Source organism: Mesoplodon mirus (genome assembly GCF_964341445.2).
Source record: "Mesoplodon mirus genome assembly, chromosome: 10".
Classification (NCBI taxonomy): domain Eukaryota; kingdom Metazoa; phylum Chordata; class Mammalia; order Artiodactyla; family Ziphiidae; genus Mesoplodon; species Mesoplodon mirus.
The window spans coordinates 98,907,936-98,980,024 of NC_138986.1; the positions used below are offsets into that span (position 1 = coordinate 98,907,936).

The window sequence follows — 72,089 nt, forward strand, 5'->3', positions numbered from 1 at the left end:
ACTTTTTCTTTTCCTTGGAGTTGATAGGCATAGAGTAGTATAATTAAATAGCTTAGAAATCCTACTAGAAGATTAAAGGAAGAAGGGGAATTTTAAGGGAATTTGGAAGACTGTTGCAAGCCAGTGACCACTTAAGAAAAGAATCCAGTAACCTAGCAACATTTTTACCTTGAAGGAAGACCAGGTGCATTTAAGCACCAGGCACACTCAAGCCACAAACCCTGATAATTAAAACACATGACAATAGATATGGGGTCTGAATCTTGTTACATGAAGTCAGGGGTTAATGGTCCTCGAAGAGTAGAATCTCTGCATGTAACCAAGACAGGAATACAGGTGAAAGGGGAAAGAAACTAGGTGAAAGGAGACATTATACCAAAACCTGGGATGAATCACCATATTTTAGTATACGTTACCACCATTTTGTTAATATACCTATGATTTAAATAGCACCATGACAGTCCCTGTTATATGATATAGAGTCAAAGGAGGAACTAATGACATAAGCCTTGATGTCTACCCAAAAATGAGGAAAAAGGGAGTCTTCTCCCCTCCCACTTTTTCTTTGATTTTGAAAATGTAACGCTCTTTGTTCTTAGGGCTACACTCCCTTGCCTACCTGCTTGTATCCCTCACAAGCATCCCTCGCTAATAAACTCATTTTTTGCCTGTCACTTTTCCTCTTGCTGAATTCTCTCTGTGCTGAGACAAAAGAACCTGAGCTTCAGTAAGTCCTGAGAACAGGTGTGCAGTTTCAATCAAAGGACTGTGGGTTTGAGTTCCCTTCTATGTCAGAGACTGTGGGTTCAAGTCCCAATCTGAAGTGCAGCTAGCTTCAAGTCCTATCCAAGGTGTGTGGTTTCAGAGTTAATAATTGTCTTTTTTTCCTAGTTGCTTAATATCCCATATATATATTAGAAGTTCAATCTCAATTATTTCCCAACATTCATGTACATTATTCTTCTTGTAAATTATTTCTTGGGCTTTTGTCCTGAACATACCTGATAGTACTTTACTGTTTATAAAAGTAAAGTACTATCATATGTGTCATTCAGCTGTCATTCTGAGATTTCACCTTATCAGTTTCCTGGGGATTCCATTTACTCTCCACCATTTGGATCTCCTGTTACTTGGTTTTATGGTTTTCCTCTGTATTGGTTTCCTATTTCAGAGAAACATATCTTTCATCAGTGTTTTGAGAAAAGTATACGAGTGGTACGTGAAACATGTCTTCATTTTTCTCTTCACTTGATTGTTAGTTTTGACTCAGTATAGAATTATGGGTTAGACAATTTCCCACATGATTCTGAAATTCTTTCTCCATTGTTTCCTAAGTTCCAGTGTTGCTATAAAGAAGTCTGAGTTCATTCTGATTCCTCATCCATGGTATGTGCTAGCATTCTGAAATTTTATGACAGTGAGTCTTGTATCAGTTGTAATCTACTTAGCTAGGTATTCAGTGTACCATTTCATTCTGGAAACTCTTGCCCTTCAATTCTGGGAAATAAATATTTTTGAAGATTTATTTCCCTCTATTTTCTCTCATCTTTTTCTGAATCTTTTATTATTCATATGTTGAACCTCCTGGATTGGTCATCTTTTTCTTTTTTAATCCCTTCTCTCTTATTTTCCATTTCTTTGTTTTATTTCTCTTATTTTTGGAAAGTTCTATGTGGTACACTGCATTGTTTCCTGGTTTTCCTCACTAATTATGTGGGAATAGCTTTCTGAGTTTTGTTAAATATTTGGTACAATTTGTCTTACTGCTTTATTCCACCCAAATCTTTTTTCTTTTGTCCCCATTTCCATTTTCTTTTCTCTCTTTTTGCTAACGGTTTTTTGTTAACTTTTTTTTTGAAAGAGGCAAAAGTAAGTAAGTGCATGTATTAAGTGTGACATTTCTCCCCAAAAGACCTCATCAACATTTTTAAGAAAAGTTTATAAAGGTAAAAGATGTATTTTATCCTAAACAATCAGGTAAGAAAATTGGTTGGTTAATCAAGAAAGTCAGCAGAAATAAGGAATCATAAAAAAGAGTAAATATTTTATGTCATGAAGAACCTAGGGGTAAAACAGGAATAAAGACACAGACCTACTTGAGAATGGACTTGAGGATATTGGGAGGGGGAAGGGTAAGCTGTGACAAAGCGAAAGAGAGGCATGGACATATATACACTACCAAACGTAAGGTAGATAGATAGTGGGAAGCAGCCGCAGAGCACAGGGAGATCAGCTCGGTGTTTTGTGACCGCCTGGAGGGGTGGGATGGGGAGGGTGGGAGGGAGGGAGACGCAGGAGGGAAGGGATGTGGGAACAGATGTATATGTATGACTGATTCACTTTGTTATAAAGCAGAAACTAATAAAAAAAAGAAAAAAAAGAGTAAATATTTTAAACATATTATTTTAAATTGAGTTGTATAATTATACATTTGTTAACCAACATATTGAATTTAGAACAATGCCTTTTTTTGAGTATACATCCATTGGTTTGAATCTCATATTGTCTTTCTTGCAAAAAACCATTATCATAGTGCATCATATAAGAATAATATAAGATTTTTTGGGTTTGTTTGTTTGTTTTTTGGATGCTAGATCTTAAAACCCATTGTAAGACAATCTGAAAGAGAATTCCAATTTAACAAATTGTCTTAATTTTTTTTTTACATTTGTATTACCCAAACGGAATTCAACAATTTGTATTTGACATATACTGCTATGAATTGATCTCTCAGATATTGGATTAGTGCCCTTATGAAAAAGACTCCAGAGAGCTCCCTTTCTGCAAAGTTAGGACACAGTGAGAAGACAGCCGTCTATGAATCAGGAAGCTGCCCTCCCCAGACGTTGAATCTGTTCTTGGTCTTGAACTTTCCAGGCTCCAGAACTGTGAGAAATAAATTTCTATTGTTTATAAGCTACCCATTTTATGGTATTTTTGTTATAGAAGCCCAAACTAAGACACGTTATTTTCAAGTCTTTCTAAAACATTCAGCTTAGATTTGAAGAAATGTTAAATATCTTTCTTCATATTAGTTTGCATAATATTTAATTAAATTGCATGGATGCAATAACCAGCACAACTATGATAAACAATTGTGAACATAACCACAGTCAGTATACAACTAGACTGGTGGGAGGAGAAGCTGGGCGGGGGGGACTGTTAAAACAGTTAATCTTGAGGTTTAGTGCAGGAAGAATCAAATTATAATGAGGAGGGGCTAAAGATAATTTGATTAGTAGGTTAGATGATGGTGTACAGGCCCAATGAGTAAAACAGTGTTGGAAGGATGCTCAGTGAGTAGGTTGTCACTAGAAATGAGAATCTCTGAATTAAGATCTCTCTGACTTAATAATGTGCAGTTTATGCCTCTATTGGGCAGATAAGACAGCTCTTCATGACAAGAAAAATCTTATAAATGAAGGATAACTAAGTTCTAACAACTTAGTAAGATCTAATGGTTTATCTGAGTTATTTGTCAGAAATGTACCAACTCCATGTTTTATGACACAAGAATTTTTCCATTTTATCCCAAATCTTAGAATTAGGATTATTTATTAATTTGGAGGGTTAGGAAAAAGTTGTGGATGTGGATGCAAACTGTATTTAGATTGTTGTGTTTTATGTAAATAATATTGATTACCTGGCAACTTCAGGTATAAGTTTTTACTTCATCTTGGTTCTACAAAATAAATAGATGCATTATTAAGTTTTATAAAGAGAATCAGCATTTAGATTTGGATGAAAAACAACCAAGTGAACAGGTAAATAGGTTAATTTTAAGCTTTTTAAGTTTTAAAAGAGAAATGAAAACCCTTTCAAATACTCATTTTTGTAATTAAGAACAGAGATAAAAATTTCTCAGCAATATAGCAACTGTTGTACACAGTATGTTTGAATTTTATATTGCAGTTTGATTAGAAAGAAACAAAGAGGGTAAACGGAGAAGATATTGACATTCATAAGGTAGGAAAGAGAGACACCTGGAACGATGATCAAAGAAATAAAGAAAAAGTTAGAGTTGATTACAGCAAACATAAAATAATGACTATGCAATTGCAGAGATAGAACAAGAGAGTCAGACTCAGCTGACCAGTTGGAGTTGGGCCTGGACTTTCTTGGGCCTAGACGCCCTGGAAAGGAGTGATCAGCTGTGAAGACTATACATCACACAAGGAGGAGAATACAGAAGGTTTGACTGGATTCAGAAAAAGCCTCCTACCATCCGCCATTAACTGGACTTGAAGTTGTGGTTGAAGGCAGCAAACTCCCTTTGAGAAACCATTTCCTATTTCCTCTGACTGAGTTAGGATTGTTTCTCGGACCATATAGAGCAGCTTATAGATGATTTCTGGGCTCATGGTGGACAGCTGGAATGGCTGGGGCTCTTCAGAGACTGACATTTTGAGAATTGAAAAGGCTAAAGAAAGATGACAGTAGTTATACAACATAGGACCAGAATTAATTTAGGACTAGAAGTGATGCTAGAAAGGAAAATAAAAATAGAAATTACAAATAAGTAGATCTTTGCCATCAGTAAAAATCTGGGTCACTTACAGGCGTGTTTTTCCAATTGTGTTTTTGTCTGTGGACTTCGGTAGCATAGTTGTCAAATAAATATTTCATTATCTCAGTCTAACAATAGATTTCATTCCAGAATACAACTGTTATATAACAAAACCAGTATGTTGCAGAAAATGTTGAGCAACCCAGTTTTAAGCTTTGTATATCCTTTGTTTGTAAGGAGTCAGGCATAAATGAACATTCGTCATTAGACTTTTCTAGTACATTTCTAGTGTATTGTGCCTTGGGCATGACACATCAGTCTGGTGCTTATCTTTTGTTACCTGTCAGACCCCTCTGGAAAGAGCCTCTATGCAATTCATCATCTGCAGTGTTTGTTTTGGGTATACATATAAATGCATGTTGAATGCATTTGTTGGGGATACTGTGGTTTCCAAAGCCAACTTACGTAAAAATGTGTGAGATGAATGATGAAGGGGACCTTCTGAAGGAGGTATGAAGTTAATAATTAACATGTTATTTATCAAAATACTGACAGCAAGGCTTTTTATTATTCTATGTCAACTGTTTGAGTGCCAGAATGAATAAGGACAATGTGATTACACTAGTTTTATGTCTACACTGGGGAAGTTTATGAAGAAACTCTCTACTACACATTGAGTTTATAAATGTAATAAAAACTAAATTCAGAATTAGCATTAGGAAAGCATATTTAGTTTGATGAATCATTTAAAATAACTTCATTAGGCACTGAGTTTGAAGCATAAGTATGATATAAAAATTTTTATGCCTATTTTGGTTGTTATTGAGAGAACAATCTTTGTTTTCTCAAAGTTTTTGTTTCATTCAGACAAAAATGCTTTGAGTTTAAATGACTAAAGGTAAGAAGCCATTTTCAAATTGTATTTGAAATGCATGTCATTTTAAATAGTGATAGCCACTCATCTGTTTTAGAATATATTTAAACAACACAGTTGTTAACATGTAGCATTTCTCATTACTTCTTAATGTGTATGTACCCAGCTGTGACTCCTGTTATTCTCACAGACCATTCTGAAAGTCTAGAATGTAGACTGGGAGGTATGTTGTGGTCAAGTCTGGGAGTATGTAGGTTTTCATTGGTTGAAGTTAAGAAGATACAGTGTAAGAAGCATGCCTACTCTGTGTGAGGCACTGTGGTAGACCAATGCACTGTGTTTGAAATAGTGGCAAATGAGAATAGACTCCTCCATTTAGTGGGGAAGACAGCTAAAAACCTAAGGAAGCAGGACTTCCCTGGTGGCACAGTGGTTGAGACTCCACCTGCCGATGCAGGGGACATCAGTTCGAGCCCTGGTCCGGGAGGATCCCACATGCCGTGGAGCAACTAGGCCCATGTGCCACAACTACTGAGCCTGCGTGCCACAGCTACTGAGGCCTGTGTGCCTGGAGTCCATGCTCCACAGCGAGAGAGCCCACCGCAGTGAGAAGCCCCTGCACCACAGCGAAGAGTAGACACCGCTCGCCGCAACTAGAGAAAGCCTGCACGCAGCAACAAAGAACCAACGCAGCCAAAAATAAATAAATAAATAAATTTATTTATTTAAAAAAAAAAACACCTGAGGAAAAATAAGGTAACTGCTGTGTATAATGAGCATAAGCAGTGTGCTTTGGGATGGAGACAAGTACTTTCCACAAGGGAACCGGGTTACACTGTGTGAAGAAGGGACCCACTGCGGAGTGGCTGTGGCTTATCAAGTAGTGTCCTGTCATTGTCAGAGGCATCAAATGATAGACATGTGTAAGAGAACAAATTAGTCTGAAAGTAAACTTGTAGCTGCAAATGATGGCTTAGAGAAAGAAAGTGATTAGTATACACATAATAGCTTTTTGAAATTTTGATTTCTAACTATTTAATTTCTTCTTGGATTAGGTTTTACTACTCCTGAGCCCATGGCAGAACTGTGTTTTCTCCCCCACCTTCCACAATTTTAAGGATTCCAGGTGACCCAGATTTTGTGAAAATATATGAGTCACACTCTCCCCAAAACCAGTCTAGACCAAATGTTGATAGTTCACTCTTAGGAGAATACAAAAACCAACAATATGATTTTAAAGTACACAATTTTTACAACAAAAGATATATTCTGCCTTTTTGGAAAAAGTTCCTTTGTAACTGGGATGGACATTATATTTAATAGATGTAGTAGATGTAGTAAAGGTGAGTCTTGGTGTCCACTTGACCCAACTCTTCATTGAGTAACCTCCTCTGTGCTTTCCTGCCTAGGGTCATATTTCAGAGAGAGAATGAATATGGGAGGAGCGAGGGAGATGGTGTGTGATATCCTTTTCCTGTTAACTGATGTCTAGAAAAGGACAGTGATTGTATGCTGTACCAGACACTCTGGTAAAGTAAGCAGCAGCAGCACGAGGTTAACAAAGACCCGATGGATTCAGGAGGGTGTCAGAATCTTTAGTAAAAATGAACTGTTATTAACCTTAGATATGGTATGTCCCTAAAGAATGTTTTACTGACATTCCCTATTCCAATGTCATGAAGTCATGCGTTCAGCCAAATTCTTATCAGTGGTGAAAAGAATATAGATCAAAAACACATTCTTATTCCTCAAAATACACCCTATGCATGTATGACATTGTGAAATTGAGGAAAATAGCAGCACATCAAGTTATCAAAATTAAAATCTATCTATCAAAAACCTGAGTGAGGCACTGAGTTGCGTGATATGCCAAGAGACCTGGGTAAGATCTCCTCTCTGCCCTGTAGATGCTTATGGCTCAATAGAGAAAACATCCACCCAGGTGGACACAAAAGTCTGAGCCTTCCACATTGAAATGTGGAAGAGAAATGGGTGCCAGCTGGGGTGAGACCAGAGGCTTCTCATCCTCTGCAGCCTCTGTATGTGTCAGCAGCAAGCGTGGCACCGGGGGAGGCTGTAACTGACTGAGGTCGCACTCAAGGCTAGAGATTCACCTACCCCAACTTACCCTACTTTTCCTGCTCTATGGTACTGTGTGCAAGTTTATAAAGACTTCTTGATTCTATTTTTATATTTTAAATGTGTTTTGTCTTTTAGGATTCAAAGTCTTGTCTTCAGATTTCAAGGTTTTTATTTCATTTTATACCTATTTTCATTTGCCTCAAGTGTACCTCCTTCCAGTTCATTAAGTGCCTCTCTCAATGTTAAAAATTAGGTTTGTGTTTCACATGCAGTGGCTAAGAGTACATTCCCTGAAGCCAAAATGTCTGTGTTTTAATCTCAGCTCTATTACTTACTATCGGTGTCACATGGGGCAAATTATTGGACTTCTCTGTGCTTCATTTGGGCATTAATATTACCAAATGGAAGAGGTGTTGTGGAGGGATTAAATGTCTTAATACATGCAAAGTGCTTAGAATAGAGCTTACAACACAGTGAGCACTCATGAAACAGGAATTAGTTATCATACATACTTTAGTATATTTTAGACTGATTAGTAATATCTTCCCTAAGTTTTCATTTTTACAGCCTTAAAGAGTTTTACACTTTTTCTTTACATGGTAGAACTTCATTTGCTTTTCTATGTCATAATGAAAAAATTATATGTGGTATACTTTTATATAAACACACATCTATTCACTTCTAGCCCATTAAGTCTTTCCTAAGGTATAGTGATGAGAACTATATTTAGTATTCTAGTTATAGGCACATCATATTTCTAAAAAGATAGAATGCCTTCTCCTGTCATGTTTAAAATATTTTTGATGAGACCCAGTATTTTTATCTACTGCAGCCTATCAGTTGGTATTTTCACCAACAGTTCTATAATATTCTTGGATCTTATTTCAACTGTATTACAAGAATCCATTATCATAAATATTATATGTATTATATTATATGCTAAATGTGCATTAAAAATTTCTACAAGTCTTTTCTTACTATTGAAGTATATTTGTTGCTTTTCTGTCCATCCACAAAGCCTTCAAAAATTACTTTGATCCAACCTACACAGATAAATATATTTTTAAGTGAAAATCTTAATTTCTCTGGAAAACGTGGAGATTTCTTTTTTGGTTCACTATGAAAAAGCAAAGTAAGACTGGTATACCAGCACCAAGCCCAGAGAATTGACTGAACGTTTTGCTTCCTTTATTATTTCTGCTTCCTTTGTTATTTAGTTTCATGTTATAAAAATAACATGGTGTTAGACCTTTATAAGAGCATTTTTTCCCTTCTCTGAAACTATTGATTAGGCTTTTTTTTTTTCTTGTATAGAATGTACTGTTGCAGATTTTGCTTTGCCCCCGAAGCTGCAATTTGCTCTGGGCTTGGTGCTGATGTTGCTTATTTGCCATCTTGCTGGGAATGGAAGCAAGATCCCAACTCTTCATTTGAGGAGCAGCCATATCGTTTACACTGTGACAATTGCTTCACACAGAGGCTTTTTATAATGATAGTTTCTCTATAATTCTTGGGCGGATGTGGATATATATTATGTTCCACCTAATCTGCTAACTAGTATATAGGTTATTTTATTGCAAATGTGGTGAGCATCTATGGTGGTAGAACTGGAAATGATCTGGGTCATCTCTGACATTTGACTCTCTAACCTCTCCACGAATGAGCTTGAGGACAAGAAGCTTGACACTTTTCCAAATAGCCCATCCCATTTTAGCCCATTATATTAAGTAAAATTTGGATTCTCTGTAACTTCAAAAAAATTTATTTGTATTTTTCATCGATGCACAGTTTCACTTCAAAGGATAGAGATGGCACTCAGGTTGGAATGTGAAGTTTAAAAAAAAGACTGAAATTTCTTATTGCTTTTCATGTATTCAGATGAAGGCTCCTAAAATGCAACACAGTTTAAGGATGAAAATTCTTTAAAATGTAAAGATGAAGGTCTAGTTTTTAGAATAAGTAGATATGTGGATATTGTCTTTGTAAGAATATCTTATTTTCTATAAGTTGTGTCCTTGTGCATAATGATCTCAGGGACTCTCTAATTTAGTGTAAGACTAAAATGACTTTGCAGAAACAGCTTGGTGGAAGGAGTGAATTACTCACTAGGACATAAAGAGGTGTTGATGTTTTTCTTTTTCTATTTAATTATTTATTGCCATGTGGGATCTTAGTTCCCCCACCAGTTATCGAACCTGTGTCCCCTGCAGTGGAAGCTCAGATTCTTAACCACTGGACAGCCAGGGAAATCCCTTAAGTTTTAAAATAAACTCCAAATGATGTTTATTTATCTGGGGAGCCAGACAACTTAAAAGGATAATAATTTGACCAACGTTTTAAATAAGACATGGAACAGATCAGAGTATACAAACGTAGTTAACTGCCAGGACTACAGAAAGTGAATATTTTGGTTTTCTTTAATGTTTCTGAGTTTTCTTTATTTTATTTCATATAGTTCTTTAATGTTAGAACATTCATTTGAAATATTAGCATGTTTCAGCTATGCTATAAGGAAGCATTGGAAATAAGGTTCTATATTTTAAAGGGAGTAATCATAACCCTGGAGACAAGGTGTCATTTTGAGGATAAAGACGGTGAAAAAAACCCCGAAGGAAAGGTGAAATTAGTGGGGAGAGAGGACAAAGTTGTGGAGCAGCTTGTCACCAGCAGAAGCTTCTCTTTCTCTAAGCCCTTCTCGAGAAAACTTTGAAGGATTCCACATAATATTTTATCTAGGAAAGCTGTTTTGATTATGTCAACCTATTGGATTACTATCAGGTCCTGTTGGACATTCAAAGAAATCTCATTTAGTATTATTTATGAAGGAGAGATCTGAATCAAATGTCCCTTCTGGCCGTGTGTACACCTTGGTTGCCATTCATTCATTCATTTATTAGAAAATACTTAATCAATTTCCATCTTATTCTAGTCAATATATTAAGCTCAAGGGTATATCTAAAATGGCCCCTTCTAGGACTCTCCAATCCTTTGATTAGGTTCTCTGTGTCAGTCTTTCCTGATTTCACTTCCTATGCCATCTGTCTTGGATTTCATGTCTCATTATTTTAGCCTCTTACTTGCCAATATCTTCAACTTATTTTTGTCATTGTCTTCCTGAGTTTGTATCATCACAAAACCTCAACCCTGTGTTTTTCACAACCTCAACAGAGCTTTGCTGGAGAAAAAGAATTTACCTGTGAAGATTGGTGCCACTAAAACTTTAAAGTCTTCAGTTCTTTTAGACACTAGACATTATTGTTTCCTGAGTTGGCTTTTTCTCGTTCTCTGCTATGTCTATGTCAAACCACTTCCATTCTTCTTAAGCCTTTAGTTTTCCATATACTTACTGTCTGAGCACACCCAGAATGGATAAGAAAGATCAAAGTTTAAAATTAGTTTTAAATTCATAATCTGCCACTCATTAGGTGCAATTAATCTTACTGAGGTACAGTTATGTCATCTAAAAAGCACTCATTAAACGTTGAGGATTCCCTTCTTTCTCTCCTACTCCTAATTCTCCTCTTCCTCCAGATTTTTCCTCTTCTCCCCTCCTCTAACCTTCTCTCTTCTATCTTCTTTACTTCCTCTTATGGAAGGAGATATATTAAAGTTATTCCTGGGCTTCCCTGGTGGCGCAGTGGTTGCGAGTCCGCCTGCCGATGCAGGGGACGCGGGTTTGTGCCCTGGTCTGGGAAGATCCCACATGCCGCGGAGCGGCTGGGCCAGTGAGCCATGGCCGCTGAGCCTGCGCATCTGGAGCCTGTGCTCCGCAACGGGAGAGGCCACAGCAGTGAGAAGCCCGCGTACCACAAAAAAATAAATAAATAAAATAAATAAATAAAGTTATTCCTTCATTTCAACTCTAGTTTCCATACTTTTTGCCCTTTCAGGGATCTCGCTTTATCCTTTTTCTCCTTTCTTCAACATCCCCTTCTTTATAGACTCCTTTCATCAATATTTAAATACAATTCATGTAAGACTTTTCTTCCTAAAAGCAACATAAGCTTTTCTTGGACCCCTATGCACTCTCCCAGTGGCCATGCTGTCTGTCTTCTTCTCTTGTATTTTGAGTTGTATGTCCTGCCTGTCTCCACTCGATGGTGGTGGACATCTCTGGTGCACTTATTGTGTGTGGACCCAGGACTGAGCACTTCTCAGTCCTCCTCAGTTTACTGCAGTCTGGCTGCTGCTCACATTTTTTCACTGAAACTGCTCTTACCAAGGCCTCCAGTGACCTGGTTGCAAAAAACAATGGGCAAGTTTTAATACTAACTTTATTTATCATTTCAGTAGCATGGCTTATTGGTGCTCCCTTTTTTAAATATAGCTTTTATCTTTTTTATGTCAGTGAAGCCATCCTGTCGCAGTTTTTTTCTTTCACATTCTCATCCTTTGTTCTCTGACTGCTGTCGGGGATTCAATTTCTATGTTTAATCATTAAATACTGTTGTTCTCATTTTTATCTTAGTCCTTATTTTTTTCAGTCTCTGCTCTTTTTTCCTTAATAATTCCAACCACTGTCAGGCCTTTGTTTTTTTCCTTTTGTTTCATCTTTTGAGTTCTGACCCATATGGCTAATATTTGCTGGGTACCTCCAGATGATACACTTATCTTATATTCTTTATACCCAAAATAGAACCCAGAAACTCTCCTCTCAGGTCTCCTCCTCATTTGGGTTTCCTGGTCAGAAACCTTACTGCTATCTTGAATCTTTCTGTCTACTTTATTTCCTATATCCAGTCAGTCACTGACCTGCCAAATCTACCTCCCAAATATATCTGTAGTATACTCATTTTTTGCCTCATCTCCACAGCCATTATCCTAGTTCAGATCACTGTAATCTCTACCCTAGATTGCCCAAGTGGAAATTGGGAGGTCTAAGTAGTTCCTTGGTTTATGGCTGCAGAAGTTCTTAATTCTAGAAGGGGCACCTAAATATATACATGGCACTTAAGGAATCATGATACTTTGGCTAAACTAATCATTGCCTTAGGGTTTGGAAAGATTGGTAAGCCTGGGTTATGCAGGGCCTCAGATAATACTAATTTGAATTTTTCCTGAAGGAGATGGGAAACTGTGGAAGTATCCTAAGCAGAGAAATAGCAAGACAAAATTGTGATTTAGAGAAGTGATATGGGCAGAAGTCTGGAGGATGGGTAGGAGAATGATAACACTGAAGGTAAGGAGGAAGTCAGTAATGACTGTGGTAATCTAAGAAAAATGTGGGAAATGGAAGCACTTACTTTTTCTTTCTTTTTTTTTTTTTTTTTTTTTTTTTTGCAGTATGCGGGCCTCTCACTGTCGTGGCCTCTCTGGTTGCGGAGCACAGGCTCCAGACGCTCAGGCTCAGCAGCCATGGCTCACGGGTCCAGCCGCTCCATGGCATGTGGGATCTTCCTGGACCGGGGCACGAACCCGTGTCCCCTGCATCGGCAGGCGGACTCTCAACCACCACGCCACCAGGGAAGCCCCATGGAAGCACTTACTTTTAAATGGGGAATTATTGAACAGAATTACCACACTGTATTTAACTCTTCCTACTTTATGCTGCTTTCAAGTTTTCACTATTATAACAAAGATGGCACTGGACATGCATATCACTTTACATATTTTGAATTATTTTCTTAGACCAAGTTGCCAGAAGTAGGAAAAGTGTTTAATAGGTATGGATATTTTTAGATAAGTTGATGTTAGTTTAGAATGTGTTCTTTGAAATATCTTTTCTACAAATATTTTGAACACATTTCTTCCCCCTTTCTTTGAAGAATACATTTTAAGGAAACTGAAATTCTTTTCTCTTTGATATATTCTTTTAAATTTGATAATCACTGATCCTTTTTAACATTATTTCTAACACATGTTAAAACTTGACGTGGCTTTTTTCCTCCTGTGCTGTACAGTAGGTCCTTGTTGGTTATCCATTTTAAATATAACAGTGTGTACATGTCAACCCCAAACTCTGATTTTATTAATGAGGGGAGGTACATGAAAAAGCAAGCAAGCAAATACAAAAACAAAAAGAAAAATTAAAAAAAGAAACAAAAAAAACAAAAAGAAACTTGATGTAGGGATGTGGGATTTATTTATTTTTTTTCTTGCTGGCTGTTTCATGCATCTCCCCTCATCAACAAAATCAGAGTGTATGGTAAATGAGTTAATAATTATACCACAGACTATAGCCAGTATACAGGGGTTAAAACAGGGATTTTTAAAGTATTGACATTGAAAAGGTAACAGAGAAAATTAAAAGTAAATCAACAGGGGATTCCCTGGTGGTGCAGTGGTTGAGAGTCCGCCTGCCGATGCAGGGAACACGGGTTCCTGCCCCGGTCCAGGAAGATCCCACATGCCACGGGGCGGCTAGGCCCGTAAGCCATGGCCGCTGAGCCTGCACGTCCGAAGCCTGTGTTCCGCAATGGGAGAGGCCACAACAGTGAGAGGCCCGCGTACCACAAAAAAAAAAAAAAAAAAGTAAATGAACAGAATCAGTGATATCTAGAATCTAAATAACACTGGTTACTTTATTGGAAAGAAACTTATTAGGTTAAATTATGCCTAAATTTAATGCTTGGCAGTACCCCTTTAGGTTAAATATTTTAGTTAACTTGATCAGCCACTGAGTGGAAATGCAAAATGACAAACATATTAAGCCATATGAACAATTTTCAAAGGAAATGCTGTGATGAGAAAAACATGAATTATGAAAATATCTTGTAATATGAAATATTCTTTAAAGACCATTCCTGTGTATGAACTGAAGTCATCTGATAGAATGATAGTAGAAAATTATCTGAAGTGTGAAAAGCTTCTTTGGTGGAAATATCAAAAGAAATCAGAGTCAACCTGTTGTAGTAGAATTTTGAGACTGTCCAAATTAAGCATAAATTAGATTTTCATGTTCACACATATCCGTGTTTATGCTCATGGTTTTTCCAGCTTCGTTTATTGACTTCTTTCTATCTTTAGTTCAAGTGTCCCCTCTGCTGTTTAAGCTTGGCCTAGTTTCCCTGAAGACTCTCTGAAGACCCTATTTATAAAACAATCTGCCTGTTTAATAGCAGTGCTGTAGATTACAAGCATGAGTATGTTGGCTCCCCACTGAGAACCCTCAGACTACTTGACATACCCTCACCTCTCTGAGACGTTCCACTAGCTTACTGTGTTCAGAGTCTAGAGATGCTTAGAAAAGGAAGGGATTAGAGCCTGACTGAATAGGAGTCATCTCTCATGAGTTAAGGGCCCATGAGGTAGCCTAGAAAGAGGTATCTTTGAAGCAGAGATCCTCAGTAATGCATGGTGCCTGGGTAAAGATAATCATGACTAACATCTATTTAGTACTACGCATCAGGCACTGCTTGTCCGACTTAACGGTGTAACCAGGGAATTTGTCGGCTGCACCCGTAATGTCAACTACTTGATAAACATTTCTAAACTGGTTGGCAAACAGCTGCTGACAATAGTCCCTTGAAGGTACCCCAACTCTCTGAACTTCTCTAGCTCTCCTACTGTTTCCCTGGGGCCCTTAGACCTCTCCATAAACCATCTACTATAGAGTTAACACCTGGTCCTGCAGGGACCCTCTAGAATCCTGTTCTGGCTTCCCAGCACCCCAGCAATGATTCTGGGGCACTCTGACTGACTGTATTCATTAACAATGCGTTAAGCACTTGTGCTCTGGAGCCAATTACCTGGGTTCGAGTCCTAGCTCTACCATTTACAAGATGTGTGGGCTAATTAGTCTTTCTTTGACTCAGTTTTACTCATCTCTAAAATGGAGATGACAATGTATCTATCTCAAGTGGTTGTTCTGAGATGAAACGCAGAGCATTTAGAAGAGAGCTGACACATAGTAGGTAAAATAAAAGTATTTGTTATTTTTATTATCTGTACTAATGGTTAAATATCTTGACCATCTGTACTAGCCACCACTGCTGGGGAAAAGATAGGTCGTCTCTGCTGCTATCATTGTGCCCGGGGCCTCTAGCACTGCTGAATATTCTGAACAACATTCCAGTCTTTTTGAGATCTGGCTATATGGGAATTGAGTATCTTTCTTTTCTTCTTTACTACTACTTTATACTTTAAATTGATTGTCAACATTTAAAAAATCATACAATTTCAAATGAAAATCCAGATTTCTGGCATTCCTTGGAAATTTGGAAAACTGGCATCACTAGGGCCACATTTTGTCGTGGCAACTATTCGCTAGACCCACACATTTGTTCTTTCCTTGGATGGATGTCAGCTCTGGTGCTCACCATACAGCCCACTGTGTCTCTGTTACCAGTTCAGCATTGAGTTTGCTGCCTCTGAACTAGGGTAGCCTAACTATCTCTTTCTTTGTAACATGGGAGCCTTCAACTTCAATAACAACACTTTATCACCTATACTAGATTGTAAGATTCTTTATGAAAGGGACCATGTTTTATTTATTCTTATGTCTTTGATTTTACCTTACCCATAGTCCTCATTGTTTGGACTGATGAACTTTAAGCTGATAGTGACTTAAGATGTTTTTAACCCTTATTCTGGAAACAGTTATTAAAACACAATATAATTATAGAAGAATATGTAACTGAGGGAGTTGAGTGAACAAATTTTTACAATTTTTATAATCCTATAATATAGAAGTGGAATTTCATTTAGTTCAGCTGTCTGCTATGGTGATGTGGGAAGCTCCTCAGATAATTCCCATTCTTCCTTGGCAGTTATATGACCTTGAACAAATCATTTAATCCTGGTGAACCTGTTTCTGCCTTGGCAAAACATAGGTGATAATAAATGTTCCCTGAAAGTTTTGAGTATTAAATAAGATATAACATATTGTTTGGTTATAAAAATACTTGTAAAATGTTAATATACTTTGGGGAATTGTACTTACAGCAGTGTTTACAGATGAAAATACCAAGGCTCCAGAGGACTTGCTACTTAGTGGAAAAGTCAGAATTAGGACTCAAATCACATGAATCTTGACTAGTAGATTTTTTTTTTTTACTGAAACATCATTCACATTGTAACTAAATGTAGTTAAGAGATTAAAGAGAACAAAAATACTTATTGGAGGTGAGGTAAATCAGGGATCCACTAAATTTCTTTGAGCTATTATAGAAATGATCATTTTAGTATATAAAGGAAAATCAAAGGACTGAACTAAATGTATTCTTCATTTGAAAAAATAATTGAACATCTATTTTGGAGTCAGAGGCACATACTATGACTTAGTTCTAGGGTTCTTATTGGTGAAATTCTCAGTTTAGGAACTCGATAAATTGTCCTTGTTTTTCTCTTAATAAACTTCCCCTTTTGGTCTGGTTTATATCAAGGCAGGTGAAAATTACTAAAATAAACATTCTCTGGGTTTGAGTCTCTGAAATTTAGGAAGCAGAATGGCATTTTGGAAACCAGAGGACCTGTTTGCATCAATACTCTCTACTTTCCATTCACTTTTGTGGCCTTGGGCAAGTTACTCAGGATCTCACTTTTCTCATTTGTAGGATGGAGATTCTAACATCTTGAGGGTTATGCTGAAGAAATGTGCCTGACAGAGTGCTCAATTGTAGCACATTGTTATTTGGTTGCAGTTAGAGTTCGAAGCTGGAAGAAATCTTAAAATTTGTTTCATTTGATTCCATCAATCTGTGTATGAGAGGATCCCTAATGAATCAAACTAACACAAACATTAGTCTGCTCAGTTTCCTTTGAAATTTGTGTAACTGGACTAATACGTCATTTTCTAAAGAAGACTTCTTAAAAATAACCAGAGACATGAATATGCAAAAACATTTACCAAAATTACAACTATATAATGTATATTTCTGGCAATGCAATCTTAGAAATTGTGAATATATACAATAAGTCTAGTATGTCACTGTCAGAATCCTATCCAAAGTGCATAGGGAAAATTTACACAAATATTTGAATAAAATTATAAACTACTAGAAAAAAATAAATGACTATAACAGTAAACATCACATGATCCAAATATAAGATTATCTGTAGTGAAAGACCACAATTTTCTAAAAAGTGAAATTTAAAATCACACAAGATGTTAAAAAAAAGAAAAAACACTATGGCCAACTTAAAAATTGCTTCAAAATTTAAAAGGCTAGATCTCATGTTAAGTGTTCTTATCATAATAAAATTTTAAAAATTTAAAGTATAATGTTGGTATTTAGTATACATTAAGTGCTTAATAAATATTAGTTCCTTGAAAAAAAATCACACAAAGACTTTATCCTATGAAATATATCTTTTTCAAAAACATGGTAACAAAAAGAACAATGTATCATAACTACATGTAGACACAAAACAGTTAAATTCATGTTTCTTCTTTTAGTCTTCAGAGATTGAATTGATTTAATTGACAAATGGTACAGCTGTTCCCCAGCAACCACTCTGGACATGTATTTATAACTTGCCTCCAGGGACGGAAACTTCAGAAATAGCTCTTCAAAAAGAAAATAGCTCGAAACATTTTAGAATATAGTTTTTGACCTTGACCCTCTCACCTCAAACCACAATGAGGAGTTTGTAAAAAAAAAAAAACATTAAAAGTACCAGTGTCAGCATAATTCCTTCCAGGTTCATCCAAGTCGTTGCAAATGGCAAAACTTCATTTTTTATGTCTGAATAATATTCCATTATATATATATATATATATGCCATATTATCCTTAGTGAAATAAGTCAGACAGAGAAAGACAAGTACTGTATATTTTCACTTATATGTGGAATTTAAAAAAATGAACAAATATAACAAAACAAAAACAGACTTACAGATACAGAGAACAAACTACCAAAGGTGAGAGGTGTGGGGAGGGATGGGCAAAATAGCAGTAGATGATCAAGAGATACAAACTACTAGGTAGATAATAAATAAGTTACAAAGATATAACGTGTAGCACAAGGAATATAGTCAATATTTTATAATAACTTTGTATGGAGTATACTCTATAAAAATATTTAATATTGTACACCTGAAACTAATATAATATTTTAAGTCAATTACACTTCATTAAAAAAATCAGAAAAGTTGACTTGGTAGAAGTAATGACACCTACACAAAACTTAAAATAGAATCTGTAGTTAGTACATTATGCTGTGCATAAAATATCAAGCCATTTGAGTAGAAAATAATTGATTCTTTTAAAAATTATTTCAGTGAATTAAAAATAAAAGTGGATAAATGAAAAAAATCAATGTCAGCTTTTTATTTAAAAAAAATCTTATTTATTTCAGTTGTGACTCAGGACTGCAGGGATGATTCTGTCCGCTGATGGGGCAGAGACACCAGAGCTCTCCATCCCCAGCCCCTGCCTCACTGTCCAGCTCCCCGTGGGGAATTGCCCTTGACAGCTCTGTCAAGGGATCCTGTCAAAGATTATAACTAGAGTGTTGAAGTTAGGTTATTTTGTTTTAATATGTTTTTCTTTAGGTTTTCCCAAGCTATAAAACAGTTTGAGCATGATATTGTTTCACACACATAAAATACAGTCACAAAATAGAATTTTATGAAAGCATGTACTTTTTTTGAAGTAAATATTGATGCAATTAGGATGAAGGTAAGAAGAGGAGAATCTAATTCCTTAGGTATAATACTTATGTCTCTGGTCAAAAACATTAGAGATCCTAAAAAAAGAGAGAGAGAAATTATAAAAGAGGGATTTTTAAAGCTAAAATGAGTTTGGTAAAATTACTTAAGAATAAATAATGCAAAATATCCCAGAGTAAAAGATATAGAAAATCTTGACTAGTTGGGCAAGATTTTAATTTATTTGATGATATTATTTTGTACCACATATAAAAAGAGATACAGAAAATCCATCCTGTCAGCAAAATGTTGAGCCTCTTAATTTTGAATTATTCAAGTGGATGTGGAAACAGCAAAATTTACCTTGTTTTTAAAGTCTCATAGAGTCATTTTTATATCATCATTCTTTCTTGACCTCCAAATCTCATTGTATGCATGCTCTGTTATTTGACTTTTTGTTTATTAATTATTACAGGACACCAGAGATGAAGGTAATGAGACTAAAGCCAGCAGGATGAGTAACTTAAGAAAGACAAGAAAAGAAGTCACTAAACTACATATGTTTTCAACTGAAATAGGAGAAGTTGATATAGACAACTCAAAAGGTATCTTGCTCCTATGATCCCTCAAGAATATGTAGTCAAAGACAATCTCTATTTGGTCTCTTCTTCATAAAACATTTTTCTTCTCTTCTATGGGAGAAGCAAAGAAAGAAAGAAAATTTATTCCTACATAGGCAACATAAAAGAAGGAAAATATAGGCTTGCAGTATAAATATATAAAACTAATAAAAATATTTAGAATTTAAAGGGAGTAGAACTAGGAAAATAGTAGTGTGAACAAAAGAGTACAGAACAGAAGGAACATATGAGTAAGAAGAGAAGCATATTTCTGCTCTGAGAAATGAATACAAAGATCATTACTGAGAGAGGCCACAATAAATATGTGGATTAAGTTTTCATAACACATGTTGGAAATCCAACTAGACTCCAATGGATTTGAAACAGTGCTGAAACTAGGAGTTGATTTGGACAACAGTCTGAATTCTAGGAAGAGTTGTGTTCCAAGGCAGGGGCAGTACAAATGGCCAGTGCATGGCAACAATAAAATGCAGTTAGACTTTTGTAAACTTTATTATTGTTTTAAAGTTCTCTACAGAAAATGCAACCCCATATGGCTTAAAACCAGGGTGAACTACTCCCACTGCCCCTTATTTGGTATGTCATTGCCTAGGAATAAATTATTTTCTCAAGTATTCCTCTTTACATCATATTGAAAGACAGTTGAAAACAGTACCAACATTTTTAAACATGTTTCTTTCTTTTTTTAAATTGACATATAGTTGATTTATAATATTGTGTTAGTTTCAGGTGTACAGCAAAGTGATTCAGTTATATAAATTTTTTCAGATTATTTTCCATTATAGGTTACTACAAGATATTGAATATTGTTCCCTGTGTTATACAGTAAATCCTTGTTTTTTATGTATTTTATATATAGTGATGTGTATCTGTCAATCTCATACTCCTAATTTTTTCCCTCCCCACTCTCCCTTTCCCCTTTGGTAACCATAAGTTTGTTTCTATGAAAACCATTAAATCTACTACAGAAATTGTAAGTCCATTTCTGTTTTGCATATAGATTTGTCTTACTTTTTTAGATTCCACATATAAGTGATTATCATATATTTCTCTTTCTCTGTTTGACTTATTTCACCCAGTATGATAATCTCTAGGTCCATCCATGTTGCTGCAAATAGCAATATTTCATTTTGGGGGCTGAGTAATATTCCATTGTATGTATATATATATACATATACATATACATATATATGTATATATATATGTATATATATATACATACCACACATACCACACCTTCTTAAACCAATCATCAGTTTATGGACACTTGGGTTGTTCCAATGTTTTGGCTATTGTAAATAGTGCTGCTATGAATATCGGGGTACATGTATCTTTTCGAATTAGAGTTTTCATCTTTTCTGGATATATGCCCAGGAGTGGGATTGCTGGAACATATGGTATCTCTATTTTTAGTTTTTTAAGGAACCTCCATACTGCTTTCCATAGTGGCTACACCCATTTACATTTCCACCAAAGGTGTAGGAGGGTTCCCTTTTTTTAATCTAGCAGTTATTTGTAGACTTTATGGTGATAACCATTCTGACTGGTGTGAAGTGATACCTCATTTTGATTTTGATTTGCATTGCTCTAATAATTAGTGATATTGAGCATCCTTTCATGTGCCTGTTGGCCATCTGTATGTCTTCTTTGGAGAAATATCTATTTCATTTTGATAAAACGGCCATACTACCCACAGCAATCTGCAGATTTAATGTGATCTCTATCAAATTACCTATGACGTTTTTCACAAAACTAGAAAAAATATCTTTAATATCTATATGGAACCACGAAAGACCCAGAACTGCCAAAGCAGTCCTGAGGAAAAAGAACAAAGCTGGAGGTATAACCGACCCAGATTTCAGACAATACTACAAAGCTACAGTAATCAAAACAGCATGGTATTGGCACAAAAGCATCATATAGATCAATGGAACAGAATAAAGAGCCCAGAAATAAATCCACACACTTAAGGTCAATTAATATTTGACAAAGAAGGCAAGAATATACAACAGAGAAAAAACAATCTCTTCAGCAAGCAGTGTTGGGAAAGTTAGACAGCTGCATGTAAATCAATGAAATTAAAACATTCTCTCACACCATATACAAAAATAAACTCAAAATGGTTTAAAGACCTAAATATAAGACATGACACCATGAAACCCCTAAAAGACATGAATTGTAGCAATATTTTCTTACACCAGTCAATATTTTCTTTAGGCCAAGGCAAAAGAAATAAAAGCAAAAATAAACAAATGGTACCTAATCAAATTTAAAAGCATTTGCACAGCAAAGGAAACCATCAACAAAACGAAAAGACAACATATGGAATGGGAGAAAATATTTGCAAACAATGAGACCAACAAGAGGTTAATATAAAAAATACACAAACAGTTCATAAAACTCCATATCAAGAAAACAAACAACCTAATAAAAAATGGGCAGAAGACCTTAACATTTTTCTTTATTTCTACAGAAAGGACTAGGAACCAAGTGGTGTGTCACAAATTGGGGGATACCAACAAACCAGTCATGGGACCTGGCTCTGCTGAATCTCATTTGCCAGAAGATGACAAGGACTCCAAAGATCAGACAATAGTGATAAAGCCATTGCCCCTCAAAACATCAGCTAGCGCTCCTGGTGGTGAATTTCACCCAAACTCCAGCTATACTGGTAAGGACTCTGGGACAAACTGGCATATGGGTCTAGTTGCTAATCCCAAATTATATTTGAATTAGTGACATTGTGTTGTCGGTTGAAGATGCTAGCCTGAAAGTCAGAACAATTGAAATAATTTATACACCTGTCATTTATAAAATGCTTTACAGTTTTCTTTCCCCACTAGGCTGCTCATCTGGAAAATGGGAGGGTTGCAATGCATGATCTCTCAAGACTTTTCTAAAAGTAAAATTGTTATTATTATTATTTTTTTTAGATTCTATTCCCATATAGGTCATTACAGAGTGTTGACTATTCATTGTGTTATACAGAAGATTCTTATTAGTTATCTGTTATATATATATAGTGTGTATATGTTAATCCTAATTTATCTCTCCCCCCTTTCCCCCTTGGTAAATGTAAGTTTGTTTTCTACATCTGTAACTCAATTTCTGTTTTGTTAATAGGTTCATTTGTACCTTTTTTAAAGATCCCACATATAAGATGATATTTGTCTTTCTCTGCCCTTCATACTTCCCTCAGTATGACAAACTCTAGGTCCATCCATGTGGCTGCAAATGGCTTATTTTGTTCTTTTTAATGGCTGAGTAACATTCCATTGTATATATGTACCACATCTTCTTTAACCATTCCTCTCTTGATGGACATTTAGGTTGCTTCCTTGTCCTGGCTATTGTAAATAGAGTTGCAATGAACATTGGGGTGCATGTATCCTTTTGAATTATGGTCTTCTCTGGATATATGCTCAGGAGTGGGATTTCTGGATCATATGGTGGCTCTATTTTAATTTAATTTTATCTTTTATATCTTTATTGGAGTATAGTTGCTTTACAATGTTGTGTTAGTTTCTGTTGTACAACAAAGTGAATCAGGTACAAGTATACATATATCCCCATATCCCCTCCTTCTTGAGTCTCCCTCCCACCCTCCCTATCCCACCCCTCTAGGTCATCACAAAGCATTGAGCTGATCTCCTGGGCTATGCAGCAGTTTCCCACTAGCCATCGATTTTATATTTGGTAGTGTACATATGTAAGTGCTACTCTCTCACTTCATCCCAGCTTCCCCCTTCCCCCCACCCATGTTCTCAAGTCCATTCTTTATGTCTGTGTCTTTATTTCTACCCTGCCAGTAGGTACGCCAGTACCGTTTTTTTTTTAATATTCCATATATGTGCATTAGCATATGGTATTTGTTTTTCTCTTTCTGACTTATTTCACTCTGTATGACAGACTAAGTCCATCCACCTCATTAAAAATAACTCAATTTCTTTCCTTTTTATGGCTGAGTGGTATTCCATTGTATATATGTGCCACGTTTTCTTTATCCATTCATCTGTTGATAGACATTTAGGTTGCTTCCATGTCCTGGCAATTGTAAATAGTGCTGCAATGAACATTCTGGTACATGTCTCTTTTTGAATTATGGTTCTCTCAGGCTATATACCCAGTAGTGGGATTTCTGGGTCATATGGTGGTTTTATTTTTAGTATTTAAAGGAATCTCCATACTGTTCTCCATAGTGGCTGTATCAATTTACATTCCCACCAACAGTGCAGGAGGATTCCCTTTTCTCCACACCCTCTTCAGCATGTATTGTTTGTAGATTTTTTGACGATAGTCATTTTAACTGGTGTGAGGTGATACCTCATTGTAGTTTTGAGTTGTATTTCTCTAATAATTAGTGATGTTAAGCATCTTCTCATGTGCCTCTTGGTCATCTGTATTTCTTCTTTGGAGTAATGTCTATTTAGATCGTCCACTCATTTTTGATTGGATTATTTTGTTTTTTGATATTGAGCTGCATGAGCTGTTTGTATATTTTGGAGATTAATCCCTTGTTGGTTGCTTTGTTTGCAAATATTTTCTCCCAATCTGTGGTTTGTCTTTTCATTTTGCTTATAGTTTCCTTTGCTATGAAAAAGCTTTTAAGTTTAATTAGGTCCTATTTGTTTATTTCTGTTTTTATTTTCATCACTCTCAGAGGTGGATCAAAAAATATCTTGCTGCAATTTATGTCAGAGAGTATTCTGCCTATGTTTTCCTCTAAGAGTTTTTCAACATAGTTTTGGAAGTCTTAGCCATGGCAATCAGAGAAGAAAAAGAGGTAAAAGGAATCCAAACTGGAAATGAAGAACTAAAATTGTCACTGTTTGCAGTTGACATGATACTATATATAGGAAATCCTAAAGATGCTACCAGAAAACTACAAATGTTCATCAATGAATTCAGTAAAGTTGCAGGTTACAAAATTAATATGCCCAAATCTCTTTCATTCCTATACACTAACAGTTAAAGATCAGGAGAAATTAAGGAAACAATCCCATTTACATCAAGAAGAATAAAATACTTAGGAGTAAACCTACCTAAGGAGGCAAAAGATCTGTACTCAGAAAACTATAAGATACTGATGAAAGAAATTGAAGATGACACAAACAGATGAAGAGGTATACCATGTTCTTGGATTGGAAGAAAGAATATTGTCAAAATGACTATAGTACCCAAAATAATCTATATATTCAAAGCAATCCCTATCAAATTACCAGTAGCATTTTTCACAGAATTAGACAAAAAATTTTACAATTGTATAGAGACAAAAAAGACCCTGAATAGCCAAGGCTATCATGAGAAAGAAAAACGGAGCTGGAAGAATCAGGCTTCCTGACTTCAGACTATACTACAAAGCTACAGTAATCAAACAGTATGATACTGGCACAAAAACAGAAATATAGATCAATGGAAGAGGATAGAAACCCCAGAGATAAAGCTATGCACCTATGGTCACCTAATCTATGACAAAGGAGGCAAGAATATACAATGGAGAAAAGACAGTCTCTTCAATAAGTGTTGCTGGGAAAACTGGGTAGCTACATGGAAAAGATTGAAATTAGCACATTCTCCAACACCATACACAAAAATAAATTCAAAATGAATTAAAGACCTAAATGTAAGACCAGATACTAAAAATTCTCTTATTCTAAATTTATGGGTTATCAATAGTGATATAGCTATTTTGGCCTATGAGTGTATTGGTCAAAAATCTGTGGGATCCAAGTGATAGAAATTAATTTTAAAATTATTTATTCCACATAGGAATCCATGATGAAAAGATTGAACAAACAAGGTTTGGAAAGGTAGAAATATAGCAGGGTGTAAGGTTAAAGATACAGTGTCTACCAGGCTACTCTCACTTCTGAAACCAATTTCAAGACTGGGAGTTCCCTAAGACTAACCTTAGTTTTGATAATTAGCTATAAGAACTCACTGAAGGCTATTATCCTCAAGGTTATGGTTGATTACAATGAAAACAAAATACAGATTAAATTCAATTAAGGAAAGGTTTCATGATGAAGAGTCCAAGGAAGTTCTAAGCATGGAACTCCCACTTGTCCTCTGCCACTGAAGTCATGGACAAACACTATTTTCTTGGCAAAGGTGTGTGACAATGTAAACGGAGTATTGCCAACCAGAGAAGCTCACCTTAGTCTTGGTGTGCAGGTCTTTATTGGAGCTCCACAGTCAACTGGCCACACGGCTGACCTCAGTCTCCAGCTCCACTGGGGTCAAGCTGATGCCACATGACTCAGTAATAAATGACATTGCTGGACTCTCTAGTGTGACCAGAGACACAAGGAAAACAAAGGCACTCTTGTCAGGCAGGACATTCTAAGGGCTTAGAGATTACCAGTCAGGGCCAAGGGTAAAGGCCAGAGCTCTCTTTGGGCAAGGTTAAATTCTTTACCACACACAGGGCCTAAGAAGTCCACAGAGCCTGAAAGTGAACACTGTCAGGCTCCTTATATATTAATTTTCTGTTGACACCATAACAAATTTAGCATTTTAAAAGAACACAATTCATTATCTCACAGTTCTGTACATCGGAAGTCTAGGTTTGCACAGCTGATTTCTCTGCTCAAGTATGTCAAGGCCAAAATCAAGGCGTTGGCCATCTTAGTTCTTAGCTAGAGATTCTAGGAAACAATACACTTCCAAGATCATTCACACTGTTGGGAGAATCCAGTTCCTTGCAGTCATAAGACTGAGGTTCCTGTTTCCTTGCTGGCTGCCAGCTGGGGTGGCCCTTAGCTCCTGGAAGCCTTTGGTTCTATATCTCTGAGCCAGTAGTGCCTCAGATATTTCTCATGTTTGGAATTTCTATGAATTCCTCGTCTTCCACACCTCTTTTCTGCCTACAGCTGGAGAAAGTTCTCTGCTTTTAAGGGCTCACCTGAATAATACAAGACAATAATACAATAATACAATACAATAATACAAGACATGTTTTAAGGTCCATAAACTTAACTACATCTGCAAAGTCCTGTTTGCCCCGCAGCTTAACATATTCTACATGTTCCAGGGTTTAGGGTGTCAACATCCTCGGGGGCAATTCATACCATCTCTCATGTCTGCATTTCTCCGTGGCTTCATGAATGTCTCTTTCTGTGTTTGGCTTCATGAATTTCTCCATGAAGTGAAGAACATGAGCGTCGGCAGGCTCCAAGCATCAGGGACTATCAATACAAATGCCACAGGGGCCAGAAAGATAATGCCAATGAGTGAGGTGTGCTGGTGAGAAAGTAGTGAGTGCTACTCACTCAGAGACCACATGGCTTGCAAAGCTGTGAATATTTACTATCTGGTCATTTACAGAAAACATTTGCCAACCCATGGATTAGAGGATGCATACATACCCCATTTGAAGGCCACCTCAGAGTTCCAGCCAATGGTTGCTGCAGAGAAATGTTCACCCAGTATTGCCAAATCTTTCTCTTTTTTCAAGAGAAGGTTGAACTCAAGATTTTTATATGAAATTTTCTGATATTTAAGTGTCAACTAATTTTAAAAATTTCCAAACACTGGGAAGGCTAATGAGAAAATATCTGCTGACTACACTGGCTCTTTCACAGTTTGCGACCTTTGTTTTATATAGTTTCAGGCATAAAAGAGAAATGGAATTTACCATTATTTAGTCTCAAGTCAAAATATCTGAGAAAAGAACTGTGTCATGAGCTCTCTTCTCACCAATCAACTATGACTAGGGGTGTGGGTATAATCATTGATTGATTCAACTTTATTAATTCACAGTCTTCTTCTTTGGCCCGGGGCTAGATTTTTTACAGACCCCAAGTACCAGAAAGTATCCAACTCCAAACAAACAAACAATAAATAATTTCAAAATTAATATAAAAATAAATGTCCAAGATAAGTGTAAGGAATTTCAATGTGGTATTTTCTTCTCTATAATAACTACTTTGAATTTATTAAAAATGTATTGTTTCAAAGAATAGCTCCCCCTACCCTCACTTTTTATTGTTTTTGTTTTTGTCACGGCTTTTATACCAGGTTATTCTGCCACCCGTGTTTTCCAATACTGCTGAGCTAACGTGATGTGGCCAAAGGTGGGGTCACATCTGCATTAACAGTGCGGCTCTCAGAGCAGCCAGGTCGATGAAGGAAAGGAATATGGCAGCCGTCCCTAAGCTGAATGTATTACAGAGTGTACTCTCAAATGCACTTTTCCTCTTTTTTTTTTTTTTTAAACCACGAGCCAACAATTATCACAAATGACTCCACTCATTAAGCCTCCTTAAATTGGGTACATCCAAGGCATTTTTTTTTCTCGTGTTTTTTTTTAAGCTTTTTAAAAATTTATTTATTTATTTTTGGCTGTGTTGGGTCTTGTTTCTGTGTGAGGGCTTTCTCCAGTTGCAGCGAGCAGAGGCCACTCTTCATCGCGGTGTGTGGGCCTCTCACTATCACGGCCCCTCCCATTGTGGAGCACAGGCTCCAGACACGCAGGCTCAGTAGTTGTAGCTCACGGACTCAGTCGCTCCGCGGCATGTGGGATCCTCCCAGACCAGGGCTCGAACCCGTGTCCCCTGTATTGGCAGGCAGATTCTCAACCACTGCGCCACCAGGGAAGCCCACTTTTCCTCTTTTGAAATGAGTTTTCTGAAAGCCCAAACACCTATTTAATTTGCCTTTTATAAGTGACCATGGCTTGTTCTGTATAACTGAAACATGTCCTCATTGTCATGGAACATGGACATTTCTCCAAGGCTGCTATAGAGCTTTGAGGTTTGCTTGGTTTTTCATGTTTTCTTATTTTTCCCCTTAAAAACTCACAGCCATAAAACTTCCTCTATAAAAGCACATTGATTTAATTTATTAACTCTCTGAGGAGATGGCAAAGGAGAACACCTCTCAGGAGCCACAGTATAAGAAAAACAAATGAGCCCCTGAAATGGCAAATATCTGTCTGCTCTTCTATCATACACATGTATGCTCTATCATACACATCTGGGGAGGGTTGACCAAAAGGTTTAATTGTAACTAAGAAGTGTAATTTATTTGAAGAAAAGAAAGTCAGACAATTCAGATTAGTTGATGCCATGAAAATGAAATTTTTTTTTTTTCTTTTTGCGGTATGCGGGCCTCTCACTGTTGTGGCCTCTCCCGTTGCGGAGCACAGGCTCCGGATGCGCAGGCCCAGCGGCCATGGCTCACGGGCCCAGCCGCTCCGCGGCATATGGGATCCTCCCAGACCGGGGCACGAACCCGTATCCCCTGCATCGGCAGGCGGACTCTCAACCACTGCGCCACCAGGGAGGCCCTGAAAATGAAATTTGATTGAATAGGGCTGTCATATTTGGTGAAAGAATTAAACTTTTAAATGAAAATTTGATACTTAGGATACATATCAAAATGTGGTGCCAATTTTTACTTTTTAGTTAGACAAGGTCAAATCACACGATGTATTAATTACTTAACTAAATAATTAAATCACATTTATTATTAAATTATTAAAGGAATAGCCAGTGAGTGCCTATGATATGTCTGTACTGCTTGGAGGTACTGGGGATACAATAGCAAGTAAGTAAATACATAATAAGTAAGCTCTCCTGGGGCTAACATGCAAGTGGTGAAAGACAGTAAACTTGTATTACACAACAACATGGCAGGTGGTGATTAGGACCCTGAAGAAAATGGAAACTGGTCAGTATATTATTATGGGCTGAATTGTGTCTCCTCAGAATTCATATGTTGAAGTTCTAACCCCTAGTACCTCACAATGTGACTGTATTTGAAGACAGAGTTTTAGAAGAGGTAACTAATGTTGAATGAGTTCTGTAGAATGGGCCCTAATCCAATATGACTGGTGTCCCTATAAGAAGCGATTAGGAAACACACACACAGAGGGAAGACCATGTGAAGAAGATGGCCATCTACAAGCCAAGGAGAGAGGTCTTCAGAAGAAAACGACCAATCCTGCTGACAGCTTGGTCTTGGACTTCTACTCTCCAGAACTGTAAGGAAATACATTTCTGTTTAAGCCTCCTGGTCTATGGTATTTGTTATGGCAGCCCTAGCAAACTAATATATACACTCACTGTCCAGCCATAGTGTAACTTGGTGATGTTAGAGAGAATCAGTGGTTGGACTTTTCCACATTGTGATCAAATCTCAGAGAATTAATACTTCAGATGATTATGTTTTATTTTCCCAGCACTTTAACCATGATAAGTTATCCCACCTTTGCATTTGGTGGCATGTTTATTGTCTATAGTTTCCTCACTCAATAATATAAAGCTCTCCAAGGGTGCCCAGCCTTTTTCTGGCTGCCCCTATAATATATGTGCAATATAAATAGTATGTGGTAACAAAAAACAAATCTATATTGAGTGGATAAACCTTTTTCTTATTTTAAAATAACACACATTTATTGTAGTAATTGTAGAAGATACAGATAAGGGAAAGAACTAATGATTACCTGTGATTGTATTATTGGTGAACCAGTAAAATGACTATTCCTTTAATAGGAGATGTCTTCTGATTTTTTTATGTTATTAATATATTTATGGTTTACATGTAATTGTTTATTACGTTTAGAATACTGATTATCTGAAATTTTCCATATTTTAAAATGCCTATAAATTTTATTTTCTTTAAGGAGAATTATTCGTCTTGGGCAGAACACCCAATACTTCAGAATAAGTTTGGGAACACAGCAGCTGCTAATTTGGCATAAAACACTGTAAATGCTACAGCTTAATTGTTTCTGTTAAATGGAAGGTAGTTATAAAGCCTATGGAGCATCAGAGCAGCCAAATTTATCAGTGACGGGACAGCACCCCTAATATATTTGCATAGGTAGAACCAATCAAATGACTACACATGCTTCATGTACTTAAAATCTACTTAATCTGTGTTTTTAAACTGTCAATCTTTATGTTTTAAAAGCATAATTATATCTCAAAAAATGATACTCAAGCATCACTTTAAAATTACAGCTGTTCAACATCAGTGATGTGACAGATTGATGGGTATTCAGATTCAGACATGATCATGGTACCATTTACCAGGGTTAGAGTAATTGTGCTCACTTGATGCATTTAAGAAACATTGATATGGTGCTTACTGTCTGCCAAGAACTGTTGAATAACTTGTTTAATCATCATAACAAGCCTATGAAATAGGTAATACTGTGTCAGTGAGAAAGCTGAGGCACATAAGAAAGCTGAGATAAGGCAAGTTGCCAGGGCAAAGGCAGGATTTGTAGGGAGGCAGATGAGTTTCAGTGTTTGTGCTGAATGACTACAATCTGCTGCGTCTCCGAAAAGTCAGACAGTAGCCAACATCTATGATGTGCACTGTGTGCCTGATTCTCCCATATGCTTTAGATACATTCAGTCACTTTATGGTATTGAGCCACCCACCGAGAATCAAAAGGTCTGGGTTCCAGTTTCAATTTTGGTGATGGACTGAGAGCGTGATTCAGGGAACCTGGTTGTACTTCTCTGGGACTTAAGCTACTGAGTTGGTTGAATTAGATGTTATCTCCAGTCTCTTTTAACTCTAGGGTTTTAGAATTTGTAGACTATCTTAAAAGTCTTGAAAAAAAACTTTTTTTGAAGTTTTCTAGTTTTTTAAAAATGGAGTACTCAGTCTAGATTTTTCATCTCCTACACTCTCATTCTTGAAAAACACTTTTATATTCTCATTTATACAAATTTTATATTTGACAGAGATGTAGATGTCTTAGATCCAGATGCCGTTATAAAGATATATAGCTCTTTTGGCAAAGAAAACGAAACAAAAAAGCAAACCCACAGAAAATAAAAACAAACAAATAATTTTACCTTTAATCATACAGGCACTTTTTATTTGTGTAAAACCAGTTAGTTCAAGACACTCAGTCTTTTTGATGATACTCATCTATATACAGCCTTATATGGTGCCAAAGCAGTGATGTAAATATATTCTAATTCCCATAAGCAAAGACATTTTCAGTAAGTGCTTACACATAATATTGCTATTTACTTAAGCAAATAGAGTTAACCTTCACCTCGTCCCAGGTGATAATCTTTTAGACTGTTTAGGAACAATGTTCTCAGGAATAAGCCAAAGACATGGAAACATATGATGCTTTTGTTAATGATCATAATGACTAATTTGCTATTCTCTAGCCTCATTTTACTTCGCAGTTCATCATGATCTAATGATTTAGACCATTTTTTATTTTACAGATAACACCAGGGACAGCACTCCAATTCCTACTGCACCTCAACTCTCCTCTAGAATGAAACACATTAAACAAGAAATGGCCAAAAATCACCTTCAGTTTGTGCGATTTGAAGCAACAGACCTGCATGGTGTGTCTAGGTCTAAGAGTATCCCTGCACAATTTTTCCAAGTGAGTTTTGCAAGTAGAGTTATGATTGAATATAATTTCATTCAATTCATTTGCAAGCAAATGGTCCTCATTGCTCTTTCTTATGTTATTGTAATCTATACAGCAATTCTAGTTGAAAACCAATCATTCATTGCGTTTCTTCCCTTGCCACTCTCCAGACACATTATTGTTTCCCTAAGAGCTGAATGTATACATTCAGCTCCCAAACAGCAATTCATTTACCCAATATAAATATAGAACTAATTAAGACTGGTAATTTTCATTCTTCTGCCTTGAATAATTTCACTCCTTTTTTCTCTTATTGCAATTATGAAGATTATAATTTGTTTGATATGAGAAAATTACAACAGAAGACCCAGGAGTAAATACAAAGAGAAAAAAAAAGATTAAATAGAATTTGCTAGATAAAAAGCATATCCATTTTAGCTTCTAATTCTGATAAGAATATATCATATTTTTGTTGGATGACAATAAATATTATTAAGTTCTCAAAAATAGTGATATCAACAAATACGATATTTTTAGATATGTTTTGAGATTTTCTGAGTATTTTTCAGTTTATGTCATGTATTTACTTTAATAACTGACTTACTGTGTTACTGAAACATCATTTCTTAGGAAGGGACATCAGTATTATATACAAAAGTATGAAAATGAAGCATCCTCTAAGATTATTATTTAAATATATCTTACTTATTACTTCAATATCAAATTGTAATTTCTCTCATTTGCTTTATATTGGGAAAACCTGGGCATCTTCAAAACACTTTTTAAAGAATTCCAAAAGATTCAAATCTGTTTCTTCAAAAATTCTTTAGATCTGCCTGCACACACACACACACACACACACACACAAACATGCACACACGAAGTTTATGTACATAGGTCCTTGAGTAGGTTGAAAATTAAGCAGGCGCTGAATAAACAGTGCTTGACTTACTCAACTTTACTATTGGCAAAAGCAGATTTGGATCATCCAGGTCAAATGGCACTTGGAAATGTGTAGAGGTGGTGGAAAGTGAAGGAGGCTCACCGGCACCTGCAGAAGAGTCGCTTCTGCGAGCATCAGCCCTTCCTCGTTAGCCACACTGTTTGAGATTTGGAAGTAATATAACAAAGAGTTTGGCTTGCAGAATGTGAGTAGGTTTTTTTTATCCTCACGGTGTTCACTGACATCATAGGAACCAAGCTTTACAGTCAGCTTTTTCTCCACCCATTAATGGAAACGTCAACACATGAAACCTTACTGATATTCCTACTACACAATTTCTACATTTTTCTGTGTCTGTTCAACTTTATAACTTCATTATTTTCATGCTATATGGCACATAGAAAAGTTAAATAAAAGCTAAAGCCATTGAACCCAAGAGGTATTTGACTAGAAAGTGCCTTAGCAATCATCTACACTAACACTTCTGTTTCACAGATATGGAGGCTGAGGCACATAACATATGAGGCACATAACATAACATATGAGGCACATAACATAATATATGAGGCACATAACATAACATTAGGCACATAACATGACATGAGGCACACAACAAAACATATGAGGCACATAACATAGTTCTGTGACCTGCTTAACTTCACACAAGGAATTAATGAGAGTTAGGACTGCTGACTTGAAGGCTGCAACATTTTGGAAACTATAACATAGGTCCACATTCACGGGCAAGGTTTCTGGAACTCTGCGCCTGTGAGGTAGTTTGCTGGTTAGTGGGTTGTAAAGGTGAGTGAAGAAAGGAGTGCAGCTGTCAGCGGTCCCGACTCTTCTGTCCTGTGTGTCCCGGGTGTGACAACACTCAGCTCTCTGAGAAAGACTGAGGATTCTTTACTGTAGACTTTGGAGAGTCAGTTAGTTACCTGTGGAGATTACAATAGAATAAGCCTTATCTGAAGTATTAGCTACTATGCCACACGGTAAAAAGTGCTTTAAAAAATATTTTTGGTTATGAGCAGTTCAAATAGTTCTGTTAGGTTTTATCTTTGTCATTGGCTATAGACATTTTCTTTATCATTATAGCTTTTCTTTATGAGTGCTGTTTTCATGAACATGAGCATATAAAGTCTCCAAGGCTAAAGCTATTAAGCCTTGTTTATAAATTACCTTTGGGGGGTCTATTTTAAACTATTAAAAATTTATCTGATACTAAACTAGCTTTAACCAACCGATGTTAAACATTTTTTTCTGTTCTCCCACCCCCCACGTTTTTGTTTGTTTTCAAGTTTCAAAACTTGATTGCTCTATCCTTTAACTTCTTTAGGAAAAAGTGATCCATGGCGTTTACATGCCCCGAGGTTATCTTGAATTGATACCAAATCCTAAGGACAATGAAGTGGATCACATAAGAGCAACATGTTTTAATAGTGACATAGTCCTGATGCCAGAGCTATCGACCTTCAGAGTTTTGCCGTGGGCCGAGAGGACTGCAAGGGTGATCTGTGACACGTTCACTGTGACTGGCGAGCCTCTGCTGACTTCCCCAAGGCACATCGCAAAGAGGCAGCTGAGCCGGCTGCAGGACTCTGGCTTCTCCCTGTTCTCTGCCTTCATCTATGATTTTTGCATTTTTGGTATACCTGAAATTATCAATTCAAAGACCATATCTCTTCCTGCTTCAGCATTGCTAGATGATCATGACCAGCCCTTCATCCAGGACCTCGTGGATGGGTTGTATCACACTGGGGCCAATGTTGAGAGCTTTTCCTCCTCTACCAGGCCTGGCCAGATGGAAATCTGCTTTCTGCCCGAATTTGGCATCTGTTCAGCTGATAACGCATTTACCTTTAGAACAGCTGTCAAAGAAGTGGCAAGGAAATATAATTACATCACCAGCTTTTTCATCGAGACTGGATTCTGCAATTCAGGAATTTTGTCTCATAGTCTCTGGGATGTCGATGGAGAGAAAAACTTGTTCTGTAGCAGTTCTGGAATGGAGCAGCTCACGACCACTGGGAAAAAATGGTTGGCAGGTCTCTTGAAGCACTCTGCTGCTCTCAGCTGCTTGATGGCTCCTGCTGCGAGCTGCCGGAAGCGCTATTCCAAGGAGAGTAAAGACCTGAAGGAGAGTGTGCCAACAACGTGGGCATACAACGATAACAGCTGTGCTTTTAATATCAAGTGCCATGGTGAGAAAGGCACCAGAATAGAAAATAAACTGGGCTCAGCCACGGCAAACCCTTACCTGGTGCTGGCCGCCACTGTGGCTTCAGGCTTGGATGGACTTCAAAGAAACGATGGTGTTTTGGCTGCTCCAGAGGACAGCACAGACCTTCATCAGCCCAAACTTTCTGAGATCCCTTTGAAACTAGAAGATGCCCTCATGGCACTGGAGGAAGATCAATGTCTGAGACAGGCTCTAGGGGAAACTTTCATTCGATATTTTGTTGCCATGAAGAAATATGAGTTGGAAAGTGAAAAAACAGATGCTGAGAGAAATAAATTCTTAGAGTATTTTATTTAGTGTGAAACACTTAACTACTCCTTTAGTGATGTGAGTTTTACTTAAGTAGTTGATCTGCCAGAAAGAAAAGATTGGATTTTTGCAACAACAACAAGACTACAAATGCTTTCTCTCTTTTTTGTCCCCATGGAGTATTTGACAGATGAAGTGGGGTTGCTGAGAGGATTCTGATTCAGAAACAAACAATAAAGTTGTGGTGCAGCTGTGACGTGAAAACCAGCAAACCTTGTCACTCGGTGGTCATTGCCTCCGCGTATGTTGACCTAGATACGAATATTCAATTTTGTGGGAGCAACAAATATATTCACACAATTAAAAAGACTTAAGAATTAGAATGCAAAATTTAAACGACTAAAAAAAAATAATTTCAATTATACACATAGGTTGTGACTGCCAGCAAAACAAAGATATCCGCTAATATAATCTCACTCATCAAGGCATTCTGAGGGTCTGTTTTGCAAGCATCATTGTGATGCCTCTAAATGAGTTAATTAAGTTTTACAAAAATATGTCATGATGACAAGTTAGCAGAAGTTTTCACATATGTCCCTTCTCTTTCTACCCTTTGTCACCAGCTCCTAAAAGGCCAAGGAATTTCAAGGCTGTAATGTCCACAAGAAACAAATCCACAAGAAATAGATTTTGAGCTGGGAACAATGAGGTCAAATATTTAAAAGTAGTGAAAATGTTTCTTTAAACAGTATCTCATATAGAAGCTGAATTCATAAAATACGGATGGAATGGGGATGGGCTGCTGTGGGTGGGCTCTGCCTCGTTTGTACCACTCTGAAACTGGAGATTTCAAAGATACCTCTGGTGCTTTGTGGAGCATGAAAACAACTGCCTTGATAACCAGGGCAATGCTTTCACCTAAAATTGTCTTTAAATTAATGAGTCCCCTGCCCACAGAAGTTGGTATCTCCCCAGAGAATCTTAAATGTTCTAGACCTTTGTGTGAATGAGATACTATTGTAACTATCACCAAAGTTTAACTTCTTTTGGGAGGAAATTCAAAATCCACTTACTAGCAAATAAAAACCCTATTCCACTGCTTAGAATCAAATAGGAGCTTTTATGTTCAATTAAAACCAACTGTGCTGATCTCCCTGTGCTCAGTTGGAGAGTAGGGTAAGTATGGTAAGGGTTGTGGTAATAGGTATTTTGTTTCATGTTTGGGATAATGATAGTGTGGTGGTAGTAGAGTTTTCGATGAGTAATATAAATATTGTGAAGGTTACTGTAATATAGATTAATAGGTTTAGTAGGGTTAAAGCTGGATTGTACAGTAGGATAGTTGTTATTCATCCTATGTGGGCGATTGATGAATAAGCTATAATTTTTCGGAGTTGTGTTTGGTTTAGTCCGCCTCAGCCTCCAATTAGGATGGAGAGTAGGGATATGGTTAGTATTAGGTTTAAATTGATTGATGGTGAAATTTGGTAAAGGATTGATAGTGGTGCGAGTTTTTGTCATGTGAGTAGAATTAGGCCTGTGGTTAGAGGGACGCCTTGTGTTACTTCGGGTACTCAGAAGTGGAATGGGGATAGTCCTAGTTTGATGGCTAGGGCTATTGTTATCAGTATGGATGCTGTTGGATTAAATAGTTTTGTAATGGTTCATTGACCAGAATATATTGAGTTAATAATAACGGCTATTATAAGCAGTGTGGATGTGGTGGCTTGTGTTAGAAAATATTTAGTGGAGGCTTCTGTGGCTCGGGGGTTAGGGTTTTTTATTATAATGGGGATAATGGCTATTATGTTTATTTCAAATCCAATTCAGGTGAATAGTCAGTGGGAGCTAGTTATTACGATTATTGTGCCTAGAATAAGGGTTGCTAGGATAATGATAAAGACGGGTGGGTTTATTAGTATGGGAAGGATATAAACCAACATTTTCGGGGTATGGGCCCGATAGCTTATTTAGCTGACCTTACTGTAGATTGTAAAACCAACTGTGCTGATCTCCCTGTGCTCAGTTGGTTTTAATTGAACATAAAAGCTCCTATTTGATTCTAAGCAGTGGAATAGGGTTTTTATTTGCTAGTAAGTGGATTTTGAATTTCCTCCCAAAAGAAGTTAAACTTTGGTGATAGTTACAATAGTATCTCATTCACACAAAGGTCTAGAACATTTAAGATTCTCTGGGGAGATACCAACTTCTGTGGGCAGGGGACTCAGTAATTTAAAGACAATTTTAGGTGAAAGCATTGCCCTGGTTATCAAGGCAGTTGTTTTCATGCTCCACAAAGCACCAGAGGTATCTTTGAAATCTCCAGTTTCAGAGTGGTACTTTGTGACCTCCTGGAGGGGTGGGATGGGGAGGGTGAGAGGGAGGGAGATGCATGAGGGAAGGGATGTGGGAACAGATGTATATGTATGACTGATTCACTTTGTTATAAAGCAGAAACTAATAAAAATAAATAAATAAATAAATAAATAAATAAATAAATAAATAAATAACCAACTGTGGTCTCAGCTGAGAGAGCAAACACGCAGGCACAGGATTAGAATATGGCTCAGATCCTCCTCATTCAAATCCATGGTACTCAGCAGCTTTAATACTGAAAGTCAGCCTGTCTTCTTCTAATTGCTCACCCTCTTTCCTTTGAGCAGGAGAAGTATGTATGGATATGTAAGAATAAGATTTTTTGTGTGGATTAAGGGGTAGAGAGAATGGTAGTGTAGGGTGTGTGGAGAAGGAAAGGAAAATGCAAGAACACTCCAGAGAATGAAACCCCACACATTCTACGGGGGAGGAGCTTACTGGTTGTCTCCCTGTCTTTATTCTCCCCTCCGTTCTCAATAGTGACATATAAACGTGTCTGGGGTTTCATTGTGGCGGAGTGTGGTCATGTTATTAGGTTCACGCAAGTTGAAGTGTTGTATGGAAGCTCTAGGAAACTTCCTTCAAGGACAGATTCTCCGTTGCCCGTCCTTCCCCCATCCTTCTGCCCTCACCTTCCTGCCGACTAACCTGCAGTTGATGTGGCTAGAGTGATGCACTGAGGAGTGGAGCTGCACAGGGTAGTAACGGGGTGGAAGCTTTGTCCTGTGGGCAGAGCACGCTTTGCCCACATTCAGATTTTTACTTCTATCTCCTTTAAGGCACCATGAGTTTGGGTCTTTGTTACTTGGACAAAAATCACCTTTCTTGCTTGTGTGTGAGTGTGATTGTATGTGTGTGTGCATGTGTGTGTGTGTGCCTGAGTGTGTGGGGGGAAAATGTGAGGGACTTGGGGATGAAAGAATAAAGGTAAAAGAACCAGTGAGAGATCAGCTCCTCAACCTTTCTATTCTAGGAGAATCTGAATTAGAGGGATTCACACATGCAAAAAAGTTACACTGTCACCCACCCTAACAGAGCTGTATAGACCTGTACAGCAAAGAGTGTTGCCCACCCTTCAGTTCTACAAGGATCGAGTCTTTAGCCACTGCAGCCCCTGACCAACAGTGTACCCCAGAAGGAATTCAGGACGAAAAACAGGATGAAATGTGCTTTGGAAAAACAGGCCTTTAGACAGTTAGATGCATATCTGAGGAAGAATTTTAATGAACCCAGATTCTTGTATCTTCCCATGCATAGAAAAGCACTAAAATCATTAACTGAACTACCTGTTCATTGTGACTAGAGGTAATCTTTTACTGAGATGTATGCTTGGTTGACTGCACTTACTTCTTAGCCCAAAGTCATGTGTATCCTGGCTCCTTCCCTACTTCTTTGGAGCAGTTCCTCAGAGCCGTCTGAGAGGCTGTCTCCCAGGCTATAGTCCACAGTAAGACCCTGAATAAAACTTCAACTCACAGATCTTACATTGTGCCTTTTTCTCTCAGACCCCTTATGCAGCTCACGGGCTTTCATGGAACACATCCAGTGCTTCGGCTTAGTTTTACCACAATGTGTAAATGTGGCGTAAAAGCTCTGTTATTCAAGGTGTTTGTAGCCTTTTTATTTCTCCAAGAATATCATATTAGCAAAATAACTTAAAAAAAACACAATATTCCAGATGTCAGTGTGAGGGAATTATGTAACTGGGAACATCATCCTCGGTGTTCAGTGCACAGTAGTGAGTTGACAGAAAATATTCAGCCATATGTTACCAATTGGTTTCTAATATAAACTGGTGTGGCAATCTTCACAGAGATTTCCTTTAGGGTGTGCTGATGTATATATTCTTGGTTTTTAAGGCAAACCAAAAATCAACATTGGCTAAGAGAGTTCAGAGCTAAAGAAAAATTGGAGTAGACATACAAATTCTGTTGTATGTTTCTTTCCTATTTATCCGTTCACAGGCTTTTTATTTTTGAAGGGACTTTCTCTGATGCTTCTACTGTCTTAGTCCAGGTTAAGAGGGCCAGGCAGTCATTCAACAGCATTTACTGGACACGTGTTGTGTGCTAAGCCTTCTGCTGGGACTCACAGCTCTAGGGGAGACCAAGACAAATATGCGCGGACAATGAAAGGGTTTGGGATCTGTGTTCTTTTTTGTTGTTGTTGTTTTTGTTTTGTTTTGTTTTTATTTTTTTGTGGTACGCAAGCCTCTCACTGTTGTGGCCTCTCCTGTGGCGGAGCACAGGCTCCGGACACGCAGGCTCAGTGGCCACGGCTCACAGGCCCAGCCGCTCCGCGGCATGTGGGATCTTCCTGGACCGGAGCATGAACCCGTGTCCCCTGCATCAGCAGGCGGACTCTCAACCACTGCGCCACCAGGGAAGCCCTGGATTTGTGTATTTTAAACAGAACACCAGAATTTTTTGTAGCCCTAATACTGAAAAAACTACTTAGAAGGCTGCACTTTGGCTTGAAAAGGATGCTTTATGAATCTCTTCACGAAATTACTCCTTTATTTTCAATTACTATAATTGTTGTAATCAAAGATTAGGTGAAAATGTGATTACTGAATTTAAGGCTGGTTGTTAAGTGAGTACACATAAGAAGTATAAACTAAAGACTCTAATAAGGCAAGAAAAGAAATATCAGTATCATAGTAGGAAGCTTCTGTTTTCAAGGACATTTTATGATCTAAAATTTCATTTTACAGTGATTGTCTGAATAAAAACGAAGCTTGGGGCTTCCCTGGTGGCACAGTGGTTGAGAGTCCACCTGCTGATGCAGGGGACATGGGTTCGTGCCCCAGTCTGGGAAGATCCCATATGCCGCGGAGCGGCTAGGCCCATGAGCCATGGCCGCTGAGCCTGCGTGTCCGGAGCCTGTGCTCCGCAGCGGGAGAGGCCACAACAGTGAGAGGCCCGTGTACCGCAAAAAAAACAAAAAAAACAAAAAAAACAAAAAAACAAAAAAAAAACAATGAAGCTTGAAATAATTATTTGAAGGCAATGAGAGATTAAAAGACTTTAATATGAATAACAATTGAAAGCACATAGTAAAGTCTGAACTTATCAGTGACACATAACAGTCTACTGACATATCTTCAGTCAACTGTTTGACAAAATAGGTTACCAATATATTTGTAATATGGGTATTATGGGGCAATACCTTTAATCTTGAGTTTCCTATTACAGGTGTTAGAACTTGTATCTCTAGGGCTTCCCTGGTGTCGCAGTGGTTGAGAGTCCGCCTGCTGATGCAAGGGACACAGGTTTTTGCCCCAGTTCGGGAGGATCCCACATGCCGCGGAGCGGCTGGTCCTTTGAGCCATGGTGGCTGGGCCTGCGCGTCCGGAGCCTGTGCTCCGCAGCGGGAGAGGCCACAACAGTGAGAGGCCCGTGTACTGCAAAAAACAAACAACAACAACAAAAAAAAAACTTGTATCTCTAAACGTTACATATGTGCACTGTGCCTTGTATCTTCCCCGTTAAAGCTCTTCTCATGTTGCCTATACTTAGTAGTTTACATGATAGCTTTTCTAATTAGAATGTGAGTTCCAAGGAGGAAGGGCACTGATCTTGTTCATATTTATATGTTTTATTCCTTGCACATATTCTGAAATTCAATAACTGTTTAACCAGTCAATCGATTGATCAAGCAGCTTATATGCTATAGGCATATTACAGTTCTATAGTATAATATAATACTCTCACACACATGCACAAACCCAGAGAGAGTGAGAAATAAAGATGGGGACAACTGAAAGAATCAGTGATTGGTTTGTTATTGGCCCTGAAATTTCTTCAATTAGGTGAACTTCTTTAGCTTCCTGTTTTCAGGAACTCATGTGTAAACACTATTTGATCACCTTGATGGGGATCATAAAAAACAGAGGTCAGGGTGGAATAGTCATGCTTATTTGCCGAGCAGAACCCTTCAATGGCTTTCTTTTCTTTACTTCTTTTTTAACATCTTTATTGGAGTATAATTGCTTTACAATGGTGTGTTAGTTTCTGCTTTATAACAAAGTGAATCAGTTATACATATACATCTGTTCCCATATCCCTTCCCTCTTGCATCTCCCTCCCTCCCACCCTCCCTATCCCACCCCTCTAGGTGGTCACAAAGCACTGCACTGATCTCCCTGTGCTATGCAGCTGCTTCCCACTAGCTATCTATTTTACGTTTGGTAATGTATATATGTCCATGCCTCTCTCTCACTTTGTCCCAGCTTACCCTTCCCCCTCCCCGTATCCTCAAGTCCATTCTCTAGTAGGTCTGTGTCTTTATTCCCGTCTTACCCCTAGGTTCTTCATGACCTTTTTTTTTCTTTTTTTCTTAGATTCCATATATATGTGTTAGCATACGGTATTTGCTTTTCTCTTTCTGACTTACTTCACTCTGTATGACAGACTCTAGGTCCATCCACCTCACTACAAATAACTCAGTTTCATTTCTTTTTATATTTGTGGAATTTCCCTCCTTTTGTCTCCTGTCTTGCAAGGTAGAAGTCAGCACCTCACCTTTCCAGTTTCTCTCACAGCTATGGTGCAAAGACTGTCAATCAGATGCAATCATTCAACCTTTGTGGGCTCCATTCTGGGTAAGCCTGAGGGAGGCCACAGTGGCAAGAGCCCCAGGGGCAGCATCCTTGGACTCTTGTCACTCTGGCCTCCCTCAGGCTTACCCAGGGGTAATGTTTCCATAATGTTACAGAAACATTAACTGTATTATGTGATGTGTGAAATTAATCCAGGTTTTTTTTTAACATCTTTATTGGAGTATAATTGCTTTACAATGGTGTGTTAGTTTCTGCTGTATAACAAAGTGAATCAGTTATACATATACATATATCCCCATATCTCCTCCCTCTTGTGTCTCCCTCCCACCCTCCCCATCCCACCCCTCTAGGTGGTCACAAAGCACCACAGTGGTGGTCGCTTAGGGCCTCTCGGAGCAGTCAGACTTATCTTCCAAACCTCATTTTCTGACCTTCCCAGATTCTGTAAATTATCTAATATCTTTTAATACATTCCTTGTCTGCTTAAGCTAGCTAGAATTTGCAAAAAGAATCCTGACTTAAAACAGTTTATAAAAGGACACAGAAAGAGCAAGACACTTCGATCAGGGGGAAGGGGGAAAGCAGGGAGTGCTCTTTAATCAGCAAAGTAGAACAAGTTAATGTCTATATTAGATGTAGATTTGTACCAGTTTATTAAGCTACACCACACTGGTGCTTTCTCATTCGCTGCCTTATTTGATGCTCCCTACAATTTCATGAGAATAGTATGCTCATTATTTTAATAGGAAGAGATGTAAGACTCAGAGAAGTTAAGTGTGGAGACAATTGGCAGGTGAATCCAGGCCCCACCCTTTGAGTCTCACGGTCTCTGTGCTACGCACCGAAACACCATTCACTGTAGAGTTCCAGCAGAGTCGCTAAAAAAATATGTTTCAATTTCAATTTTAAGGCTTCTGGGCACCAACAGGTAGGTGTTTTTTCTAGATAACTAAATAATTGGACCTTTTCTTTTTTGTTAATATGTACTTCAATTTAAAGTAGTTTCACTAAGTTTTATTCAATGTGTTTGAGTACAAACAAATCTCAGCAAACCAGATGTGGGATTGTTCAGGTAATAGCTCTCTGCCAGCTACTCCACACAGGCTGGAAAATCTCATCAAAAAGGAAGATCATGCTATAACAGCATTTATATTACATTCAGAACTTTTCTCAGTGAAGAATAGTAATTTAAGCCATAAAATTTTTTATCATTTTTTTGGAATATAAAAATACCTGGTTGGAATCCCTAAGTCCCTGGGATTTAAACTGAAATTATTTTGTTCCATCTTCAGAAATCTTCTTTGACAAGAAGTCTGCATTCACTGAGAGCATAAAAAATTTGATACTTCTCTATGTCTGCTTAAGGAATAACACATAAGAATGTACATTGATTTTTTTTAAAAAACAGGCAGCTTACCTGAAGGGAAAATGTATAAATTAAAGTGAAAAGAGAATTGAGTAGAACCTAGCACACAATGAGAGGTTTTTTTAATTTTCTTTCCTTTTTAGAGGTTTTCCTTTTAAGGTAAATATGATCAATTGATTCATCACCAATCATCAGAAGAATGCATAGCAAAACCACAATAAGATATCACTTCACACCTGTCATAATGGCTATTATCAAAAAGGCAACAAGTGTTGGCAAGGATACGGAGAAAAGGAAATCCTCATGCATTGTTGGTGGGAATGTAAATCGGTGCAGCTACTGTGGAAAACAATACGGAGATTCCTCAATAAATTAAGAATAGAACTACCTTATGATCTAGCAATTCCACTCTTGGGTATTTTTCCAAAGAAAATGAAAACATGAATTTGGAAAGATATATGCACGCCTATGTTCATTGCAGCATTATTTGTAAATAGCTTGGCTATTTGTAAATAGCCAACATATGGAAGCAACCTAAGTGCTCATGAATAGATGAATAGATATAGAATATGTGGTATATATATACAATGGGATGTTACTCAGCCATAAAAAAGAATGAAATCTTGCCATTTGTGACAACATGGATGGACCTAGAGGGTATAATTCTAAGTGAAATAAATCAGACAAAGACAAATCCTGTATGACTTAACTTATATGTGAAATTTAAAAACACAAAACAAAGGAACAAACATAACTAAACAGAATCAGAGTTATAGATACAGAGAACAAACAGATGGTTGCCAAAAGGGAGAAGTGGGGGCTTGAGAGAAATAGGTGAGGGAGATTAAGAGGTACAAACTTCCAGTTGCAAAATAAATAATTCATGAGTATGAAGTGTACAGTGTAGGAGATATAGTCAATGACTATGTAATATCTTAGTATGGTGACATATCATAACTAGAGTTATCATGATGATCATTTTGAAATGCACAGAAACATAAAATCACTATGTTGTGTACCAGGAACTAATGTCATGCTGTAGGTCAATTATACTTGAAAAATAAACAATGTATTAAAACACTAATAACATATGCATTTACAATCACATGGCTTATATGTGAATATATTTAAGTCAACAGATATTAAGTACAGGCTCAATATCAGTGGGGAGAGGAGAGAGGAGCATTGAAAATATGTAATATTACTGACATCTATGGATATATTAAAGAGCCATTAGAAATATGAAACTGTGGAGACATTACATGCATTATGGGATGCCTGAAATTAATCCAGGTTTTAAAAATTCTGGATTACTCGGGAATGTATTTGGAATAAATAGTCTGAAAAGGACTAAAAAAGAAATATTTACTATTTAAAAAACCATGAAAGGATAAAAAAAAATCTAGCTATAATTTGTTACTTATTTGGAGGTTGATATAAATGAATCAGATTATAAAAACCTCTAAAATATCTACAAATTAAATAAATTCTACAAAGTGCTAAATTTCTTTCTTTTTTAACATATTTATTGGAGTATAATTGCTTTACAATAGTGTGTTAGTTTCTGCTTTATAACAAAATTAATCAGTTATACATATACATATGTCCCCATATCTCTTCCCTCTTGCTTCTCCCTCCTCCCACCCTCCCTATCCCACCCCTCTAGGTGGTCACAAAGCACCGAGCTGATCTCCCTGTGCTATGTGGCTGCTTCCCACTAGCTATCTATTTTACTTTTGGTAGTGTATATATGTCCATGACAATCTCTCACTTTGTCCCGGCTCACCTTTCCCCCTCGCCATATCCTCAAGTCCATTCTCTAGTAGGTCTGCATCTTTATTCTCATCTTGCCCCTAGGTTCTTCATGACCTTTTTCTTTTGTTTGTTTGTTTAGATTCCATATATATGTGCTAGCATACAGTATTTGTTTTTCTCTTTCTGACTTACTTCACTCTGTATGACAGACTCTAGGTCCATCCACCTCACTACAAATAACTCAATTTCATGTCATTTTATGGCTGAGTAATATTCCATTGTATATATGTGCCACATCTTCTTTATCCATTCATTTGTCAATGAACACTTAGGTTGCTTCCATGTCCTGGCTATTGTAAATAGAGATGCAATGAACATTTTGGTACATGACTCTTTTTGAATTATGGTTTTCTCAGGGTATATGCCCAGTAGAAGGATTGCTGGGTCATATGCTAGTTCTATTTTTGGTTTTTAAAGAAATCTCCATACTGTTCTCCATAGTAGCTGTATCAATTTACATTCCTACCAAAAGTGTAAGAGGGTTCCCTTTTCTCCACACGCTCTCGAGCTTTTATTGTTTGTAGATTTTCTGATGATGGCCATTCTGACTGGTGTGAGATGATATCTTATTGTAGTTTTGATTTGCATTTCTCTAATGATTAATGATGTTGAGCATTCTTTCATGTGTTTGTTGGAAATCTGTATATCTTCTTTGGAGAAATGTCTATTTAGGTCTTCTGCCCATTTTGGGATTGGTTTTTTTGTTTTTTTTGATATTGAGCTGTATGGGCTGCTTATAAATTTTGGAGATTAATCCTTTGTCAGTTGCTTCATTTGCAAATATTTTCTCCCATGCTGAGGGTTGTCTTTTGCTCTTGTTTATGGTTTCATTTGCTGTGCAAAAGCTTTGAAGTTTCATTAGGTCCCATGTGTTTATTTTTGTTTTTATTTCCATTTCTCTAGGAGGTGGGTCCAAAAGGATCTTGCTGTGATTTATGTCATAGAGTGTTCTGTCTAGGTTTTCTTCTAAGAGTTTCATAGTGTCTGGCCTTACAGTTAGGTCTTTAATCCATTTTGAGTTTATTTTTGTGTATGGTGTTAGGGAGTGCTCTATTTTCATACTTTTACATGTACCTGTCCAGTTTTCCCAGCACCACTTATTGAAGAGACTGTCTTTTCTCCACTGTATATTCTTGCCTTCTTTATCAAAGATAAGGTGAACATAGGTGTGTGGGTTTATCTCTGGGCCTTCTAACCTGTTCCATTGATCTATATTTCTTTTTGTGCCAGTACCATACTGTCTTGATTACTGTAGCTTTGTAGTATAGTCTGAAGTCAGGGAGCCTGATTCCTCCAGCTCCGTTTTTCTTTCTCAAGATTGCTTTGGCTATTCGGCTATTTGGCTAGTCTTTTGGGTTTCCATACAAATCGTGAAATTTGTTGCTCTAGTTCTGTGAAAAATGCCAGTGGTAGTTTGATAAGGATTGCATTGAATCTGTAGATTGCTTTGGGTAGTAGAGTCATTTTCACAATATTGATTCTTCCAATCCAAGAACATCGTATATCTCTCCATCTATTTGTATCATCTTTAATTTCTTTCTTCAGTGTCATAGTTTTCTGCATACAGGACTTTTGAATCCTTAGGTAGGTTTATTCCTAGATATTTTATTCTTTTTGTTGCAATGATAAATGGGAGTGTTTTCTTAATTTCACTTTCAGATTTTTCAGCATTAGCATATAGGAATGCTAGAGATTTCTGTGCATTAATTTTATATCCTGCTACTTTACTAAATTCATTGATTAGCTCTAGTAGTTTTCTGCAAGCATCTTTAGGATTCTCTATGTATGTCATGTCATATGCAATTCTATGTCATCTGCAAACAGTGACAGCTTTACTCCTTCTTCTCCGATTTGGATTCCTTTTATTTCTTTTTCTTCGCTGATTGCTGTGGCTAAAACATCCAAAACTATGTTGAATAATAGTGGTGAGAGTGGGCAACCTTGTCTTGTTCCTGATCTTAGTGGAAATGGTTTTAGTTTTTCACCATTGAGGACGATGTTGGCTGTGTGTTTGTCATATATGGCCTTTATTATGTTGAGGAAAGTTCCCTCTATGCCTACTTTCTGCAGGGTTTTTATCATAAATGGATGTTTAATTTTGTTGGATGCTTTCTCTGCATCTATTGAGATGATCATATGGTTTTTCTCCTTCAATTTGTTAATATGGTGTATCACATTGATTGATTGACACATATTGAAGAATCCTTGCATTCCTGGGATAAACCCACTTGACCATGGTGTATGATCCTTTTAATGTGCTGTTGGATTCTCTTTGCTAGTATTCTGTTGAGGATTTTTGCATCTATGTTCATCAGTGATATTGGCCTATAGTTTTCTTTCTTTGTGACACCTTTCTCTGGTTTTGGTATCAGGGTGATGGTGGCCTCAAGAATGAGTTTGGGTGTGTTCCTCCCTCTGCTATATTTTGGAAAAGTTTGAGAAGGATGGGTGTTAGCACTTCTCTAAATGTTTGATAGAATTCACGTGTGAAGCCACCTGGTCCTGAGCTTTTGTTTGTTGGAAGAGTTTTAATCTCAGTTTCAGTGCTTGTGATTGGGCTGTTCATATTTTCTATTTCTTCCTGGTTCAGTCTCAGAAAGTTGTGCATTACTAAGAACTTGTCCATTTCTTCCAGGTTGTCCATTTTATTGGCATAGATTTGCTTGTAGTAATCTCTCATGATCCTTTGTATTTCTGCAGTGTCAGTTTTTACTTCTCCTTTTTCATTTCTAATTCTATTGATTTGAGTCTTCTCCCTTTTTTTCTTGATGAGTCTGGCTAATGGTTCATCAATTTTGTTTATCTTCGCAAAGAACCAGCTTTTAGTTTTATTGATCTTTGTTATCATTTCCCTCATTTCTTTTTCATTTATTTCTGATCTGATCTTTATTATTTCTTTCCTTCTGCTAACTTTGGGGATTTTTGTTCTTCTTTCTCTAATTGCTTTAGTAAAGGTTAGATTGGGGTTTTTTTGAGATATTTCTTGTTTCTTAAGGTAGGATTGTATTGCTTTAAACTTCCCTCTTAGATCTGCTTTTGCTGCATCCCATAGGTTTTTGGTCGTCGTGTCTCCATTGTCATAATTATCAATATGTATGTTCCTATTCCCATTTTCTTAATTGTTTTGGGTTTGTTATTGTAGGTCTTTTCCTCCTCTTGTGTTTCTTGCCTAGAGAAGTTCCTTTATCATTTGTTGTAAAGCTGGTTTGGTGGTGCTGAGTTCTCTTAGCTTTTGCTTGTCTGTAAAGGTTTTAATTTCTCCATCAAATCTGAATGATATCTTTGCTGAGTAGAGTAATCTTGGTTGTAGCTTTTTCTCCTTCATAACCTTACATATGTCCCGCCACTCCCTTCTGGCTTGCAGAGATTCTGCTGAAAGATCAGCTGTTAACCTTATGGAGATTCCCTTGTGTGTTATTTTTTGTTTTTCCCTTGCTGCTTTTAATATTTTTTCTTTGTATTTGATTTTTGATAGTTTGATTAATATATATCTTGGCAAGTTTCTCCTTGGATTTATCCTGTATTGGACTCTCTGTGCTTCCTGGACTTGATTAACCATTTCCTTTCCCATGTTAGGGAAGTTTTCAATTATAATCTCTTCAAATATTTTCTCAGTCCCTTTCTTTTTGTCTTTTGCTTCTGGGACCCCTATAATTCGAATGTTGGTGTGTTTAATGTTGTCCCAGAAGTCTCTGAAACTGTCCTCAGTTCTTTTGATTCTTTTTTCTTTATTCTGCTCTGCAGTAGTTACTTCCACTACTTCCTGGAAGATAATTCCAGGTCACCATCCATTCTTCTGCCTCAGTTATTCTGCTATTGATCCCTTGTACAGAATTTTTAATTTCATTTATTGTGTTGTTCATCATTGTTTGCTTGCTCTTTAGTTCTTCTAGTTCCTTGTTAAATGCTTCTTGTATTTTCTCTATTCTATTTCCAAGATTTTGGATCATCTTTGCTATCATTATTCTGAATTCTTTTTCAGGTAGAGTGCCTACTTCCTCTTCATTTGTTAAGTCTTGTGGGTTTTTACCTTGCTCCTTCATCTGCTGTGTGTTTTTCTGTCTTCTCATTTTGCTTATCTTACTATGTTTGGGATCTCCTTTTTGCAGGCTGCAAGTTCGTAGTTTCCATTGTTTTTGGTGTCTGTACCCAGTGGCTAGGGTTGGTTCAGTGGGTCATGTAGTCTTCCTTGTGGAGGGGACTAGTGCCTGTGTTCTGGTTGATGAGGCTGGATCTTGTCTTTCTGGTGGGCAGGTCCACGTCTGGTGGTGTGTTTTGGGGTGTCTGTGGCCTTATGATTTTAGGCAGCCTCTCTGCTAATGGGTGGGGTTGTGTTTCTGTCTTGCTAGTTGTTTGGCATAGGGTGTCCAGCACTGTAGGTTTCTGGTCATTGAGTGAAGCTGGGTGTTCGTGTTGAGATGGGGATCTCTGCGAGATTTTTACCATTTGATATTACATGGAGCTGGGAGGTCTCTTGTGGACCAGTGTCCTAAAGTTGGCTCTCCCACCTCAGAGGCCCAGCACAGACGCCTCACTTGAGCACCAAGAGCATTTCATCCACATAGTTCAGAATAAGAGGGAGAAAAAATAGAAAGAAAGAAAGAAAGAAAGAAGATAAAATAAAAGTTATTAAAATAAAAAATAATTATTAAGAAAGAAATTTAAAAAGTAAAAAAAGAAAAAAAAAAAAACGACGGACAGAACCCTAGGACAAATGGTGAAAGCAAAGCTATAGAGACAAAATCACACACAGAAGCATGCACATACACACTCACAAAAAGAGGAAAAAGGGAAAAAATCATAAATCTTGCTCCCAAAGTCCACCTCCTCAATTTGGGATGATTCGTTGTCTATTCAGGTATTCCACAGATGCCTGTACATCAAGTTGACTGTGGAAATTTGCTCCGCTGCTCCTGAGGCTGCTGGGAGAGATTTCCCTTTCTCTTATTTGTTCACACAGCTCCCGGGGTTCAGCTTTGGATTTGGCCCCGCCTCTGCATGTAGGTCGCTGGAGGGTGTCTGTTCTTAGCTCAGACAGGATGGAGTAAAGGAGCAGCTGATTCGGGGGCTCTGGCTCACTCAGGCCGGGGGGAGGGAGGGGTACGGATGCAGGGTGAGCCTGCGGCAGCTGAGGCTGACGTGATGTTGCACCAGCCCGAGGCGTGCCGTGCGTTCTCCTGGTGAAGTTGTCCCTGGATAACGGGACCCTGGCAGTGGCGGACTGCACAGGCTCCCTGGAGGGGAGGTGCGGACAGTGACCTGTGCTCGCACATAGGTTTCTTGGTGGCGGCAGCAGCAGCCTTAGCATCTCATTCCCGTCTCTGGGGTCCACGCTTTTAGCTGCAGCTCACGCCCATCTCTGGAGCTCCTTTAAGCGGCGCTCTGAATCCCCTCTCCTTGCACACCAGGAAACAAAGAGGGAAGAAAAAGTCTCTTGCCTCTTAGGCAGGTGCAGACCTTTTCCTGGACTCCCTCCCGGACAGCCGTGGCGCACTAACCCCTGCAGGCTGTGTTCACGCCGCCAACCCCAGTCCTCTCCCTGCGCTCCGACCGTAGCCCGAGCCTCAGCTCGCAGCCCCGCCCGCCCCGGCGGGTGAGCAGACAAGCCTCTCGGGCTGGTGAGTGCTGGTCGGCGTGGATCCTCTGTGCGGGAATCTCTCCGCTTTGCCCTCCGCACCCCTGTGGCTGTGATCTCCTCCGCAGCTCCGAAGCTTCCCCCTCCGCCACCCGCAGTCTCCGCCTGCGAAGGGGCTTCTAGTGTGTGGAAACCTTTCCTCCTTCACGTCTCCCTCCCACTGGTGCGGGTCTCATCCCTATTCTGTCGTCTCTGTTTATTCTTTTTTCTTTTGCCCTACCCAGGTACGTGGGGAGTTTCTTGCCTTTTGGGGGATCTGAGGTCTTCTGCCAGCGTCCAGTGGGTGTTCTGTAGGAGTTGTTCCAAGTGTAGATGTATTTCTGATGTATCTGTGGGGAGGAAGGTGATCTCCGCATCTTACTCTTCCGCCATCTTCCCCTCTCTCATAATTGTGTTTTCTTTCTAAATGTGTGATTCTGTGTCTCTTTTGTCATTTAGTTCATGTGTCACAATTTTGATATTCCACCTGTAACTGATATCTTATGATAAGGCTCTTTTTCTGTCTGACTTAGGTCACTGAGAATTATCGTACCTAAGTACACCAGAGTTGCTGCAACTGGCCTTATTTCATTGATTTTATGGCTGAGTTATATTCCATTGTACATAAGTATCACATCTACTGTATCCATTTTTCCCTTCCAAGGAAATTTTGGTTTTATCCAAGTCGTGGCTCTTGTATACAGGCCAGCACTAAAAGTTGTAGTGTCTGTGTCCTGTCGAGTTTTGCTTTTCCCAAGATATACGCCCATGAGAGGAAGTGCCGTATGCTCTGTAACTTTGTTTCTTAGATAGTTTTGGGAAACACAGTACACTTCTCCAGAGTGCTGTTGGCCATTTACCGTCCCACAATTAGCATAAAAAGGCTACCTTTTCTTCAGCCCTATCCTGCATTTCTGGTTTTTATACTTTGTCAGAGTGGCCCTTTGGACTGATGGGAAGTGATACCTCCTGGTAGTGTTTATTTGCACCACGGGCTGGCTTCATTGGCCAAAAGGGGCATATGCGTTTTTCCTGAATATTTTCTTGTAGAACTCATACGCCCTTTTTGGCCAACGGCATCATTGAAGATGTTCTGCCCCTTTCCATGTGCATTCGAGGCGAGATCAGTCTCCCTCTTGAAATCCCATTCCTGCAATTCTGCCTTGCTTTCATCTCCTTTTTTGTGACTTACCTCAAGGCATTTTTCCACGTTTGGTATCTTTTAGAATCCTGCATGATTGTGAATTGCAGTGCCCCTGAGCTCCACTTTTCAACTTGTTTCTTTGGGAACTGGACACAAAATGGCAGGATTGCTTCAAGCCCTCTTCCATATCAGAGGGCAAGCTGAGCCTTTGGTCAATTCCTCTTCCTCATTGGAAATTAGAGTGGCATGCACCTGTCCAAACACCTTGGCATTGTCTCTCAGTGTTTCCCCCATTCCTGTTCATCCTCCAGACAAATTCCAAACTGTGCGAAAGAGGGTGTTGTAGGTCCAGACTTCCCCAAGTGGGGAGTTTTTTAGGAAAGTGGCTGGAGGTGGGAACCCGAACTCCAGGAACTGAGGTGATTTTTCCAAACTCTTCCTTTTCTGAAGGGGTACCATCCTCAGAGTGTCCCATGCATGTTTTAGCTGTATGTAGGGTTGCCTGCATCTGGAGATTTGGGACCCATGGAATCAGGACCAGGCAGTATTACTCTAAGGGGCTGCGTTTGCTGACTCATGCTCACCAAGCCTCTCAGCCCCATGAGTGTCCAGCCTTAGGTCCCATCCAGCTGTGTGTTTCGATATGGTCAATCCAGGTTGCCTCGCAGACTCTGAACGAATAGTGTAAGAATTTTCCTTTCATTCAGTGTCTTTTTTTTTGTTTTTTGTAATTTATTTTTATAATGAGGAGTAGCTGATTTTCAGTGCTGTGTTTCTTGCTGCTGTACATCCACTTGATTCACGTACAGAGATACACTGATAAATTCTTTTTCAGATTCTTACCAGTCGTATATAATCTTTTCCGGTGTGTAGTGTGCTGAGTCCAGTCCTTTGAGGTTTAGAGTAAGTCTTGTTGATTCCCTATTTGGTCTATGGAACGGTATCTGTGCTCATTTCAAACTCCTGGTTTATGCCTCACGTCAACCGACCTTTGCACCCTAGCAGTCATAAGTGAGTTTTCTAAATGTGTGATTTTGTGTCTATTTTGTCATTTAGTTTCTGTGTAGCAATTGTGATATTCCACCTATAACTGATATCTTATGATAAGTCTCTTTTTCTGTCTTATGTCACTGAGAATGATCGTACCTATGTACACTCGAGTGGCTGCAACTGGCCTTATTTTATTGATTTCATGGATGAGTTATATTCCATTGTACATGCGTATGACTTCTTTATCCATGTTTTCCTTCCAAGGAAATTTAAGTTGTGTCCAAGTCAAGGCTCTTGTAACAAACCAGCACTACACGTTGTGGTGCCTGTGTCCTGTCGAGTTTTTGTTTTCCCAAGATATACGCCCATGAGTGGAAGTGCCATATGCTCTATAGCTTTGTTTCTTAGATTTTTGGGGGAAACACAATACACTTCTCCAGAGTGCTGTTGGCAATTTACCGTTCCACAATCTGCCTAAAAAGGCTCCCTTTTCTCCATGTCCTATTCTGCATTTCTGGTTTTTACGCTTTCTGAGGATGGCCCTTGCGACTGATACGAAGTGATATCTCTTTGTAGTGTTGATTTGCACTGCATGCCTGCTTGCTTAGCCAAAAAGGGCATATGCGTTTTTTCTGAATATTTTCTTGTAGAACTCATACGCCCTTTTTGCCAACGGTGTCATTGAAGAAGTTCTGCCCGTTTCCATGTGCTTTCGAGGTGAGACCAATCTCCCTCTTGAAATCTGGTTCCCGCAATTCCGCCTTGCTTTCAACTCCTTTTTGGTCAGTTACCTCAAGGCATTTTTCCACGTTAGGTATCTTTTACAGTCCTGCAGGATTGAGAATTGCAGTGCCCCTGAGCTCCACTTTTCAACTGGTTTCTTTGGGAACTGGACACAAAACGGCCGGGTTGCTTCAAGCCCTATTCCTGTTCCAAGGGCAAGCTGAGCCTTTGGTCAATTCGTCTTCCTCATTGGAAATTAGAGTGGCTTGTGCCTGTCCAAATACCTAGGACTTGTCTCTCATTGTTTCCCTGCATTCCAGTTCATCCTCCGGACAAATTCCAGACTGTGCTAAAGAGCATGTTGAACGTTTTGACTTCCCCTAGTGGGGAGATTGTTAGGAAAGAGTCTGGAGGGGGGAACCCGAGCACCCGGAGATGAGGAGATTATGTGCCTTTTCTTAAACTCTTCCTGATGCAATGCTGTACCATCGTCAGGGTGTCCCATACATGTTTTAGCTGTACGAAGGGTCCCCTGCACCTGGAGATTTGGGATCCATGGAATGGGGACCCGGAAGTATTACTCTAAAGGTGCTGCATTTGCTGACTCATCCTCACCATGCCTCTCAGCCCCACGAGTGTCCAGCCTTAGGGCCCATCCAGCTGTGGGTCTAGATATGGTCAATCCAGGTTGCATCACAGCCCCTGAGTGTATTTTGTAACATTTTCTCTCTTTTTTTTGTGTTTTTTTTGCAATTTATTTTTATAATGGGGTGTAGCTGATTTTCAATGCTGTCTTTCTTTCTGCTGCACATCCACTTGTTTCACTTACAGAGAGACATCCATAAATTCTTTTTCAGATTCTTACCAGCGGTATATATTCTTTTCTGGTGACTAGAGTGTGCTGAGTGCAGTTCTTGAGCTATAGAGTAGGTCTTGTCGATTACCTATTTGGTCTTTGGACCAGTATCTGTGCTAATTTCAGCCCTCTGGTTTATGTTTCACCCCACCCCACCTTTCCCCTTTAGCAGCCCTAAGTGTGGTTTCTAAATGTGTGACTCTGTTTCTGTTTTGTAATTTAGTTCATGTGTAGCCATTTTTAGATTCCACCTATAAATAATACTGTATGCTAAGTGTCTTTTTGTGTCTGACTTATGCCACTTAGAATGGTCGTACCTAAGTCCACCCAAGTTGCTGCAACTGGCCTTATTTCATTGATTTCATGGCTGAGTACTATTCCATTGTACATAAGTACCATATCTTCTTTATCCATTTTTTCCTTCCAAGAATATATATATTGTTTTCAAGTCGAGGCTCCTGCAAAAGTGCTGCACTAATATTTGAAGTACCTGTGTCCTATCGATTTATGGTTATCCCGAGATATACACGCAGGAGTGGAAGTACCATATGCTCTGTATCTCTATTGTTTTTTAATTAATTAATTACTCTTTTTTGCCTGTGTTGGGTCATCGTTATTGCGTGTGGGGTTTCTCTAGTTGCAGGAAGTTGGGGCTACTCTTCGTTGAAGTGTGTGGTCTTCTCATTGCAGTGTCTTGTCTTTTTTTGGAGCCCAGGCTCTAGGCGTCAGGCTTCAGTAGTTGTGGCACACGGGCTCCGTAGTTGTGGCTCACAGGCTGTAGAACACAGGCTCAGTAGTTGTGGCGCATGGCTTAGTTGCTCCGCAGCATGTGTTATCTTTCTGGACCAAGGCTCGAACCCGTGTCCTCTGCATTGGCAGTTGGATTCTTAACCTCTGCGCCACCAGGAAGTCCCTGTAGCTCTATTTTTTAAGAATTTTTAGGAAACATCATATCCTTCTCCAGGGTGGCTGTTAGCAATTGACATTCCCACCATCAGTGTAGCAGGTTCCCTTTTCTCCACGTCCTCTCCTCCATTTCTTGTTTTTACACTTTGTGAGGATGGCCATTCTGACTGGGGCAAAGTGATACATCTTTGTAGTGTTGATTTGTATTTCCCGCATGTTTGGTTGGCACAAGGGTGTATGGATTTACACCTGTACACCCTTTTTGGCCAACTGAATCATAGGCAATGTTGAGCAGCTTTCATATGCTTTAACGACGAGTCCAATCTACCTCTTGCAATCCAGTTCCTGCAATCCTGCCTTGTTTTCAAGTCCTTTTCAGTTACTTACCCCAAGCCATTTTACCACGATAGTTATCATTTACAACACTGCAGGCGTGGTGGATTGCAGTGCCCCTGAGCAACTGTCTTCAACTTGTTTCTGAAACCGGCCACAAGGTGGCAGGATTGCTTCAAGCCCCATTCTGGTTACAGGGGCGGCCTGAGCCTTTGGGAAATTCCTCTTCCTGATGGGAAATTAGAGTGGCATGTGCTGTCCAAGCACGCAGAGCTTGTTTTTCATTCCTTTCCCCCCTTCCCCTTCATCCTCCGGGACAAATTCCCAGCCGTGCACGACCGGCTGTTGAGTGTGCTGACTCCCCAGGTGGGGAGACTCTAAGGAAAGAGGCGGGAGCGGGAACCCCTCCCACAGGACATGTGGAGATAAGGTGACTTTTCCAAACTCTTCCCGCCCATCCGGCCCCCCATCCTCTGGGGTTCTGTCCGGACACCGTGAGGTTTCCAGCGGTGCAGGGCTCTGGCACCGCCCTGCGGGGAGCAGCCCTGCTACCCGCGCCTACAGCGCTGCCTGCTGGTCTCTCCGTCCTCCCGTCGGGCACAGTCTTCACCTTCCCCGCTGCCTCGGACGGTCCCACTCCGCACTGCCCTGTGATCAGCCCCTCGTCCCCACCGCCATCACGCCCAGCTCCACGCCCCTCGTCCAGCCTATGGGCTGACCCAGGACTGGGCTCCCCGCCTGCCCACCCTGGTTGGTGTGCTCAGTCCACCTGTGAAGACAGGTGAGGATCCCCTCCAGAGGCTCCCAAACGCTTCACCCCTACCTCCTCCCTGGGGTCGGCCCACGTCCTGTTGGGATGTTCCACCCTCACCAAGCCCCCAAGTACATGGCAGGGGCAGGCATCAGGCCTGCTGCGTGCACTGCTGTGCGTCCTGCTGTATACACAGGCATGACCCTGCCCCAGGGTGCAGGAAAGGCAGCCTTACCTCGGGATGTGGGGAGATGGACTGACCACAGGGCGGACGTCAGCTCTCGGCTCACCAGGCAAGGGCAGCCGGGTTCTCGCTCCTTGGACCCTTTCTCACCCAGCCTGACCATGACCCGGCTTTGTTCCCACCCCCGTTGTCCCTGCATTGGCCTCACTCTTGTGAGCAGAGCAGGACAGTGTGGTCTGTGGTCACAGGCTGAGACACACAGACACTGGCTGACCCACGTGCACCCATGCTGACCACACGGAATGGGCACTGCACCAGGGCTCGTGCGGTGTGGGTTCATCTGCCCACAGAGAGGCTGGGCCTCTGTCCTGGCTCCAGAGGTCACCTTGAGTCTGACAGGAGTGTCCGTGCTCCGTGGACTTTGCTCCAGGCTGGTCTGTGCTGATGGCGTGATACATGGTGGGGCTTCCTGAGTCCCCCGGGGGCTGGAGGCCAAGGTCAGGTACATGGCGGTCCCCACATTGACGTGACAGACCCCAATAAATGCTGCACTTCAGGACTCAGGTGGGCTTCCCTGGGCTGCCACAGCCGAGGAGGCTGGACCCTGCTCATCCCCCCTGTCCTCGCTGATTTTAACTTTCATTCTTCACCATAATAAACCCTGGATATAACAGCTTCAGGGAATTCTGGGAGCCTCCAAGAAAAAAGAAGCCGGGGAGGGGGGGTCTCTGGGTCCCCGACTCTGCAGTTGGGGTCAGAAGTCAGTGGGGAGGATCTTGGGGCCCTGGAATCTGAAGGGCCCCCTTACCAGGGGAGGGGTAGGAGACCCCGGGTGGTAGTTAAGCTGAGTCCAAGGCCCTCCTGCATAGGAGGTATCCTAGCCCCGGGGATCCTGAAGAGGCTGGCTCCCTCCTCCCCTCAGCCCCCAGGCCTGGTCCCTGCTCTTGAGAGATTCCCTAGGGTGGGGTCCTGGTGCTGGAGGTGCCCCAATGCTGTGGCCTCCTGAGCCTCCAGTGAGGATAACGGGATTGGGGGAAGACTTGTTCACAGAAAGGGAGCTTCTGCTGGAACAGAGCCTGGGTCTTCTGCCCCCGCCCCCAGGTGCACTGGGGCAGGAATGTGAGAGCGAGGCTCCCTCCCCTCCCAAGACACCCAGGACACATGGGCGTGGTTGCTGGACTCCCACACGATATTAAAATCTCCTACGCAGGCCTGTTGGGTGAGAGACACTATTTACAGACTATTAATGGGGGAGGGGGGCCCAGAGGGTGAAGCTGGGGTTGGGGAGAGTTGGAAATCTCCCAAGGATGCGCTATCCCTGCAGCGACCCCCCAGGTGAGCTCAGGTGGAGGTGGACCCATCAAGTCAGAGCTCACATTAGGAGTCTTTGGGGGACAAATAGCCAAGCAGCCCCAGTCCTTGACTTCACCTGCTGCAGTTAAGGCCTGCCCTGTCTTCTTCATGGTCAAGTTCTCACCCCTCCCAGAAGCCCTCTTGGGGGTTAATGGGATGGGGGTGTCCATGGCAGGACTGGAGGGTCTGTGGTGGGCTGGAGGCCACGTGGCAGGCAGGAGGGCTCCCACCGAGCCTGCCGGTCCACACCTCCTGGTCATAGGCCCACACAGAGTCCACCAGGCTGTGGATGTGGTAGAAGCTGCAGAGGTGCAGGGACCGGTCCAGCCATGCAGGTGTCTGACCACCGAGCGGTCAGTGTGGAGTATTCCCAGGGAGCCCTGGCCGTGCTCGCACCCTCCTGGGAAGGACACGTCAGTATGGTCCCTGGAATGACCGGGAAGTCAGCCGGCAGCGCCCCCCACCCAACCTCACTGTTACCACAGGAAACAAGAGACAACTCAGTGAGGAAACACAGAACATCACCAGCCTGATGCTGTCCTGAGGAAGGTTGGCTGGCATCTGGGAACTGGGTGCTATAGTGGGTTGAATGGGGGCCCCCCAGAAGTTATGTCCACGTCATGCCCCCCAGAATCTGAGAATGGAACCTTATTTAGAAGTACGGTCTCTGCAGGTATAATTAGTTACGGATCTGGAGACAAGGTCATCCTGGATCCGGGAGGCCCTGGATCAGTGACAGTGTTCTTCTAAGACACAAGCGGAGAGACACAGACACACAGGGAGACACCACGTGAAGACGGAGGTAGAGACGGGAGGGATGCGGCCACAAGCCCAGGGACGCCTGGAGCCCACAGAAGCTGGAAGAGGCAGGCAGGACCCTCCCCTGGAGCCTCCGGAGGGAGCGCGGCCCTGGGACACCTCGAACTCAGACGTCTGGTCTCCAGGACTGAGAGAGGACAGGTTTCTGTTGCTCTGAGCCTTGATTTGTCACAGCTGCCCCGGGAAGCTAATGCAGCTGGTGAGCAGCTCCCAGGCCTGATCTAAACCCTCCCGCCTCCCGTTAGGGGCAGTCCCTGCGCCTGTGCTGTTGCACAAACCATGTGGCTCATGCTGGACCCCGGCTCCCCTTCTGGGCACCGGCATTTTGGAGGGTGAGGGCAGAGCACACCACGTGACCAGCCCCCAGCTGGGTGCCAAGCCTCTAGTGAGCTTCCCTGGGGGGACGGGGGTGCGGGTAACTGTCATGGCTCTGCCCTTCATCGCTGGGGGAAGAGACACCCTAGAGACCCTCGAGGGAAGGAGGGGGCATGAGGGTCATGAGGTGACCGGAGCAGGGATCCTCCCACCCGGGCATCCCCACTGCGTGCTGTGACCCATCTCAGCTGTGAGGACACAAGCCACGAGCATGTGCTGGGTCCTGTGAGCCTCCAGCCAGTCCCTGAAGGTGAGGGCGGCCCTGCAGACCCCAGCCCTCTCCTCCACGTCTAGTAGGTGGAAGACCCACTTCTGCTTGCCATTCCAGAAGCAGTTCTGGGGCTGTCCTGGGAGGGCTTCTGGGGTTATGCAGGCTGAGCCCCTGTTTTTAGGCCCCCACTTCCCCACAAGAGCCTCCAGAACAAGCAGTTTGCCCTGCTGCCTGAATGATCACCCAGAAGTTTTCTCAGGAAAGAATCAGGGGTTTCTGTAGCAGCGTCCGCAGGCAGCTCTGCATCTGGGCCCATGTTCACATCTTCTGTGTAAACACTGAGAACCTTCCCTGACACGTGCCCCAGCTGACCACCTCTGCATGCCGACCACAGGCTCCAGTGCGGGCGTCAGACTGACCGCCCGTCTCAGCCTCCTCTTGTTGTCAGAGCTGCTCCAGGCCCTGCTCAAAACCCGTGCACCCACTTTTCACACGGCTGTCCTCCACCCCCCAACTTCAGCAGGATTTCACCTAAGTATTTAAGTTAAGGGGTCCAGAGATAAGAAAGGAAGCTACAAACAAACAGATGGAACCAGCTGGGACCAAGATGGCTACGAATGTGACTTCCAACAGACCCTGAGTCTCATCACATGCTGAATTTACTATATCAGCATATTAAGTGACACACCCACCGGCGGCCGTGACTGGACATGAAGGACCAGAAGTGGGTCAAAGGAGGTGGTGCCCCGCCCCCTTGGGAAAAGCCCCGCCCCTTCCCCGGAAGGCCTCTTCATCCCATCACTAGCCTCACTCCTCCTCCCTTTGTCTTTACTGTTTAAAATTAAACCACTCTCTCCAGGAAGGCGAGAAGTTGATCTGTGAACTTAGTTCCCGCTTCTCCATTCTTTGGCCACTGAATAGAGCCTGTGTGTGGTGGTCTGGGCTTTGGTTTTGTTATTTGCCTACTTGACTCCACGTGGAAAAAGGAAACCTTCCCTGCTGAGGCAGAGTGCCTCGCCAGGCTGGGGACCGAGCAGGGTCCACGTGACTTCACTTGGTAACAGTCTGTAAGGGGCCGGGGGTCTCTGCCTATGGGGTGGGGGCAGGGAACACCTACAGCCACAGCACCGGCTCCGTGGACGGCACAGCCCCTCGTGGGTCTGGACCGTGTGCTCTCATCCCCCCATGCCTGACACCCCCAACAGTCGTGACGCGGTGACACTGGCTGCTGGGCGTCCAGTCAGGAGGGACCAGAGGCAGCTCCTGGTGCCAGATCAGACGTGCCTTTTCACGGGCAGGGGACATAGGAGATATTAGGACTTTGTGTCTAGAAAACAAACCAAGCGGCTAGAAGGTGATCTGAGCTGTGGACTTGAAACCCACATGCGAGGTGAGGGCTCCCACTAGACACTGGCTCGGAAGCTCCCGCACAGGCAACACCACACCAGTGCTTCCCGCCCGACCCCTCCAGGCCTCCCTGTGGGCACAGCTGGACCTGCGCTCCTCAGGCTCCCCGACCCAGAGCCTGAAGGGCTGATGCTGGCAGGGCCTGGGGACACGAGGGGTCCCTCCACCAACGCTGCTCGGCTCCTCCTCGCCAGTGACCAGGGGAGGGAAGCCCCGTGGAGTCTCAGACGCGGCACAGGCAAAGCTCACACCCGCCCCCCACCAGGACCCCCGGCCCAGCCCTGCTTCCTCAGGCCCACCCTCTGCCCCTCCCGCTGCCCGCGTCCCACCGACCCACATTCCCGGTGTGGATGTCCATGTGCACAAGCTGCTCTGTGTCCTGTTCCCACATGGGACACCCCCATTCCTGCTTCTCCTTAATGACGGCCTGGACCCCGAATGTTCTGGGCAGGAAGAGGGCCGAGGAGGACAGCGGCCTGTCCTGTCTGCCTCCCGGGGGCCCAGACACAGGGCTCGGGGGCTGCTGGGCCTTGAGGTCTGGATGCTTCCAGGTGTGGGATGAAGCTGCCACTGCCCACTGGAGCTGCTCCTTCCGAGACTCAGGAAACAGGGGGACCCACCAAACGGAGCCCGTCCCCAGGCTCTGCTGCAAGTCTGCTCAGATTTGCTCTCCCGATCCTGAAGGCAGGCCTGCAGGAAACAGGACCTGCGATTCCTATACTGACAGTGTACTGTGGAATATCCACTAGACCCCTTCCTACCCTATTCTGAGCAAATTGCTAGTCAATCCATGCTACCATCACCCCATGAGCAGACCGGGAAGCTGAGGCTCCGAGAAGCCAAGTAATCCAGCCGGAAGCACAGATGTGGGACACGGAGTGGGGTCTGCACCTGCCGCCTGCCCAGGGGGACTGCCCACTCTCCACAGCTTCCACACCTGTTCCCTTCGCCCCCCTCCTGGGACCAGCTCGCAGAGCCCCCTTTTGGGGGGATTCACTTACCTTCTTCTAACAGGATCCATCTCACTATCCTGTTTTGGGATCATCCGGAAGGCTTGTCACTCTGAAGCAAGTTCAGCCTCACATCACCGAGGGCAGCTTTCCTGGATCACACTCACCACCTGCCCGTCCACTCCCAGCTCAGACCCAGAAAGGCCCCCTCGGCCCCGAGTCCCATGGCTCTGCCTGGGCTCCCACCTCCTCCTGCCTGGTCTGTCCCTCTCATGTCCCCTGCAGCATCACCAGGAGCTCCCATTTGACCCAGGCAGGCTGTCTGCTCTGTCCTGGGGAGGCCTCCGTGGTGTCAGGTGGATGACACAAGAGGTACCCGTGGGGTCTCCCTCATGCAGCACAGTGGCCAGCACCTGCCTACTGACCTCATCACTCTAGAGGGACAGGAGTTCAAGGGGTCCGTGGCATCTCCTGGTTCTCATTTCATCCCAGCACTGCCCACAGGGAAGTTGATAAGCAACTCTGTGCTGGCTGCACAGAGGGGACGCTCATACACATGCCCCCCCCCAGCACACGGGACTCTTGTGGCCAAGCCCCTCCCAGGATATGGGGCTCACCTGGGCAGGTACCCAGCAGCCCCCGGGGCTCTCATGGTCAGGCCCCTCCCAGGATATGGAGCTCACCTGAGAAGGTACCCAGTGTCCCCAGGGCTCTTGTGGTCAGGTTCCTCCCAGGATATGGAGCTCACCTGGACAGACACTCTTAGGGATGGGCTTCCAACTGACCCCTCAACATTCTGGTGTCCAGCCTCTGCTTTAGGATTTCTGGGGCCCAATGCTGACTCTAAGGGCTCTGCATTCCAGCCTCTGTTGGCCTTTAATGAGACCCGCACTTCCAGGATCCTACAGAGCAGGGTCTGTGTGACCGTTCTGTGGCTTCTGTAACAAATGACCATAAGGTGGGTGGTTTAAAACAACAGGAATTCATCCTTCCCCAGTCCTGGAGACCAGACATCTGAAATCAAGGTGTTGCAGGATGGAAGTCTGTCCAGAGGCTCCAGGATAGGGTTCTTTCTGCCTTTTCCAGCTTCTGGGGGCTCTAGGAGTCCCCAGGCTTGTGGCAGCGTCCTTCCGATCTCTGCCTCTGTCTTCACGTGGCTTCTCCTCTGTGTCTGTGTCTCTCCTCTTTTGTCTCTCATAAGGACTCTCTCAATTGGATTGAGGGCCACCCTAACCCAAGATGACCTCACCTCGAGATCCTTCACTACATATACAAAGATCCTTTTCCCAGATAGGCTCCTGTTCACGTGTTCTGGGGGGGGGCACATCTTTTGGGGCCAGCATTCAACCCATTACCTGTGTATAAAATAACCCTCCTTTTAGGAGATTACCAAGGTCCCGTATAGACTGGCACAGACAGCAGCCATGTGGGTGGGGTCTGGGCAGGGTGAGGACCCTGGAATCACCTGGAAAGGATGAAGTCCTGGCTGCATTAGGTGAGGGCTTCCACCATGGGGCCCGTGGAAACAGCCACTCCACTCTGTCCGTGGAAAGGGACCCAGTGCCGAGTCCAGAAATGGTTATATCGCAAAGCTGGCTCTTCTGGGATTTCATCATCAGTAGCATCATGTAACCAATAACTACGGGCTTGGAGGAGTCACCCTCTGGCACATGATGACAGCACTGTCACTTTAGGCTCATCAAGCCTAGAATAGGAATGTTTGAAGGAGAAGAGTTTGGGAGGTTGAAAAGCTTGGTTGTCAAGGAAACTGAGCAGGTTTGTCAAGGTTGTCAAGGAAACTTCTCCCTTAAACTGAAGGCAGGGCTGGGAGAGCTGAACTCCAGGGATCTTTTAAAGGGGCTTCTCTGAAGCACCATCACCTGAGAGGTGGTCTCAGCGTGAACTGGGGTTTGCAGAGTGTGAAGAGATTAAGCCTGACTTTCTGTGACAGCTGGGGAGGGGTTTGTAAAGCACTTCGGCTTTTAGGGCAGAAGTTTGTTGCTGGAACAAAGTGTCTCCCAAAACTGGGCTGAAGCTCAAGACGTCTCTGTCCCCTTCTTGTAAGAGTCCAGGGCAGGTGGGTGTCAGGTCCCAGGCTCTGTCCCCCCTTGTTTCTCCTCCTTGCTTCCAGGTGAGGGCTCCAACCAGCAGGGTGGGGTGACCAGGTGGGCATCATGCCCTCCGTCCTAGGATGCAGGCTGGCCAAGGCCCTCACCACCTCCACCCCTTCCCCTTGGTAACACGAGACACTGCTCCCCAGCTGGAAGGGGTGGGAAAGCTGGGAGGTGCAGGGTAGCCGTGAACAGGAAAAAGGGAAATGGGTTCTGACAGGCAGCTGCATGGCTCTGTTGTGAGGGTCACCTGGACGCTAGCGCACAGACTCTGGGTCCTGTGAAGCTTCGATGCTTTGTGGTTCTGGAAATCCTACAGGAGACGGTCCACAGCAGGTGAAGCTAATGCTCTCAGTGGAGGTGGTAAAGCCAGAGATCTGCAGTTCAGACTGAAGGTGCCAATGTACATACAGGACAAAACCATCTCGTGTGAATGGATTTCAGGCACATTTAACATGAATGCAGTCATGTTAATGCCTAGCATCTTCTATCTCGTGCCTCCTATCAGGGACCCCCTCCTCAGGTCCTGAGGATCCTGTAACTCACGTACAGGGGGATGGAGCGTGGGCTGTGTCCAGTCTGAGCCCTGAGTTACCCCGCGTGTGAGTCTGCTCGGGGCCGCCGTAAAAAATAGCACAGACTGGACCGCTTGAATAACAGACCTATCTCCCAGTCCTGGATGCTGAGATCAAGGTGTCTGCATGCTGGCTTCTCCTGAGGCCTCTCTCCTTGGTTCGTAGACAGCCATCTTCTCCCCAGGTCCTCACATGGTCTCCTCCTGTGCCTATCTGTGTCCTAATCTCTTCTTGTAGGACATCAGTCCTATTGGATTAGGATCCAGCCTAGTGACCTCATTTTTACCTTGATCACCTCTTTAAAAATCCCATCTCCAAATACAGCCATGTCCTGGGGTCCTGGGGGTCAGGGATTCAGCCTGTGAATTTGGGGGGACGTGACTGAGCCTGTACCATCCTCCTTAGGAACCAAGTGTGCCTCGGTGCTTCCTTCCCTCAAGTCACACGAGGTGATGTAATGGCTCAAGGAGAGGCCACTCGTGCAGAGTTTGTATCCCAGCTGGGGAACCCTTCTTTGCTCTCTTTCATCAGGCCGTGGCAGTGCCAGTCCCCTCCGGAGGTGAGCAGTTCTGGGGTTTCCTGCCGTGTCTCCTGGCCTGCTGAGGTGCTCATTGTCAGGGAACCCAGGAGCCAGCAGCCTAGTGGGGATGCCGGGGACTCTCAGGTCCTTGGCAGATGTCTCTCCCGGCTGATACCCTAGCAAAAGTGGGGAAACATTTGGGGGATTACAGGTGGGAGAGAGTCAGTCTCATTTTTGCTTCAGAAAGACCACGTTGGGGTGGGATGTGAGACGCACTGTGGGGGCAGGGAGCTTTGTCAGGCCTGATGGAGGAACCAGGCACAAGATCGGGCTTGGGCCAGGGCTGTGGGCGTAGAGGTGAATTAGCGTGGGGACTGGCCACAGACTGTTGTCGAAATATCGGCTTCCCTGTGCACCGAGGCAGAGCAGAAATACAGAGACAGGGATTTTGGAGGAAGAGAGAGATGGCTTTATTTTTCTGCCAGGCAGCAGGGAAGACATAGCCGGCTAGAGCCTCAAGGACTGGGCACTCCCTCCTTGAGAATCAGGGAAGATTTTATATGTGGGGCTCTCGCAGTCCGGGGTATAGGATGAGGATCAAAGTAGTGAAGGTCTCGCATTCCTCCTTTCCTTTGCATTGTTTCAAAACAGTCATAGTTTGTGTCAGGCTGCCCAGTAATTGGGGCCCAGCAGTCTGGTAATTGCATATGTTTGTCTCTGGTTTATCGGCCGATGAACTTGTTTCTGAAATGAAAACCTAGGGGGTGATTTGTTATGAGGGGCGTATAGAATGTAAGTGCTGGACATAATAAGGTTAGGGAGTGAGAGGCAGGGGATGTAACTCACACAGAGTTGGGGTGATGGGTGCCAAATGTAAATTACATAGTGTCAGGGAGTGAGGTTAGCTTTGTCAAGTACAAATCTAGTTACTACTACAAATGAGTGACAAAGTAAAACAAGGAGTGATGAACTCTTTCAGGCCAGGTTATGTTTCTTCTCTAGCCTGTTCGCTGTTCCCTTTGTTTTCCTTGTTCTCAGGGGAAGGAAAACTTCATTTCTACTTTTGCTGCAAGAAGACTCTGGAGGAGCAGATGACAGTCACTGGGGCTCAAGGAGAGTGGGAGCCTGGGAGACCCCAGTGTTACCGAACAAAACGTGGGTCCGCTTGCCCGAGTGCACTAAAGCCAGTCTACTGACACCGGGTGTGGTGAAGGAAACTGCAGCTTTAATTGTACAAGTGTCAATAAAAGGAGGCCAGGCGGCTTGTGCTCTAAAACCTCAAACTCCCTGAAGGATTTCAGCAAAGCAATTTTTTTAAGGTTTTCAAAATAACGTTTATTTCTTAAAAGTTAACATGTGCATAATAGGAAACCAAAGAACACAAGAAGCAAAAAACAAAGTCATCCATCCTCACGAGGAGTTTACCATTTGATGTGTCCTTCTAGGTCTCATTTGTGTATTTAAACACAACTAAGCATCCATTTTTATGTAATTAAGATCATACAGTTATGTATCATGCTTTTTCACACATCATGAATATTTACCATTTCAAAGTCCCAAAGCTATGAGTATTTTGATAACCAAAAATACACTACACCAACTAAATCTGGAAGGAAAAAAATGTAATCCTTTCTTGGCGACAAAAACTTCAGAAAAGACAAAAATGGCAACAGGCCTCTAGAAAAAGATATTGGCAGAGTTATGATTAAAATACTACATTCCCTTAACGTTCAATTAAAAATGAGACATAAAGCAACACAGTACCCAAAGTATAATGCTTTTAAGAGGATTCATTATCTGTTCTAAACTATTAAAGTATTAGCAAGGAGGTATGTTTCCACTGAATTACTTAACAATGTATTCCTATTGTACAGCTAAGAGATGCACACACATCAATGGTTATCATCAAAATATAAAAAGGAACACATCTGCATACTTCCCTCCCTTTTATACTTCCTTCTTCTCCTCTGATGCCAACCTAATGAACAAGTCCTGGTGTACAATTCTCAGATGGTTTAACAATTCCATGTACAAGATGCTACTTTTTTACCAATTATAACAGAGATATTTACAAATTGGTTAATTCACTAGCTCTACTTTTTATCATACATTGTCACCTCAGGACTCCTAAAAAGCCTAGATGTTGCAAAATAATGAATGAACCTTGTCCATGATAAGCATTGGTACTTTACAAAAATGCACATTTAGACCTATGGTTACAACGTAAAACTGTCTTCTAGATATGGAGATATTAGCTAAGAGCCCTTCCCTTCACCCTTCCTCTTACCCCTCCTCCAGCATATCAGCGACTAAGTACAGGAATATATCTAGCTCCAAGAGGTGGATTAACATAGACGCTCTCAGAAGACACAGCCCTTCCTAAAAACCAACAAAAGGGCATTTATTAAGGGATTATTTTACTACCTCTACTTTTAATATACTTTGGGCATTAGGACTTGCTTATTCTTTAATACACAGCAATATTAACTAAAACACACAAATAGAACAATGGTTAGACAATCTGAACTTGTCTAAAGACTCATGGGCACAGATCCCTTCTCTGTGCTTCCTTCCCTGTCCGCTCCCCACCTCCCCACCACCCAGTGAATAGTCAGCTTACTCTCCAAGACTCAAGTTTAACAATTTCCACTCCCCCAATACAACCATTCCTATGAATTAACAGAAAAAAAATACTTTAAAAGTGTGACTTTTAACTCTCTATTTTCAACATATGTTGTGCACTTTTACACATCTAGAAAGATTAGATGTTTCAAATACAGATTTAAGTTTGTCCACTATGTATACACGTAGTAGCACTGAAGAAACTGCACACAAAGGCTATAGTCACAAAGTCTCTACTAAACAGGAACACTCTGGCCTAGAAGCTTCCCTTTCTCATCTCTATCAACCCAGTGGACAAGAATAATAAGCATCTGTAATGCTTAGAGGGGATTTTAACAATTCCACTCCCTCCAGTTGTTTTCAGAAGTCTTTCCTATGAATTTTAAAACAAAGTGTACACAATGTATTGATCGGCTATTTTTGTCATACACTGGCAACCTCTTTAACATCCAGGAAGACTAGATGTTGTAAATTTGGACCCTCTGTCTTTTATGTACACTATGTACACAGCCAAGTAAAACAAAAGGCAGAGACACACCAGACAATGGTTAGTCTTGGTATAAAGCCCTTTACACTTTCTTCTTTCTCCCGGAATCAGCACAAATAAAATAATGTGTACTGCTCAGAGAGGCGGTTTGATCATTTTGATCACTCCATTTCTAAAAGACAGTATTTCATATGAATTTTAACAAAAGGATATATCTACAAAATATGTTACTTCACTACCTCTACTTTTAACATACTTTGTGTACTTCTAAACATCTAGAAAGACTAGATGTTTCAAATAAGGACTTAAATTTGTCCACTATATACACAGTAGTGTTGAATAAACTACATACATGTAACAATGGTTAGATCTGAAAGTGTCTTCTACATAGGAACATTCTAATCTAGAACCCTTCATTTCTCCCAGTACCTCCTTTCTGCCATCCATCCAACATTGGGCAAATTCAGGCACAGGTGTCACTTAGATATGATTTACAATTTCACTTCCAAAGGCCCTTTTCAGAAGATGGCCTTTCAATGAATTTTAACACAAAGTGTACAAAATGTGTTAGTTTACTAATTCTACTTTTGTCATACATTGCCCACCTCTTTAATATCTAGAGACTAGATATTATAAAATTGGGACCCATTGGGACAGTATATAAAAAATATATACAGTAAAGTTAAACAAAATGCATGTAACATATGGAGAAATGGATAAGTTGAAATGTTCCAGTACCTGCTAGCAAAACATCTTCTACAAGCAGCGGATTAAAGCTCCACAATCAACTTGATGTACCCTGAATCTGTGGAATACATGGATAGACAACGAATCATCCCAAATTGAGGAGCCAGGAGTCAGTGCTGTGCCTCTGAGGTAGGAGAGCCAACTTCAGGACACTGGTCCACAAGAGACCTCCCAGTTCCACATAATATCAAATGGTGAAAATCTTCCAGAGATCTCCATCTCAACACCAGCACCCAGCTTCACTCAGAGACCAGCAAACTACAGTGCGGGACACCCTATGCCAAACAACTAGCAAGACAGGAACACAACACCACCCATTAGCAGATAGGCTGTCTAAAATCATAAAGAGCACACAGACACCCCAAAACACACCACCAGACGTGGACCTGCCCACCAGAAAGACAAGATCCAGCCTCATCCACCAGAACACAGGCACTAGTCCCCTCCACCAGGAAGCCTACACAACCCACTGAAGCAACCTTAGCCACTGGAGACAGACACCAAAAACAATGGGAACTGCGAACCTGCAGCCTGCAAAAAGGAGAACCCAAACACAGTAAGATAAGCAAAATGAGAAGACAGAAAAACACACAGCAGGAGAAGGAGCAAGATAAAAACCCACCAGACCTAACAAACGAAGAGGAAATAGGTAGTCTACCTGAGAAAGAGTTCAGAATAATGATAGTAAAGATGATCCAAAATCTTGGAAATAGAAAAGACAAAATGCAGGAAACAGTTAACAAGGACCTAGAAGAACTAAGGATGAATCAAGCAACGATTAGAAACACAATAAATGAAATCAAAAATACTCTCGATGGGATCAATAGCAGAATAACTGAGGCAGAAGAACGCATAAGTGACGTGGAAGAAAAATAGTGGAAATAACTACCGCAGAGCAGAAGAAAGAGAAAAGAATGAAAAGAACTGAGGACAGTCTCAGCGACCTCTGGGACAACTTTAAACGCACCAACATTCGAATTATAGGGATTCCAGAAGAAGAAGAAAAAAAGAAAGGGACTGAGAAAATATTTGAAGAGATTATAGTTGAAAACTTCCCTAATATGGGAAAGGAAATAGATAATCAAGTCCAGGAGGCACACAGAGTCCCATTCAGGATAAATCTAAGGAGAAATATGCCAAGACACATATTAATCAAACTGTCAAAAATTAAATACAAAGAAAACATATTAAAAGCAGCAAGGGAAAAACAACAAATAACACACAAGGGAATCCCCATAAGGTTAAAAGCTGAGCTTTCAGCAGAAACTCTGCAAGCCAGAAGGGAGTGGCAGGACATATTTAAAGTGATGAAGGAGAAAAACCTGCAACCAAGACTACTCTACCCAGCAAGGATCTCATTCAGATTTAATGGAGAAATTAAAAAGTTTACAGACAAGCAAATGCTGAGAGAGTTCAGCACCACCAAAGCAGCTTTACAACAAATGCTAAAGGAACTTCTCTAGGCAAGAAACACAACAGAAGGAAAAGACCTACAATAACAAATGCAAAACAATTAAGAAAATGGGAATAGGAACATACATATTGTTAATTACCTTAAATGTAAATGGATTAAATGCTCCTACCAAAAGACACAGAGTGGCTGAATGGATACAAAAACAAGACCTGTATATATGCTGTCTACAAGAGACCCACTTCAGACCTAGAGACACATACAGATTGAAAGTAAGGGGATGGAAAAAGATATTCCATGCAAATGGAAAGCTGGAGTAGCAATTCTCATATCAGACAAAATAGACTTTAAAATAAAGACTATTACAAGAGACAAAGAAGGACACTACATAATCATCAAGGGATCGATCCAAGGAGAAGATATAACAATTGTAAATATTTATGCACCCAACATAGGAGCACCTCAATACATAAGGCAAATACTAACAGCCATAAAAGGTGAAATTGACAGTAACACAATCATAGTAGGGGACTTTAACACCCCACTTTCACCAAGGACAGATCATCCAAAATGAAAATAAATAAGGAAACACAAGCTTTAAATGATACATTAAACAAGATGGACTTAATTGATATTTATAGGACATTCCACCCCAAAAAAACAGAATACACATTTTTCTCAAGTGCTTATGGAACATTCTCCAGGATAGATCATATCTTGGGTCACAAATCAAGCCTTGGTAAATTTAAGAAAATTGAAATCATATCAAGTATCTTTTCTGACCACAACACTATGAGACTGGATATCAATTACAGGAAAAGATCTATAAAAAATACAAACACATGGAGGCTAAACAGTATGCTACTAAATAAACAAGTGATCACTGAAGAAATCAAAGAGGAAATAAAAAACTACCTAGAAACAAATGACAATGGAGACACAATGACCCAAAACCTATGGGTTGCAGCAAAAGCAGTTCTAAGAGGGAAGTTTATAGCAATACAATCCCACCTTAAGAAACAGGAAACATCTCGAGTAAACAACCTGACCTGGCACCTAAAGCAATTAGAGAAAGAAGAACAAAAAACCCCCAAAGTTAGCAGAAGGAAAGAAATCATAAAGATCAGATCAGAAATAAATGAAAAAGAAATGAAGGAAACGATAGCAAAGATCAACCAAACTAAAAGCTGGTTCTTTGAGAAGATAAAAAAAATTGATAAACCATTAGCCAGACTCATCAAGAAAAAAAGGGAGAAGACTCAAACCAATAGAATTAGAAATGAAAAAGGAGAAGTAACAACTGACACTGCAGAAATACAAAAGATTATGAGAAATTACTACAAGCAACTCTATGCCAATAAAATGGACAACCTGGAAGAAATGGACAAATTCTTAGAAATGCACAACCTGCCAAGACTGAATCAGGAAGAAATAGAAAATATGAATAGACCAATCACAAG

General features: G+C 40.8%; 1 protein-coding gene across 1 annotated transcript; it reads left to right on the forward strand.

Moving 5' to 3' along the window:
• Positions 1-4,987: 4,987 nt before the first annotated feature.
• On the forward strand, positions 4,988-35,470 carry LOC309811254 (lengsin; the record flags this gene model as incomplete). The annotated part of the gene is made up of 5 exons (XM_082633835.1): positions 4,988-5,017; positions 19,468-19,597; positions 22,107-22,304; positions 31,837-32,003; positions 34,271-35,470. The coding sequence occupies 5 exons, from the start codon at positions 4,988-4,990 to the stop codon at positions 35,468-35,470; spliced, it is 1,725 nt and encodes a 574-aa protein (XP_082489961.1).
• Between the last annotated feature and the right edge of the window lie 36,619 nt (positions 35,471-72,089).